Source organism: Aulostomus chinensis, chromosome 5, assembly GCF_037954235.1.
Source record: "Aulostomus chinensis isolate RoL2024-O1b breed Wild chromosome 5, RoL_Achi_v1.0, whole genome shotgun sequence".
In the NCBI taxonomy this organism is placed as follows: domain Eukaryota; kingdom Metazoa; phylum Chordata; class Actinopteri; order Syngnathiformes; family Aulostomidae; genus Aulostomus; species Aulostomus chinensis.
Genome location: NC_141324.1, coordinates 4,146,166 through 4,218,254, shown reverse-complemented (window position 1 = coordinate 4,218,254; position 72,089 = coordinate 4,146,166).

Below are 72,089 nucleotides of genomic sequence, written 5' to 3'. Positions count from 1 at the left end.
GTAGTAAGTGTTTCGAACAACCTCAAAATGATGCTGACAGTCAAGTAAGAGTTGATACTAACCTAAAAATAATGCAACATTAATGTAGTAAGAGTTGCTACGAAACTCCGAGAACTGCGACAGTGATGTCAGAAGAATTGCTAATGAACTCAAAATGATGCGAACAGTTATGTAGTGCTAGTTGCTAATAATCTCAGTGATGCTTACAGTAATGTAGTAAGTGTTTCGAACAACTTAAAAGTGATGCTGACAGTCATGTAGTAAGAGTTGCTAATGAACTCAATTTAATGCTACAGTGATGTCAGAAGAATTGCTCATGATCTCAAAATGATGCGACAGTGATGTCGGAAGAATTCCTGATGAACTCAAAATGATGCTAACAGTAATGTAGTGATAGTTGCTAATCAACTCAGTGATGCTTACAGTAATGTAGTGATAGTTGCTAATAACCTCAAAGTGATGCTTACAGTCATGTAGTAAGTGTTTCGAACAACCTCAAAATGATGCTGACAGTCAAGTAAGAGTTGATACTAACCTAAAAATAATGCAACATTAATGTAGTAAGAGTTGCTACGAAACTCCAAGAACTGCGACAGTGATGTCAGAAGAATTGCTCATGAATTCAAAATGATGCTAACAGTCATGTAGTGCTAGTTGCTAATAATCTCAGTGATGCTTACAGTAATGTAGTAAGTGTTTCGAACAACTTAAAAGTGATGCTGACAGTCATGTAGTAAGAGTTGCTAATGAACTCAATTTAATGCTACAGTGATGTCAGAAGAATTGCTCATGATCTCAAAATGATGCGACAGTGATGTAGGAAGAATTGCTCATGAATTCAAAATGATGCTAACAGTAATGTAGTGATAGTTGCTAATAAACTCAAAGTAATGCTGACAGTCATGTCGTAAGAGTTGCTACGAACCTTTAAATAATGCAACAGTAATGTAGTAAGAGTTGCTCCGAACCTCAAAATGATGCGACAGTGATGTAGGAAGAATTGCTCATGAATTCAAAATGATGCTAACAGTAATGGAGTGAAAGTTTCGAATAACCTCAAAGTGATGCTGACAGTCATGTGGTTTGAGTTGCGAGTAAATGAAAAATGATGCTGACAGTGATGTCGTAAGAACTGCTATTGAAAACAAAACGATGCTAACAGTAACGTAGTGATAGTATCTAATAAACTTAGTGATGCTGACAGTAATGTAGTAAGTGTTTCGAACAACCTCAAAGTGATTCTGACAGTCATGTAGTAAGGGTTGCTACGAACCTTAAAATAATGCAACAGTTATGTCAAAAGAATTGTTAATGATCTCAAACTGATGGGACAGTGATGTCGTAAGAATTGCTAATGGACTCAAAATGATGCTAAAAGTAATGTAGTGATATTTGCCAATAAACTCAAAGTGATGCTAACAGTAATGTATTTCGAGTTGCTACCAACCTTTAAATAATGCAACAGTAATGTAGGAAGTGTTTCGAACAACCTCAAAGTGATGCTGACAGTCATGTAGTAAGAATTGCTACGAACCTCAAAATAATGCGACAGTGATGTCAGAAGGATTGCTCATGATCTCAAAATAATGCAACAGTGATGTCAGAAGGATTGCTCATGATCTCAAAATGATGCGACGGTGATGTAGGAAGAATTGCTCATGAATTCAAAATGATGCTAACAGTAATGGAGTGAAAGTTTCGAATAACCTCAAAGTGATGCTGACAGTCATGTGGTTTGAGTTGCGAGTAAATTAAAAATGATGCTGACAGTGATGTCGTAAGAACTGCTATTGAAAACAAAACGATGCTAACAGTAACGTAGTGATAGTTGCTAATAAACTTAGTGATGCTGACAGTAATGTAGTAAGTGTTTCGAACAACCTCAAAGTGATTATGACAGTCATGTAGTAAGGGTTGCTACGAACCTTAAAATAATGCAACAGTAAAGTAGTAAGAGTTGCAACGAACCTCAAAATAACTCAACAGTGATGTCAGAAGAACTTCGAATGAACTCAAAATGATGCTAACAGTAATGTAGTGATAGTTGCTAATAAACTCAAAGTAATGCTGACAGTCATGTAGTAAGAGTTGCTACGAACCTTTAAATAATGCAACAGTAATGTAGTAAGAGTTGCTTCGAACCTCAAAATAATGCGACAGTGATGTCAGAAGAATTGCTAATGATCTCAAAATGATGCGACAGTGATGTAGGAAGAATTGCTCATGAATTCAAAATGATGCTAACAGTAATGGAGTGAAAGTTTCGAATAACCTCAAAGTGATGCTGACAGTCATGTGGTTTGAGTTGCGAGTAAATTAAAAATGATGCTGACAGTGATGTCGTAAGAACTGCTATTGAAAACAAAACGATGCTAACAGTAACGTAGTGATAGTTGCTAATAAACTTAGTGATGCTGACAGTAATGTAGTAAGTGTTTCGAACAACCTCAAAGTGATTCTGACAATCATGTAGTAAGGGTTGCAACGAACCTAAAAATAATGCGACAGTAATGTAGTAAAAGTTGCTACGAACCTCAAAATATTGCGACAGTGATGTCGGAAGAATTGCTAATGAACTCAAAATGATGCTAACAGTAATGTAGTGATCGTTGCTAATAAACTCAAAGTGATGCTGACAGTCATGTAGTAAGAGTTGCTACGAACCTCAAAATAATGCAAGAATAATGTAGTAATAGTTGATACGAACCTCAAAATAATGCGACAGTGATGTCGGAAGAATTGCTAATTAACTCAAAATGATGCTAACAGTAATAGAGTGAAAGTTTCGGATAACCTCAAAGTAATGCTGACAATCATGTAGCAAGAGTGGCTACTAACCTCAATTTAATGCTACAGTGATGTCGTATGTGTTGCTAATAAACTCAAAATGATGCTAACAGTAATGTAGTGATAGTTGCTAATAAACTCAAAGTGATGCTGACAGTCATGTAGTAAGAGTTGCTACGAACCTTAAAATAATGCAACAGTTATGTCAAAAGAATTGTTAATGATCTCAAACTGATGGGACAGTGATGTCGTAAGAATTGCTAATGGACTCAAAATGATGCTAAAAGTAATGTAGTGATATTTGCCAATAAACTCAAAGTGATGCTAACAGTAATGTAGTTCGAGTTGCTACCAACCTTTAAATAATGCAACAGTAATGTAGGAAGTGTTTCGAACAACCTCAAAGTGATGCTGACAGTCATGTAGTAAGAATTGCTACGAACCTCAAAATAATGCGACAGTGATGTCAGAAGGATTGCTCATGATCTCAAAATAATGCAACAGTGATGTCAGAAGGATTGCTCATGATCTCAAAATGATGCGACAGTGATGTAGGAAGAATTGCTCATGAATTCAAAATGATGCTAACAGTCATGTAGTGCTAGTTGCTAATAAACTCAAAGTAATGCTGACAGTCATGTCGTAAGAGTTGCTACGAACCTTAAAATAATGCAACAGTAAAGTAGGAAGAGTTGCAACGAACCTCAAAATAATTCGACAGTGATGTCAGAAGAATTGCTAATGAACTCAAAATGATGCGAACAGTATTGTAGTGATAGTTGCGAATAAACTCAAAGTGATGCTGACAGTCATGTAGTAAGTGTTTCGAACAACCTCAAAATGATGCTGACAGTCAAGTAAGAGTTGATACTAACCTAAAAATAATGCAACATTAATGTAGTAAGAGTTGCTACGAAACTCCGAGAACTGCGACAGTGATGTCAGAAGAATTGCTAATGAACTCAAAATGATGCTAACAGTTATGTAGTGCTAGTTGCTAATAATCTCAGTGATGCTTACAGTAATGTAGTAAGTGTTTCGAACAACTTAAAAGTGATGCTGAGAGTCATGTAGTAAGGGTTGCTAATGAACTCAATTTAATGCTACAGTGATGTCAGAAGAATTGCTCATGATCTCAAAATGATGCGACAGTGATGTAGGAAGAATTGCTCATGAATTCAAAATGATGCTAACAGTAATGGAGTGAAAGTTTCGAATAACCTCAAAGTGATGCTGACAGTCATGTGGTTTGAGTTGCGAGTAAATTAAAAATGATGCTGACAGTGATGTCGTAAGAACTGCTATTGAAAACAAAACGATGCTAACAGTAACGTAGTGATAGTTGCTAATAAACTTAGTGATGCTGACAGTAATGTAGTAAGTGTTTCGAACAACCTCAAAGTGATTATGACAGTCATGTAGTAAGGGTTGCTACGAACCTTAAAATAATGCAACAGTAAAGTAGGAAGAGTTGCAACGAACCTCAAAATAATTCAACAGTGATGTCAGAAGAATTGCTAATGAACTCAAAATGATGCGAACAGTATTGTAGTGATAGTTGCGAATAAACTCAAAGTGATGCTGACAGTCATGTAGTAAGTGTTTCGAACAACCTCAAAATGATGCTGACAGTCAAGTAAGAGTTGATACTAACCTAAAAATAATGCAACATTAATGTAGTAAGAGTTGCTACGAAACTCCGAGAACTGCGACAGTGATGTCAGAAGAATTGCTAATGAACTCAAAATGATGCTAACAGTTATGTAGTGCTAGTTGCTAATAATCTCAGTGATGCTTACAGTAATGTAGTAAGTGTTTCGAACAACTTAAAAGTGATGCTGACAGTCATGTAGTAAGAGTTGCTAATGAACTCAATTTAATGCTACAGTGATGTCAGAAGAATTGCTAATGATCTCAAAATGATGCGACAGTGATGTAGGAAGAATTGCTCATGAATTCAAAATGATGCTAACAGTAATGGAGTGAAAGTCTCGAATAACCTCAAAGTGATGCTGACAGTCATGTGGTTTGAGTTGCGAGTAAATTAAAAATGATGCTGACAGTGATGTCGTAAGAACTGCTATTGAAAACAAAACGATGCTAACAGTAACGTAGTGATAGTTGCTAATAAACTTAGTGATGCTGACAGTAATGTAGTAAGTGTTTCGAACAACCTCAAAGTGATTATGACAGTCATGTAGTAAGGGTTGCTACGAACCTTAAAATAATGCAACAGTAAAGTAGGAAGAGTTGCAACGAACCTCAAAATAATTCAACAGTGATGTCAGAAGAATTGCTAATGAACTCAAAATGATGCTAACAGTATTGTAGTGATAGTTGCGAATAAACTCAAAGTGATGCTGACAGTCATGTAGTAAGTGTTTCGAACAACCTCAAAATGAAGCTGACAGTCAAGTAAGAGTTGATACTAACCTAAAAATAATGCAACATTAATGTAGTAAGAGTTGCTACGAAAATCCGAGAACTGCGACAGTGATGTCAGAAGAATTGCTAATGAACTCAAAATGATGCGAACAGTTATGTAGTGCTAGTTGCTAATAATCTCAGTGATGCTTACAGTAATGTAGTAAGTGTTTCGAACAACTTAAAAGTGATGCTGACAGTCATGTAGTAAGAGTTGCTAATGAACTCAATTTAATGCTACAGTGATGTCAGAAGAATTGCTCATGATCTCAAAATGATGCGACAGTGATGTAGGAAGAATTGCTCATGAACTCAAAATGATGCTAACAGTAATAGAGTGAAAGTTTCGAATAACCTCAAAGTGATGCTGACAGTCATGTGGTTTGAGTTGCGAGTAAATTAAAAATGATGCTGACAGTGATGTCGTAAGAACTGCTATTGAAAACAAAACGATGCTAACAGTAACGTAGTGATATATGCTAATAAACTTAGTGATGCTGACAGTAATGTAGTAAGTGTTTCGAACAACCTCAAAGTGATTATGACAGTCATGTAGTAAGGGTTGCTACGAACCTTAAAATAATGCAACAGTAAAGTAGGAAGAGTTGCAACGAACCTCAAAATAATTCAACAGTGATGTCAGAAGAATTGCTAATGAACTCAAAATGATGCTAACAGTATTGTAGTGATAGTTGCGAATAAACTCAAAGTGATGCTGACAGTCATGTAGTAAGTGTTTCGAACAACCTCAAAATGATGCTGACAGTCAAGTAAGAGTTGATACTAACCTAAAAATAATGCAACATTAATGTAGTAAGATTTGCTACGAAACTCCAAGGACTGCGACAGTGATGTCAGAAGAATTGCTAATGAACTCAAAATGATGCTAACAGTTATGTAGTGCTAGTTGCTAATAATCTCAGTGATGCTTACAGTAATGTAGTAAGTGTTTCGAACAACTTAAAAGTGATGCTGACAGTCATGTAGTAAGAGTTGCTAATGAACTCAATTTAATGCTACAGTGATGTCAGAAGAATTGCTCATGATCTCAAAATGATGCGACAATGATGTAGTAAAAATTGCTAATGAACTCAAAATGATGCTAACAGTAATGGAGAGAACGTTTCGAATAACCTCAAAGTGATGCTGACAATCATGTCGTAAGAGTTGCTACTAACCTCATTTTAATGCTACAGTGATGTCGTAAGTATTGCTAATAAACTCAAAATTATGCTAACAGTCATGTAGTGCTAGTTGCTAATAAACTCAAAGTGATGCTGACAGTCATGTAGTAAGAGTTGCTACGAACCTCAAAGTGATGCTGACAGTCATGTAGTAAGAGTTGCTACGAACCTCAAAATAATGCGACAGTCATGTAGTAAAAGTTGCTAAAAACCTCAAAATATTGCGACAGTGATGTCGGAAGAATTGCTGATGAACTCAAAATGATGCTAACAGTAATGTAGTGATAGTTGCTAATCAACTCAGTGATGCTTACAGTAATGTAGTGATAGTTGCTAATAACCTCAAAGTGATGCTTACAGTCATGTAGTAAGTGTTTCGAACAACCTCAAAATGATGCTGACAGTCAAGTAAGAGTTGATACTAACCTAAAAATAATGCAACATTAATGTAGTAAGAGTTGCTACGAAACTCCAAGAACTGCGACAGTGATGTCAGAAGAATTGCTCATGAATTCAAAATGATGCTAACAGTCATGTAGTGCTAGTTGCTAATAATCTCAGTGATGCTTACAGTAATGTAGTAAGTGTTTCGAACAACTTAAAAGTGATGCTGACAGTCATGTAGTAAGAGTTGCTAATGAACTCAATTTAATGCTACAGTGATGTCAGAAGAATTGCTCATGATCTCAAAATGATGCGACAGTGATGTAGGAAGAATTGCTCATGAATTAAAATTATGCTAACAGTAATGTAGTGATAGTTGCTAATAAACTCAAAGTAATGCTGACAGTCATGTCGTAAGAGTTGCTACGAACCTTTAAATAATGCAACAGTAATGTAGTAAGAGTTGCTCCGAACCTCAAAATGATGCGACAGTGATGTAGGAAGAATTGCTCATGAATTCAAAATGATGCTAACAGTAATGGAGTGAAAGTTTCGAATAACCTCAAAGTGATGCTGACAGTCATGTGGTTTGAGTTGCGAGTAAATGAAAAATGATGCTGACAGTGATGTCGTAAGAACTGCTATTGAAAACAAAACGATGCTAACAGTAACGTAGTGATAGTATCTAATAAACTTAGTGATGCTGACAGTAATGTAGTAAGTGTTTCGAACAACCTCAAAGTGATTCTGACAGTCATGTAGTAAGGGTTGCTACGAACCTTAAAATAATGCAACACTAAAGTAGGAAGAGTTGCAACGAACCTCAAAATAATTCAACAGTGATGTCAGAAGAATTGCTAATGAACTCAAAATGATGCGAACAGTATTGTAGTGATAGTTGCGAATAACCTCAAAGTGATGCTGACAGTCATGTAGTAAGTGTTTCGAACAACCTCAAAATGATGCTGACAGTCAAGTAAGAGTTGATACTAACCTAAAAATAATGCAACATTAATGTAGTAAGAGTTGCTACGAAACTCCGAGAACTGCGACAGTGATGTCAGAAGAATTGCTAATGAACTCAAAATGATGCTAACAGTTATGTAGTGCTAGTTGCTAATAATCTCAGTGATGCTTACAGTAATGTAGTAAGTGTTTCGAACAACTTAAAAGTGATGCTGACAGTCATGTAGTAAGAGTTGCTAATGAACTCAATTTAATGCTACAGTGATGTCAGAAGAATTGCTAATGATCTCAAAATGATGCGACAGTGATGTAGGAAGAATTGCTCATGAATTCAAAATGATGCTAACAGTAATGGAGTGAAAGTCTCGAATAACCTCAAAGTGATGTTGACAGTCATGTGGTTTGAGTTGCGAGTAAATTAAAAATGATGCTGACAGTGATGTCGTAAGAACTGCTATTGAAAACAAAACGATGCTAACAGTAACGTAGTGATAGTTGCTAATAAACTTAGTGATGCTGACAGTAATGTAGTAAGTGTTTCGAACAACCTCAAAGTGATTATGACAGTCATGTAGTAAGGGTTGCTACGAACCTTAAAATAATGCAACAGTAAAGTAGGAAGAGTTGCAACGAACCTCAAAATAATTCAACAGTGATGTCAGAAGAATTGCTAATGAACTCAAAATGATGCTAACAGTATTGTAGTGATAGTTGCGAATAAACTCAAAGTGATGCTGACAGTCATGTAGTAAGTGTTTCGAACAACCTCAAAATGAAGCTGACAGTCAAGTAAGAGTTGATACTAACCTAAAAATAATGCAACATTAATGTAGTAAGAGTTGCTACGAAAATCCGAGAACTGCGACAGTGATGTCAGAAGAATTGCTAATGAACTCAAAATGATGAGAACAGTTATGTAGTGCTAGTTGCTAATAATCTCAGTGATGCTTACAGTAATGTAGTAAGTGTTTCGAACAACTTAAAAGTGATGCTGACAGTCATGTAGTAAGAGTTGCTAATGAACTCAATTTAATGCTACAGTGATGTCAGAAGAATTGCTCATGATCTCAAAATGATGCGACAGTGATGTAGGAAGAATTGCTCATGAACTCAAAATGATGCTAACAGTAATAGAGTGAAAGTTTCGAATAACCTCAAAGTGATGCTGACAGTCATGTGGTTTGAGTTGCGAGTAAATTAAAAATGATGCTGACAGTGATGTCGTAAGAACTGCTATTGAAAACAAAACGATGCTAACAGTAACGTAGTGATATATGCTAATAAACTTAGTGATGCTGACAGTAATGTAGTAAGTGTTTCGAACAACCTCAAAGTGATTATGACAGTCATGTAGTAAGGGTTGCTACGAACCTTAAAATAATGCAACAGTAAAGTAGGAAGAGTTGCAACGAACCTCAAAATAATTCAACAGTGATGTCAGAAGAATTGCTAATGAACTCAAAATGATGCTAACAGTATTGTAGTGATAGTTGCGAATAAACTCAAAGTGATGCTGACAGTCATGTAGTAAGTGTTTCGAACAACCTCAAAATGATGCTGACAGTCAAGTAAGAGTTGATACTAACCTAAAAATAATGCAACATTAATGTAGTAAGATTTGCTACGAAACTCCAAGGACTGCGACAGTGATGTCAGAAGAATTGCTAATGAACTCAAAATGATGCTAACAGTTATGTAGTGCTAGTTGCTAATAATCTCAGTGATGCTTACAGTAATGTAGTAAGTGTTTCGAACAACTTAAAAGTGATGCTGACAGTCATGTAGTAAGAGTTGCTAATGAACTCAATTTAATGCTACAGTGATGTCAGAAGAATTGCTCATGATCTCAAAATGATGTGACAATGATGTAGTAAAAATTGCTAATGAACTCAAAATGATGCTAACAGTAATGGAGAGAACGTTTCGAATAACCTCAAAGTGATGCTGACAATCATGTCGTAAGAGTTGCTACTAACCTCATTTTAATGCTACAGTGATGTCGTAAGTATTGCTAATAAACTCAAAATTATGCTAACAGTCATGTAGTGCTAGTTGCTAATAAACTCAAAGTGATGCTGACAGTCATGTAGTAAGAGTTGCTACGAACCTCAAAATAATGCGACAGTCATGTAGTAAAAGTTGCTAAAAACCTCAAAATATTGCGACAGTGATGTCGGAAGAATTCCTGATGAACTCAAAATGATGCTAACAGTAATGTAGTGATAGTTGCTAATCAACTCAGTGATGCTTACAGTAATGTAGTGATAGTTGCTAATAACCTCAAAGTGATGCTTACAGTCATGTAGTAAGTGTTTCGAACAACCTCAAAATGATGCTGACAGTCAAGTAAGAGTTGATACTAACCTAAAAATAATGCAACATTAATGTAGTAAGAGTTGCTACGAAACTCCAAGAACTGCGACAGTGATGTCAGAAGAATTGCTCATGAATTCAAAATGATGCTAACAGTCATGTAGTGCTAGTTGCTAATAATCTCAGTGATGCTTACAGTAATGTAGTAAGTGTTTCGAACAACTTAAAAGTGATGCTGACAGTCATGTAGTAAGAGTTGCTAATGAACTCAATTTAATGCTACAGTGATGTCAGAAGAATTGCTCATGATCTCAAAATGATGCGACAGTGATGTAGGAAGAATTGCTCATGAATTCAAAATGATGCTAACAGTAATGTAGTGATAGTTGCTAATAAACTCAAAGTAATGCTGACAGTCATGTCGTAAGAGTTGCTACGAACCTTTAAATAATGCAACAGTAATGTAGTAAGAGTTGCTCCGAACCTCAAAATGATGCGACAGTGATGTAGGAAGAATTGCTCATGAATTCAAAATGATGCTAACAGTAATGGAGTGAAAGTTTCGAATAACCTCAAAGTGATGCTGACAGTCATGTGGTTTGAGTTGCGAGTAAATGAAAAATGATGCTGACAGTGATGTCGTAAGAACTGCTATTGAAAACAAAACGATGCTAACAGTAACGTAGTGATAGTATCTAATAAACTTAGTGATGCTGACAGTAATGTAGTAAGTGTTTCGAACAACCTCAAAGTGATTCTGACAGTCATGTAGTAAGGGTTGCTACGAACCTTAAAATAATGCAACAGTTATGTCAAAAGAATTGTTAATGATCTCAAACTGATGGGACAGTGATGTCGTAAGAATTGCTAATGGACTCAAAATGATGCTAAAAGTAATGTAGTGATATTTGCCAATAAACTCAAAGTGATGCTAACAGTAATGTATTTCGAGTTGCTACCAACCTTTAAATAATGCAACAGTAATGTAGGAAGTGTTTCGAACAACCTCAAAGTGATGCTGACAGTCATGTAGTAAGAATTGCTACGAACCTCAAAATAATGCGACAGTGATGTCAGAAGGATTGCTCATGATCTCAAAATAATGCAACAGTGATGTCAGAAGGATTGCTCATGATCTCAAAATGATGCGACGGTGATGTAGGAAGAATTGCTCATGAATTCAAAATGATGCTAACAGTAATGGAGTGAAAGTTTCGAATAACCTCAAAGTGATGCTGACAGTCATGTGGTTTGAGTTGCGAGTAAATTAAAAATGATGCTGACAGTGATGTCGTAAGAACTGCTATTGAAAACAAAACGATGCTAACAGTAACGTAGTGATAGTTGCTAATAAACTTAGTGATGCTGACAGTAATGTAGTAAGTGTTTCGAACAACCTCAAAGTGATTATGACAGTCATGTAGTAAGGGTTGCTACGAACCTTAAAATAATGCAACAGTAAAGTAGTAAGAGTTGCAACGAACCTCAAAATAACTCAACAGTGATGTCAGAAGAACTTCGAATGAACTCAAAATGATGCTAACAGTAATGTAGTGATAGTTGCTAATAAACTCAAAGTAATGCTGACAGTCATGTAGTAAGAGTTGCTACGAACCTTTAAATAATGCAACAGTAATGTAGTAAGAGTTGCTTCGAACCTCAAAATAATGCGACAGTGATGTCAGAAGAATTGCTAATGATCTCAAAATGATGCGACAGTGATGTAGGAAGAATTGCTCATGAATTCAAAATGATGCTAACAGTAATGGAGTGAAAGTTTCGAATAACCTCAAAGTGATGCTGACAGTCATGTGGTTTGAGTTGCGAGTAAATTAAAAATGATGCTGACAGTGATGTCGTAAGAACTGCTATTGAAAACAAAACGATGCTAACAGTAACGTAGTGATAGTTGCTAATAAACTTAGTGATGCTGACAGTAATGTAGTAAGTGTTTCGAACAACCTCAAAGTGATTCTGACAGTCATGTAGTAAGGGTTGCAACGAACCTAAAAATAATGCGACAGTAATGTAGTAAAAGTTGCTACGAACCTCAAAATATTGCGACAGTGATGTCGGAAGAATTGCTAATGAACTCAAAATGATGCTAACAGTAATGTAGTGATCGTTGCTAATAAACTCAAAGTGATGCTGACAGTCATGTAGTAAGAGTTGCTACGAACCTCAAAATAATGCAAGAATAATGTAGTAATAGTTGATACGAACCTCAAAATAATGCGACAGTGATGTCGGAAGAATTGCTAATTAACTCAAAATGATGCTAACAGTAATAGAGTGAAAGTTTCGGATAACCTCAAAGTAATGCTGACAATCATGTAGCAAGAGTGGCTACTAACCTCAATTTAATGCTACAGTGATGTCGTATGTGTTGCTAATAAACTCAAAATGATGCTAACAGTAATGTAGTGATAGTTGCTAATAAACTCAAAGTGATGCTGACAGTCATGTAGTAAGAGTTGCTACGAACCTTAAAATAATGCAACAGTTATGTCAAAAGAATTGTTAATGATCTCAAACTGATGGGACAGTGATGTCGTAAGAATTGCTAATGGACTCAAAATGATGCTAAAAGTAATGTAGTGATATTTGCCAATGAACTCAAAGTGATGCTAACAGTAATGTAGTTCGAGTTGCTACCAACCTTTAAATAATGCAACAGTAATGTAGGAAGTGTTTCGAACAACCTCAAAGTGATGCTGACAGTCATGTAGTAAGAATTGCTACGAACCTCAAAATAATGCGACAGTGATGTCAGAAGGATTGCTCATGATCTCAAAATAATGCAACAGTGATGTCAGAAGGATTGCTCATGATCTCAAAATGATGCGACAGTGATGTAGGAAGAATTGCTCATGAATTCAAAATGATGCTAACAGTCATGTAGTGCTAGTTGCTAATAAACTCAAAGTAATGCTGACAGTCATGTCGTAAGAGTTGCTACGAACCTTAAAATAATGCAACAGTAAAGTAGGAAGAGTTGCAACGAACCTCAAAATAATTCAACAGTGATGTCAGAAGAATTGCTAATGAACTCAAAATGATGCGAACAGTATTGTAGTGATAGTTGCGAATAAACTCAAAGTGATGCTGACAGTCATGTAGTAAGTGTTTCGAACAACCTCAAAATGATGCTGACAGTCAAGTAAGAGTTGATACTAACCTAAAAATAATGCAACATTAATGTAGTAAGAGTTGCTACGAAACTCCGAGAACTGCGACAGTGATGTCAGAAGAATTGCTAATGAACTCAAAATGATGCTAACAGTTATGTAGTGCTAGTTGCTAATAATCTCAGTGATGCTTACAGTAATGTAGTAAGTGTTTCGAACAACTTAAAAGTGATGCTGAGAGTCATGTAGTAAGGGTTGCTAATGAACTCAATTTAATGCTACAGTGATGTCAGAAGAATTGCTAATGATCTCAAAATGATGCGACAGTGATGTAGGAAGAATTGCTCATGAATTCAAAATGATGCTAACAGTAATGGAGTGAAAGTTTCGAATAACCTCAAAGTGATGCTGACAGTCATGTGGTTTGAGTTGCGAGTAAATTAAAAATGATGCTGACAGTGATGTCGTAAGAACTGCTATTGAAAACAAAACGATGCTAACAGTAACGTAGTGATAGTTGCTAATAAACTTAGTGATGCTGACAGTAATGTAGTAAGTGTTTCGAACAACCTCAAAGTGATTATGACAGTCATGTAGTAAGGGTTGCTACGAACCTTAAAATAATGCAACAGTAAAGTAGGAAGAGTTGCAACGAACCTCAAAATAATTCAACAGTGATGTCAGAAGAATTGCTAATGAACTCAAAATGATGCGAACAGTATTGTAGTGATAGTTGCGAATAAACTCAAAGTGATGCTGACAGTCATGTAGTAAGTGTTTCGAACAACCTCAAAATGATGCTGACAGTCAAGTAAGAGTTGATACTAACCTAAAAATAATGCAACATTAATGTAGTAAGAGTTGCTACGAAACTCCGAGAACTGCGACAGTGATGTCAGAAGAATTGCTAATGAACTCAAAATGATGCTAACAGTTATGTAGTGCTAGTTGCTAATAATCTCAGTGATGCTTACAGTAATGTAGTAAGTGTTTCGAACAACTTAAAAGTGATGCTGACAGTCATGTAGTAAGAGTTGCTAATGAACTCAATTTAATGCTACAGTGATGTCAGAAGAATTGCTAATGATCTCAAAATGATGCGACAGTGATGTAGGAAGAATTGCTCATGAATTCAAAATGATGCTAACAGTAATGGAGTGAAAGTCTCGAATAACCTCAAAGTGATGTTGACAGTCATGTGGTTTGAGTTGCGAGTAAATTAAAAATGATGCTGACAGTGATGTCGTAAGAACTGCTATTGAAAACAAAACGATGCTAACAGTAACGTAGTGATAGTTGCTAATAAACTTAGTGATGCTGACAGTAATGTAGTAAGTGTTTCGAACAACCTCAAAGTGATTATGACAGTCATGTAGTAAGGGTTGCTACGAACCTTAAAATAATGCAACAGTAAAGTAGGAAGAGTTGCAACGAACCTCAAAATAATTCAACAGTGATGTCAGAAGAATTGCTAATGAACTCAAAATGATGCTAACAGTATTGTAGTGATAGTTGCGAATAAACTCAAAGTGATGCTGACAGTCATGTAGTAAGTGTTTCGAACAACCTCAAAATGAAGCTGACAGTCAAGTAAGAGTTGATACTAACCTAAAAATAATGCAACATTAATGTAGTAAGAGTTGCTACGAAAATCCGAGAACTGCGACAGTGATGTCAGAAGAATTGCTAATGAACTCAAAATGATGCGAACAGTTATGTAGTGCTAGTTGCTAATAATCTCAGTGATGCTTACAGTAATGTAGTAAGTGTTTAGAACAACTTAAAAGTGATGCTGACAGTCATGTAGTAAGAGTTGCTAATGAACTCAATTTAATGCTACAGTGATGTCAGAAGAATTGCTCATGATCTCAAAATGATGCGACAGTGATGTAGGAAGAATTGCTCATGAATTCAAAATGATGCTAACAGTAATGGAGTGAAAGTTTCGAATAACCTCAAAGTGATGCTGACAGTCATGTGGTTTGAGTTGCGAGTAAATGAAAAATGATGCTGACAGTGATGTCGTAAGAACTGCTATTGAAAACAAAACGATGCTAACAGTAACGTAGTGATAGTTGCTAATAAACTTAGTGATGCTGACAGTAATGTAGTAAGTGTTTCGAACAACCTCAAAGTGATTCTGACAGTCATGTAGTAAGGGTTGCAACGAACCTAAAAATAATGCGACAGTAATGTAGTAAAAGTTGCTACGAACCTCAAAATATTGCGACAGTGATGTCGGAAGAATTGCTAATGAACTCAAAATGATGCTAACAGTAATGTAGTGATCGTTGCTAATAAACTCAAAGTGATGCTGACAGTCATGTAGTAAGAGTTGCTACGAACCTCAAAATAATGCAAGAATAATGTAGTAATAGTTGATACGAACCTCAAAATAATGCGACAGTGATGTCGGAAGAATTGCTAATTAACTCAAAATGATGCTAACAGTAATAGAGTGAAAGTTTCGGATAACCTCAAAGTAATGCTGACAATCATGTAGCAAGAGTGGCTACTAACCTCAATTTAATGCTACAGTGATGTCGTATGTGTTGCTAATAAACTCAAAATGATGCTAACAGTAATGTAGTGATAGTTGCTAATAAACTCAAAGTGATGCTGACAGTCATGTAGTAAGAGTTGCTACGAACCTTAAAATAATGCAACAGTTATGTCAAAAGAATTGTTAATGATCTCAAACTGATGGGACAGTGATGTCGTAAGAATTGCTAATGGACTCAAAATGATGCTAAAAGTAATGTAGTGATATTTGCCAATAAACTCAAAGTGATGCTAACAGTAATGTAGTTCGAGTTGCTACCAACCTTTAAATAATGCAACAGTAATGTAGGAAGTGTTTCGAACAACCTCAAAGTGATGCTGACAGTCATGTAGTAAGAATTGCTACGAACCTCAAAATAATGCGACAGTGATGTCAGAAGGATTGCTCATGATCTCAAAATAATGCAACAGTGATGTCAGAAGGATTGCTCATGATCTCAAAATGATGCGACAGTGATGTAGGAAGAATTGCTCATGAATTCAAAATGATGCTAACAGTCATGTAGTGCTAGTTGCTAATAAACTCAAAGTAATGCTGACAGTCATGTCGTAAGAGTTGCTACGAACCTTAAAATAATGCAACAGTAAAGTAGGAAGAGTTGCAACGAACCTCAAAATAATTCGACAGTGATGTCAGAAGAATTGCTAATGAACTCAAAATGATGCGAACAGTATTGTAGTGATAGTTGCGAATAAACTCAAAGTGATGCTGACAGTCATGTAGTAAGTGTTTCGAACAACCTCAAAATGATGCTGACAGTCAAGTAAGAGTTGATACGAAACCTAAAAATAATGCAACATTAATGTAGTAAGAGTTGCTACGAAACTCCGAGAACTGCGACAGTGATGTCAGAAGAATTGCTAATGAACTCAAAATGATGCTAACAGTTATGTAGTGCTAGTTGCTAATAATCTCAGTGATGCTTACAGTAATGTAGTAAGTGTTTCGAACAACTTAAAAGTGATGCTGACAGTCATGTAGTAAGAGTTGCTAATGAACTCAATTTAATGCTACAGTGATGTCAGAAGAATTGCTAATGATCTCAAAATGATGCGACAGTGATGTAGGAAGAATTGCTCATGAATTCAAAATGATGCTAACAGTAATGGAGTGAAAGTCTCGAATAACCTCAAAGTGATGTTGACAGTCATGTGGTTTGAGTTGCGAGTAAATTAAAAATGATGCTGACAGTGATGTCGTAAGAACTGCTATTGAAAACAAAACGATGCTAACAGTAACGTAGTGATAGTTGCGAATAAACTTAGTGATGCTGACAGTAATGTAGTAAGTGTTTCGAACAACCTCAAAGTGATTATGACAGTCATGTAGTAAGGGTTGCTACGAACCTTAAAATAATGCAACAGTAAAGTAGGAAGAGTTGCAACGAACCTCAAAATAATTCAACAGTGATGTCAGAAGAATTGCTAATGAACTCAAAATGATGCTAACAGTATTGTAGTGATAGTTGCGAATAAACTCAAAGTGATGCTGACAGTCATGTAGTAAGTGTTTCGAACAACCTCAAAATGAAGCTGACAGTCAAGTAAGAGTTGATACTAACCTAAAAATAATGCAACATTAATGTAGTAAGAGTTGCTACGAAAATCCGAGAACTGCGACAGTGATGTCAGAAGAATTGCTAATGAACTCAAAATGATGCGAACAGTTATGTAGTGCTAGTTGCTAATAATCTCAGTGATGCTTACAGTAATGTAGTAAGTGTTTCGAACAACTTAAAAGTGATGCTGACAGTCATGTAGTAAGAGTTGCTAATGAACTCAATTTAATGCTACAGTGATGTCAGAAGAATTGCTCATGATCTCAAAATGATGCGACAGTGATGTAGGAAGAATTGCTCATGAACTCAAAATGATGCTAACAGTAATAGAGTGAAAGTTTCGAATAACCTCAAAGTGATGCTGACAGTCATGTGGTTTGAGTTGCGAGTAAATTAAAAATGATGCTGACAGTGATGTCGTAAGAACTGCTATTGAAAACAAAACGATGCTAACAGTAACGTAGTGATATATGCTAATAAACTTAGTGATGCTGACAGTAATGTAGTAAGTGTTTCGAACAACCTCAAAGTGATTATGACAGTCATGTAGTAAGGGTTGCTACGAACCTTAAAATAATGCAACAGTAAAGTAGGAAGAGTTGCAACGAACCTCAAAATAATTCAACAGTGATGTCAGAAGAATTGCTAATGAACTCAAAATGATGCTAACAGTATTGTAGTGATAGTTGCGAATAAACTCAAAGTGATGCTGACAGTCATGTAGTAAGTGTTTCGAACAACCTCAAAATGATGCTGACAGTCAAGTAAGAGTTGATACTAACCTAAAAATAATGCAACATTAATGTAGTAAGATTTGCTACGAAACTCCAAGGACTGCGACAGTGATGTCAGAAGAATTGCTAATGAACTCAAAATGATGCTAACAGTTATGTAGTGCTAGTTGCTAATAATCTCAGTGATGCTTACAGTAATGTAGTAAGTGTTTCGAACAACTTAAAAGTGATGCTGACAGTCATGTAGTAAGAGTTGCTAATGAACTCAATTTAATGCTACAGTGATGTCAGAAGAATTGCTCATGATCTCAAAATGATGCGACAATGATGTAGTAAAAATTGCTAATGAACTCAAAATGATGCTAACAGTAATGGAGAGAACGTTTCGAATAACCTCAAAGTGATGCTGACAATCATGTCGTAAGAGTTGCTACTAACCTCATTTTAATGCTACAGTGATGTCGTAAGTATTGCTAATAAACTCAAAATTATGCTAACAGTCATGTAGTGCTAGTTGCTAATAAACTCAAAGTGATGCTGACAGTCATGTAGTAAGAGTTGCTACGAACCTCAAAGTGATGCTGACAGTCATGTAGTAAGAGTTGCTACGAACCTCAAAATAATGCGACAGTCATGTAGTAAAAGTTGCTAAAAACCTCAAAATATTGCGACAGTGATGTCGGAAGAATTGCTGATGAACTCAAAATGATGCTAACAGTAATGTAGTGATAGTTGCTAATCAACTCAGTGATGCTTACAGTAATGTAGTGATAGTTGCTAATAACCTCAAAGTGATGCTTACAGTCATGTAGTAAGTGTTTCGAACAACCTCAAAATGATGCTGACAGTCAAGTAAGAGTTGATACTAACCTAAAAATAATGCAACATTAATGTAGTAAGAGTTGCTACGAAACTCCAAGAACTGCGACAGTGATGTCAGAAGAATTGCTCATGAATTCAAAATGATGCTAACAGTCATGTAGTGCTAGTTGCTAATAATCTCAGTGATGCTTACAGTAATGTAGTAAGTGTTTCGAACAACTTAAAAGTGATGCTGACAGTCATGTAGTAAGAGTTGCTAATGAACTCAATTTAATGCTACAGTGATGTCAGAAGAATTGCTCATGATCTCAAAATGATGCGACAGTGATGTAGGAAGAATTGCTCATGAATTCAAAATGATGCTAACAGTAATGTAGTGATAGTTGCTAATAAACTCAAAGTAATGCTGACAGTCATGTCGTAAGAGTTGCTACGAACCTTTAAATAATGCAACAGTAATGTAGTAAGAGTTGCTCCGAACCTCAAAATGATGCGACAGTGATGTAGGAAGAATTGCTCATGAATTCAAAATGATGCTAACAGTAATGGAGTGAAAGTTTCGAATAACCTCAAAGTGATGCTGACAGTCATGTGGTTTGAGTTGCGAGTAAATTAAAAATGATGCTGACAGTGATGTCGTAAGAACTGCTATTGAAAACAAAACGATGCTAACAGTAACGTAGTGATAGTTGCTAATAAACTTAGTGATGCTGACAGTAATGTAGTAAGTGTTTCGAACAACCTCAAAGTGATTATGACAGTCATGTAGTAAGGGTTGCTACGAACCTTAAAATAATGCAACAGTAAAGTAGGAAGAGTTGCAACGAACCTCAAAATAATTCAACAGTGATGTCAGAAGAATTGCTAATGAACTCAAAATGATGCGAACAGTATTGTAGTGATAGTTGCGAATAAACTCAAAGTGATGCTGACAGTCATGTAGTAAGTGTTTCGAACAACCTCAAAATGATGCTGACAGTCAAGTAAGAGTTGATACTAACCTAAAAATAATGCAACATTAATGTAGTAAGAGTTGCTACGAAACTCCGAGAACTGCGACAGTGATGTCAGAAGAATTGCTAATGAACTCAAAATGATGCTAACAGTTATGTAGTGCTAGTTGCTAATAATCTCAGTGATGCTTACAGTAATGTAGTAAGTGTTTCGAACAACTTAAAAGTGATGCTGACAGTCATGTAGTAAGAGTTGCTAATGAACTCAATTTAATGCTACAGTGATGTCAGAAGAATTGCTAATGATCTCAAAATGATGCGACAGTGATGTAGGAAGAATTGCTCATGAATTCAAAATGATGCTAACAGTAATGGAGTGAAAGTCTCGAATAACCTCAAAGTGATGTTGACAGTCATGTGGTTTGAGTTGCGAGTAAATTAAAAATGATGCTGACAGTGATGTCGTAAGAACTGCTATTGAAAACAAAACGATGCTAACAGTAACGTAGTGATAGTTGCTAATAAACTTAGTGATGCTGACAGTAATGTAGTAAGTGTTTCGAACAACCTCAAAGTGATTATGACAGTCATGTAGTAAGGGTTGCTACGAACCTTAAAATAATGCAACAGTAAAGTAGGAAGAGTTGCAACGAACCTCAAAATAATTCAACAGTGATGTCAGAAGAATTGCTAATGAACTCAAAATGATGCTAACAGTATTGTAGTGATAGTTGCGAATAAACTCAAAGTGATGCTGACAGTCATGTAGTAAGTGTTTCGAACAACCTCAAAATGAAGCTGACAGTCAAGTAAGAGTTGATACTAACCTAAAAATAATGCAACATTAATGTAGTAAGAGTTGCTACGAAAATCCGAGAACTGCGACAGTGATGTCAGAAGAATTGCTAATGAACTCAAAATGATGCGAACAGTTATGTAGTGCTAGTTGCTAATAATCTCAGTGATGCTTACAGTAATGTAGTAAGTGTTTCGAACAACTTAAAAGTGATGCTGACAGTCATGTAGTAAGAGTTGCTAATGAACTCAATTTAATGCTACAGTGATGTCAGAAGAATTGCTCATGATCTCAAAATGATGCGACAGTGATGTAGGAAGAATTGCTCATGAACTCAAAATGATGCTAACAGTAATAGAGTGAAAGTTTCGAATAACCTCAAAGTGATGCTGACAGTCATGTGGTTTGAGTTGCGAGTAAATTAAAAATGATGCTGACAGTGATGTCGTAAGAACTGCTATTGAAAACAAAACGATGCTAACAGTAACGTAGTGATAGTTGCTAATAAACTTAGTGATGCTGACAGTAATGTAGTAAGTGTTTCGAACAACCTCAAAGTGATTATGACAGTCATGTAGTAAGGGTTGCTACGAACCTTAAAATAATGCAACAGTAAAGTAGGAAGAGTTGCAACGAACCTCAAAATAATTCAACAGTGATGTCAGAAGAATTGCTAATGAACTCAAAATGATGCTAACAGTATTGTAGTGATAGTTGCGAATAAACTCAAAGTGATGCTGACAGTCATGTAGTAAGTGTTTCGAACAACCTCAAAATGAAGCTGACAGTCAAGTAAGAGTTGATACTAACCTAAAAATAATGCAACATTAATGTAGTAAGAGTTGCTACGAAAATCCGAGAACTGCGACAGTGATGTCAGAAGAATTGCTAATGAACTCAAAATGATGCGAACAGTTATGTAGTGCTAGTTGCTAATAATCTCAGTGATGCTTACAGTAATGTAGTAAGTGTTTCGAACAACTTAAAAGTGATGCTGACAGTCATGTAGTAAGAGTTGCTAATGAACTCAATTTAATGCTACAGTGATGTCAGAAGAATTGCTCATGATCTCAAAATGATGCGACAGTGATGTAGGAAGAATTGCTCATGAACTCAAAATGATGCTAACAGTAATAGAGTGAAAGTTTCGAATAACCTCAAAGTGATGCTGACAGTCATGTGGTTTGAGTTGCGAGTAAATTAAAAATGATGCTGACAGTGATGTCGTAAGAACTGCTATTGAAAACAAAACGATGCTAACAGTAACGTAGTGATAGTTGCTAATAAACTTAGTGATGCTGACAGTAATGTAGTAAGTGTTTCGAACAACCTCAAAGTGATTATGACAGTCATGTAGTAAGGGTTGCTACGAACCTTAAAATAATGCAACAGTAAAGTAGGAAGAGTTGCAACGAACCTCAAAATAATTCAACAGTGATGTCAGAAGAATTGCTAATGAACTCAAAATGATGCTAACAGTATTGTAGTGATAGTTGCGAATAAACTCAAAGTGATGCTGACAGTCATGTAGTAAGTGTTTCGAACAACCTCAAAATGATGCTGACAGTCAAGTAAGAGTTGATACTAACCTAAAAATAATGCAACATTAATGTAGTAAGATTTGCTACGAAACTCCAAGGACTGCGACAGTGATGTCAGAAGAATTGCTAATGAACTCAAAATGATGCTAACAGTTATGTAGTGCTAGTTGCTAATAATCTCAGTGATGCTTACAGTAATGTAGTAAGTGTTTCGAACAACTTAAAAGTGATGCTGACAGTCATGTAGTAAGAGTTGCTAATGAACTCAATTTAATGCTACAGTGATGTCAGAAGAATTGCTCATGATCTCAAAATGATGCGACAATGATGTAGTAAAAATTGCTAATGAACTCAAAATGATGCTAACAGTAATGGAGAGAACGTTTCGAATAACCTCAAAGTGATGCTGACAATCATGTCGTAAGAGTTGCTACTAACCTCATTTTAATGCTACAGTGATGTCGTAAGTATTGCTAATAAACTCAAAATTATGCTAACAGTCATGTAGTGCTAGTTGCTAATAAACTCAAAGTGATGCTGACAGTCATGTAGTAAGAGTTGCTACGAACCTCAAAGTGATGCTGACAGTCATGTAGTAAGAGTTGCTACGAACCTCAAAATAATGCGACAGTCATGTAGTAAAAGTTGCTAAAAACCTCAAAATATTGCGACAGTGATGTCGGAAGAATTGCTGATGAACTCAAAATGATGCTAACAGTAATGTAGTGATAGTTGCTAATCAACTCAGTGATGCTTACAGTAATGTAGTGATAGTTGCTAATAACCTCAAAGTGATGCTTACAGTCATGTAGTAAGTGTTTCGAACAACCTCAAAATGATGCTGACAGTCAAGTAAGAGTTGATACTAACCTAAAAATAATGCAACATTAATGTAGTAAGAGTTGCTACGAAACTCCGAGAACTGCGACAGTGATGTCAGAAGAATTGCTCATGAATTCAAAATGATGCTAACAGTCATGTAGTGCTAGTTGCTAATAATCTCAGTGATGCTTACAGTAATGTAGTAAGTGTTTCGAACAACTTAAAAGTGATGCTGACAGTCATGTAGTAAGAATTGCTAATGAACTCAATTTAATGCTACAGTGATGTCAGAAGAATTGCTCATGATCTCAAAATGATGCGACAGTGATGTAGGAAGAATTGCTCATGAATTCAAAATGATGCTAACAGTAATGTAGTGATAGTTGCTAATAAACTCAAAGTAATGCTGACAGTCATGTCGTAAGAGTTGCTACGAACCTTTAAATAATGCAACAGTAATGTAGTAAGAGTTGCTCCGAACCTCAAAATGATGCGACAGTGATGTAGGAAGAATTGCTCATGAATTCAAAATGATGCTAACAGTAATGGAGTGAAAGTTTCGAATAACCTCAAAGTGATGCTGACAGTCATGTGGTTTGAGTTGCGAGTAAATGAAAAATGATGCTGACAGTGATGTCGTAAGAACTGCTATTGAAAACAAAACGATGCTAACAGTAACGTAGTGATAGTTGCTAATAAACTTAGTGATGCTGACAGTAATGTAGTAAGTGTTTCGAACAACCTCAAAGTGATTCTGACAGTCATGTAGTAAGGGTTGCAACGAACCTAAAAATAATGCGACAGTAATGTAGTAAAAGTTGCTACGAACCTCAAAATATTGCGACAGTGATGTCGGAAGAATTGCTAATGAACTCAAAATGATGCTAACAGTAATGTAGTGATCGTTGCTAATAAACTCAAAGTGATGCTGACAGTCATGTAGTAAGAGTTGCTACGAACCTCAAAATAATGCAAGAATAATGTAGTAATAGTTGATACGAACCTCAAAATAATGCGACAGTGATGTCGGAAGAATTGCTAATTAACTCAAAATGATGCTAACAGTAATAGAGTGAAAGTTTCGGATAACCTCAAAGTAATGCTGACAATCATGTAGCAAGAGTGGCTACTAACCTCAATTTAATGCTACAGTGATGTCGTATGTGTTGCTAATAAACTCAAAATGATGCTAACAGTAATGTAGTGATAGTTGCTAATAAACTCAAAGTGATGCTGACAGTCATGTAGTAAGAGTTGCTACGAACCTTAAAATAATGCAACAGTTATGTCAAAAGAATTGTTAATGATCTCAAACTGATGGGACAGTGATGTCGTAAGAATTGCTAATGGACTCAAAATGATGCTAAAAGTAATGTAGTGATATTTGCCAATAAACTCAAAGTGATGCTAACAGTAATGTAGTTCGAGTTGCTACCAACCTTTAAATAATGCAACAGTAATGTAGGAAGTGTTTCGAACAACCTCAAAGTGATGCTGACAGTCATGTAGTAAGAATTGCTACGAACCTCAAAATAATGCGACAGTGATGTCAGAAGGATTGCTCATGATCTCAAAATAATGCAACAGTGATGTCAGAAGGATTGCTCATGATCTCAAAATGATGCGACAGTGATGTAGGAAGAATTGCTCATGAATTCAAAATGATGCTAACAGTCATGTAGTGCTAGTTGCTAATAAACTCAAAGTAATGCTGACAGTCATGTCGTAAGAGTTGCTACGAACCTTAAAATAATGCAACAGTAAAGTAGGAAGAGTTGCAACGAACCTCAAAATAATTCGACAGTGATGTCAGAAGAATTGCTAATGAACTCAAAATGATGCGAACAGTATTGTAGTGATAGTTGCGAATAAACTCAAAGTGATGCTGACAGTCATGTAGTAAGTGTTTCGAACAACCTCAAAATGATGCTGACAGTCAAGTAAGAGTTGATACGAAACCTAAAAATAATGCAACATTAATGTAGTAAGAGTTGCTACGAAACTCCGAGAACTGCGACAGTGATGTCAGAAGAATTGCTAATGAACTCAAAATGATGCTAACAGTTATGTAGTGCTAGTTGCTAATAATCTCAGTGATGCTTACAGTAATGTAGTAAGTGTTTCGAACAACTTAAAAGTGATGCTGACAGTCATGTAGTAAGAGTTGCTAATGAACTCAATTTAATGCTACAGTGATGTCAGAAGAATTGCTAATGATCTCAAAATGATGCGACAGTGATGTAGGAAGAATTGCTCATGAATTCAAAATGATGCTAACAGTAATGGAGTGAAAGTCTCGAATAACCTCAAAGTGATGTTGACAGTCATGTGGTTTGAGTTGCGAGTAAATTAAAAATGATGCTGACAGTGATGTCGTAAGAACTGCTATTGAAAACAAAACGATGCTAACAGTAACGTAGTGATAGTTGCTAATAAACTTAGTGATGCTGACAGTAATGTAGTAAGTGTTTCGAACAACCTCAAAGTGATTATGACTTTCATGTAGTAAGGGTTGCTACGAACCTTAAAATAATGCAACAGTAAAGTAGGAAGAGTTGCAATGAACCTCAAAATAATTCAACAGTGATGTCAGAAGAATTGCTAATGAACTCAAAATGATGCTAACAGTATTGTAGTGATAGTTGCGAATAAACTCAAAGTGATGCTGACAGTCATGTAGTAAGTGTTTCGAACAACCTCAAAATGAAGCTGACAGTCAAGTAAGAGTTGATACTAACCTAAAAATAATGCAACATTAATGTAGTAAGAGTTGCTACGAAAATCCGAGAACTGCGACAGTGATGTCAGAAGAATTGCTAATGAACTCAAAATGATGCGAACAGTTATGTAGTGCTAGTTGCTAATAATCTCAGTGATGCTTACAGTAATGTAGTAAGTGTTTCGAACAACTTAAAAGTGATGCTGACAGTCATGTAGTAAGAGTTGCTAATGAACTCAATTTAATGCTACGGTGATGTCAGAAGAATTGCTCATGATCTCAAAATGATGCGACAGTGATGTAGGAAGAATTGCTCATGAACTCAAAATGATGCTAACAGTAATAGAGTGAAAGTTTCGAATAACCTCAAAGTGATGCTGACAGTCATGTGGTTTGAGTTGCGAGTAAATTAAAAATGATGCTGACAGTGATGTCGTAAGAACTGCTATTGAAAACAAAACGATGCTAACAGTAACGTAGTGATAGTTGCTAATAAACTTAGTGATGCTGACAGTAATGTAGTAAGTGTTTCGAACAACCTCAAAGTGATTATGACAGTCATGTAGTAAGGGTTGCTACGAACCTTAAAATAATGCAACAGTAAAGTAGGAAGAGTTGCAACGAACCTCAAAATAATTCAACAGTGATGTCAGAAGAATTGCTAATGAACTCAAAATGATGCGAACAGTATTGTAGTGATAGTTGCGAATAAACTCAAAGTGATGCTGACAGTCATGTAGTAAGTGTTTCGAACAACCTCAAAATGATGCTGACAGTCAAGTAAGAGTTGATACTAACCTAAAAATAATGCAACATTAATGTAGTAAGAGTTGCTACGAAACTCCGAGAACTGCGACAGTGATGTCAGAAGAATTGCTAATGAACTCAAAATGATGCGAACAGTATTGTAGTGATAGTTGCGAATAAACTCAAAGTGATGCTGACAGTCATGTAGTAAGTGTTTCGAACAACCTCAAAATGATGCTGACAGTCAAGTAAGAGTTGATACTAACCTAAAAATAATGCAACATTAATGTAGTAAGAGTTGCTACGAAACTCCGAGAACTGCGACAGTGATGTCAGAAGAATTGCTAATGAACTCAAAATGATGCTAACAGTTATGTAGTGCTAGTTGCTAATAATCTCAGTGATGCTTACAGTAATGTAGTAAGTGTTTCGAACAACTTAAAAGTGATGCTGACAGTCATGTAGTAAGAGTTGCTAATGAACTCAATTTAATGCTACAGTGATGTCAGAAGAATTGCTAATGATCTCAAAATGATGCGACAGTTATGTAGGAAGAATTGCTCATGAATTCAAAATGATGCTAACAGTAATGGAGTGAAAGTCTCGAATAACCTCAAAGTGATGTTGACAGTCATGTGGTTTGAGTTGCGAGTAAATTAAAAATGATGCTGACAGTGATGTCGTAAGAACTGCTATTGAAAACAAAACGATGCTAACAGTAACGTAGTGATAGTTGCTAATAAACTTAGTGATGCTGACAGTAATGTAGTAAGTGTTTCGAACAACCTCAAAGTGATTATGACAGTCATGTAGTAAGGGTTGCTACGAACCTTAAAATAATGCAACAGTAAAGTAGGAAGAGTTGCAACGAACCTCAAAATAATTCAACAGTGATGTCAGAAGAATTGCTAATGAACTCAAAATGATGCTAACAGTATTGTAGTGATAGTTGCGAATAAACTCAAAGTGATGCTGACAGTCATGTAGTAAGTGTTTCGAACAACCTCAAAATGAAGCTGACAGTCAAGTAAGAGTTGATACTAACCTAAAAATAATGCAACATTAATGTAGTAAGAGTTGCTACGAAAATCCGAGAACTGCGACAGTGATGTCAGAAGAATTGCTAATGAACTCAAAATGATGCGAACAGTTATGTAGTGCTAGTTGCTAATAATCTCAGTGATGCTTACAGTAATGTAGTAAGTGTTTCGAACAACTTAAAAGTGATGCTGACAGTCATGTAGTAAGAGTTGCTAATGAACTCAATTTAATGCTACAGTGATGTCAGAAGAATTGCTCATGATCTCAAAATGATGCGACAGTGATGTAGGAAGAATTGCTCATGAACTCAAAATGATGCTAACAGTAATAGAGTGAAAGTTTCGAATAACCTCAAAGTGATGCTGACAGTCATGTGGTTTGAGTTGCGAGTAAATTAAAAATGATGCTGACAGTGATGTCGTAAGAACTGCTATTGAAAACAAAACGATGCTAACAGTAACGTAGTGATATATGCTAATAAACTTAGTGATGCTGACAGTAATGTAGTAAGTGTTTCGAACAACCTCAAAGTGATTATGACAGTCATGTAGTAAGGGTTGCTACGAACCTTAAAATAATGCAACAGTAAAGTAGGAAGAGTTGCAACGAACCTCAAAATAATTCAACAGTGATGTCAGAAGAATTGCTAATGAACTCAAAATGATGCTAACAGTATTGTAGTGATAGTTGCGAATAAACTCAAAGTGATGCTGACAGTCATGTAGTAAGTGTTTCGAACAACCTCAAAATGATGCTGACAGTCAAGTAAGAGTTGATACTAACCTAAAAATAATGCAACATTAATGTAGTAAGATTTGCTACGAAACTCCAAGGACTGCGACAGTGATGTCAGAAGAATTGCTAATGAACTCAAAATGATGCTAACAGTTATGTAGTGCTAGTTGCTAATAATCTCAGTGATGCTTACAGTAATGTAGTAAGTGTTTCGAACAACTTAAAAGTGATGCTGACAGTCATGTAGTAAGAGTTGCTAATGAACTCAATTTAATGCTACAGTGATGTCAGAAGAATTGCTCATGATCTCAAAATGATGCGACAATGATGTAGTAAAAATTGCTAATGAACTCAAAATGATGCTAACAGTAATGGAGAGAACGTTTCGAATAACCTCAAAGTGATGCTGACAATCATGTCGTAAGAGTTGCTACTAACCTCATTTTAATGCTACAGTGATGTCGTAAGTATTGCTAATAAACTCAAAATTATGCTAACAGTCATGTAGTGCTAGTTGCTAATAAACTCAAAGTGATGCTGACAGTCATGTAGTAAGAGTTGCTACGAACCTCAAAATAATGCGACAGTCATGTAGTAAAAGTTGCTAAAAACCTCAAAATATTGCGACAGTGATGTCGGAAGAATTCCTGATGAACTCAAAATGATGCTAACAGTAATGTAGTGATAGTTGCTAATCAACTCAGTGATGCTTACAGTAATGTAGTGATAGTTGCTAATAACCTCAAAGTGATGCTTACAGTCATGTAGTAAGTGTTTCGAACAACCTCAAAATGATGCTGACAGTCAAGTAAGAGTTGATACTAACCTAAAAATAATGCAACATTAATGTAGTAAGAGTTGCTACGAAACTCCAAGAACTGCGACAGTGATGTCAGAAGAATTGCTCATGAATTCAAAATGATGCTAACAGTCATGTAGTGCTAGTTGCTAATAATCTCAGTGATGCTTACAGTAATGTAGTAAGTGTTTCGAACAACTTAAAAGTGATGCTGACAGTCATGTAGTAAGAGTTGCTAATGAACTCAATTTAATGCTACAGTGATGTCAGAAGAATTGCTCATGATCTCAAAATGATGCGACAGTGATGTAGGAAGAATTGCTCATGAATTCAAAATGATGCTAACAGTAATGTAGTGATAGTTGCTAATAAACTCAAAGTAATGCTGACAGTCATGTCGTAAGAGTTGCTACGAACCTTTAAATAATGCAACAGTAATGTAGTAAGAGTTGCTCCGAACCTCAAAATGATGCGACAGTGATGTAGGAAGAATTGCTCATGAATTCAAAATGATGCTAACAGTAATGGAGTGAAAGTTTCGAATAACCTCAAAGTGATGCTGACAGTCATGTGGTTTGAGTTGCGAGTAAATGAAAAATGATGCTGACAGTGATGTCGTAAGAACTGCTATTGAAAACAAAACGATGCTAACAGTAACGTAGTGATAGTATCTAATAAACTTAGTGATGCTGACAGTAATGTAGTAAGTGTTTCGAACAACCTCAAAGTGATTCTGACAGTCATGTAGTAAGGGTTGCTACGAACCTTAAAATAATGCAACAGTTATGTCAAAAGAATTGTTAATGATCTCAAACTGATGGGACAGTGATGTCGTAAGAATTGCTAATGGACTCAAAATGATGCTAAAAGTAATGTAGTGATATTTGCCAATAAACTCAAAGTGATGCTAACAGTAATGTATTTCGAGTTGCTACCAACCTTTAAATAATGCAACAGTAATGTAGGAAGTGTTTCGAACAACCTCAAAGTGATGCTGACAGTCATGTAGTAAGAATTGCTACGAACCTCAAAATAATGCGACAGTGATGTCAGAAGGATTGCTCATGATCTCAAAATAATGCAACAGTGATGTCAGAAGGATTGCTCATGATCTCAAAATGATGCGACGGTGATGTAGGAAGAATTGCTCATGAATTCAAAATGATGCTAACAGTAATGGAGTGAAAGTTTCGAATAACCTCAAAGTGATGCTGACAGTCATGTGGTTTGAGTTGCGAGTAAATTAAAAATGATGCTGACAGTGATGTCGTAAGAACTGCTATTGAAAACAAAACGATGCTAACAGTAACGTAGTGATAGTTGCTAATAAACTTAGTGATGCTGACAGTAATGTAGTAAGTGTTTCGAACAACCTCAAAGTGATTATGACAGTCATGTAGTAAGGGTTGCTACGAACCTTAAAATAATGCAACAGTAAAGTAGTAAGAGTTGCAACGAACCTCAAAATAACTCAACAGTGATGTCAGAAGAACTTCGAATGAACTCAAAATGATGCTAACAGTAATGTAGTGATAGTTGCTAATAAACTCAAAGTAATGCTGACAGTCATGTAGTAAGAGTTGCTACGAACCTTTAAATAATGCAACAGTAATGTAGTAAGAGTTGCTTCGAACCTCAAAATAATGCGACAGTGATGTAAGAAGAATTGCTAATGATCTCAAAATGATGCGACAGTGATGTAGGAAGAATTGCTCATGAATTCAAAATGATGCTAACAGTAATGGAGTGAAAGTTTCGAATAACCTCAAAGTGATGCTGACAGTCATGTGGTTTGAGTTGCGAGTAAATTAAAAATGATGCTGACAGTGATGTCGTAAGAACTGCTATTGAAAACAAAACGATGCTAACAGTAACGTAGTGATAGTTGCTAATAAACTTAGTGATGCTGACAGTAATGTAGTAAGTGTTTCGAACAACCTCAAAGTGATTCTGACAGTCATGTAGTAAGGGTTGCAACGAACCTAAAAATAATGCGACAGTAATGTAGTAAAAGTTGCTACGAACCTCAAAATATTGCGACAGTGATGTCGGAAGAATTGCTAATGAACTCAAAATGATGCTAACAGTAATGTAGTGATCGTTGCTAATAAACTCAAAGTGATGCTGACAGTCATGTAGTAAGAGTTGCTACGAACCTCAAAATAATGCAAGAATAATGTAGTAATAGTTGATACGAACCTCAAAATAATGCGACAGTGATGTCGGAAGAATTGCTAATTAACTCAAAATGATGCTAACAGTAATAGAGTGAAAGTTTCGGATAACCTCAAAGTAATGCTGACAATCATGTAGCAAGAGTGGCTACTAACCTCAATTTAATGCTACAGTGATGTCGTATGTGTTGCTAATAAACTCAAAATGATGCTAACAGTAATGTAGTGATAGTTGCTAATAAACTCAAAGTGATGCTGACAGTCATGTAGTAAGAGTTGCTACGAACCTTAAAATAATGCAACAGTTATGTCAAAAGAATTGTTAATGATCTCAAACTGATGGGACAGTGATGTCGTAAGAATTGCTAATGGACTCAAAATGATGCTAAAAGTAATGTAGTGATATTTGCCAATAAACTCAAAGTGATGCTAACAGTAATGTAGTTCGAGTTGCTACCAACCTTTAAATAATGCAACAGTAATGTAGGAAGTGTTTCGAACAACCTCAAAGTGATGCTGACAGTCATGTAGTAAGAATTGCTACGAACCTCAAAATAATGCGACAGTGATGTCAGAAGGATTGCTCATGATCTCAAAATAATGCAACAGTGATGTCAGAAGGATTGCTCATGATCTCAAAATGATGCGACAGTGATGTAGGAAGAATTGCTCATGAATTCAAAATGATGCTAACAGTCATGTAGTGCTAGTTGCTAATAAACTCAAAGTAATGCTGACAGTCATGTCGTAAGAGTTGCTACGAACCTTAAAATAATGCAACAGTAAAGTAGGAAGAGTTGCAACGAACCTCAAAATAATTCGACAGTGATGTCAGAAGAATTGCTAATGAACTCAAAATGATGCGAACAGTATTGTAGTGATAGTTGCGAATAAACTCAAAGTGATGCTGACAGTCATGTAGTAAGTGTTTCGAACAACCTCAAAATGATGCTGACAGTCAAGTAAGAGTTGATACTAACCTAAAAATAATGCAACATTAATGTAGTAAGAGTTGCTACGAAACTCCGAGAACTGCGACAGTGATGTCAGAAGAATTGCTAATGAACTCAAAATGATGCTAACAGTTATGTAGTGCTAGTTGCTAATAATCTCAGTGATGCTTACAGTAATGTAGTAAGTGTTTCGAACAACTTAAAAGTGATGCTGAGAGTCATGTAGTAAGGGTTGCTAATGAACTCAATTTAATGCTACAGTGATGTCAGAAGAATTGCTCATGATCTCAAAATGATGCGACAGTGATGTAGGAAGAATTGCTCATGAATTCAAAATGATGCTAACAGTAATGGAGTGAAAGTTTCGAATAACCTCAAAGTGATGCTGACAGTCATGTGGTTTGAGTTGCGAGTAAATTAAAAATGATGCTGACAGTGATGTCGTAAGAACTGCTATTGAAAACAAAACGATGCTAACAGTAACGTAGTGATAGTTGCTAATAAACTTAGTGATGCTGACAGTAATGTAGTAAGTGTTTCGAACAACCTCAAAGTGATTATGACAGTCATGTAGTAAGGGTTGCTACGAACCTTAAAATAATGCAACAGTAAAGTAGGAAGAGTTGCAACGAACCTCAAAATAATTCAACAGTGATGTCAGAAGAATTGCTAATGAACTCAAAATGATGCGAACAGTATTGTAGTGATAGTTGCGAATAAACTCAAAGTGATGCTGACAGTCATGTAGTAAGTGTTTCGAACAACCTCAAAATGATGCTGACAGTCAAGTAAGAGTTGATACTAACGTAAAAATAATGCAACATTAATGTAGTAAGAGTTGCTACGAAACTCCGAGAACTGCGACAGTGATGTCAGAAGAATTGCTAATGAACTCAAAATGATGCTAACAGTTATGTAGTGCTAGTTGCTAATAATCTCAGTGATGCTTACAGTAATGTAGTAAGTGTTTCGAACAACTTAAAAGTGATGCTGACAGTCATGTAGTAAGAGTTGCTAATGAACTCAATTTAATGCTACAGTGATGTCAGAAGAATTGCTAATGATCTCAAAATGATGCGACAGTGATGTAGGAAGAATTGCTCATGAATTCAAAATGATGCTAACAGTAATGGAGTGAAAGTCTCGAATAACCTCAAAGTGATGCTGACAGTCATGTGGTTTGAGTTGCGAGTAAATGAAAAATGATGCTGACAGTGATGTCGTAAGAACTGCTATTGAAAACAAAACGATGCTAACAGTAACGTAGTGATAGTTGCTAATAAACTTAGTGATGCTGACAGTAATGTAGTAAGTGTTTCGAACAACCTCAAAGTGATTCTGACAGTCATGTAGTAAGGGTTGCTACGAACCTTAAAATAATGCAACAGTAAAGTAGGAAGAGTTGCAATGAACCTCAAAATAATTCAACAGTGATGTCAGAAGAATTGCTAATGAACTCAAAATGATGCTAACAGTATTGTAGTGATAGTTGCGAATAAACTCAAAGTGATGCTGACAGTCATGTAGTAAGTGTTTCGAACAACCTCAAAATGAAGCTGACAGTCAAGTAAGAGTTGATACTAACCTAAAAATAATGCAACATTAATGTAGTAAGAGTTGCTACGAAAATCCGAGAACTGCGACAGTGATGTCAGAAGAATTGCTAATGAACTCAAAATGATGCGAACAGTTATGTAGTGCTAGTTGCTAATAATCTCAGTGATGCTTACAGTAATGTAGTAAGTGTTTCGAACAACTTAAAAGTGATGCTGACAGTCATGTAGTAAGAGTTGCTAATGAACTCAATTTAATGCTACAGTGATGTCAGAAGAATTGCTCATGATCTCAAAATGATGCGACAGTGATGTAGGAAGAATTGCTCATGAATTCAAAATGATGCTAACAGTAATGGAGTGAAAGTTTCGAATAACCTCAAAGTGATGCTGACAGTCATGTGGTTTGAGTTGCGAGTAAATGAAAAATGATGCTGACAGTGATGTCGTAAGAACTGCTATTGAAAACAAAACGATGCTAACAGTAACGTAGTGATAGTTGCTAATAAACTTAGTGATGCTGACAGTAATGTAGTAAGTGTTTCGAACAACCTCAAAGTGATTCTGACAGTCATGTAGTAAGGGTTGCAACGAACCTAAAAATAATGCGACAGTAATGTAGTAAAAGTTGCTACGAACCTCAAAATATTGCGACAGTGATGTCGGAAGAATTGCTAATGAACTCAAAATGATGCTAACAGTAATGTAGTGATCGTTGCTAATAAACTCAAAGTGATGCTGACAGTCATGTAGTAAGAGTTGCTACGAACCTCAAAATAATGCAAGAATAATGTAGTAATAGTTGATACGAACCTCAAAATAATGCGACAGTGATGTCGGAAGAATTGCTAATTAACTCAAAATGATGCTAACAGTAATAGAGTGAAAGTTTCGGATAACCTCAAAGTAATGCTGACAATCATGTAGCAAGAGTGGCTACTAACCTCAATTTAATGCTACAGTGATGTCGTATGTGTTGCTAATAAACTCAAAATGATGCTAACAGTAATGTAGTGATAGTTGCTAATAAACTCAAAGTGATGCTGACAGTCATGTAGTAAGAGTTGCTACGAACCTTAAAATAATGCAACAGTTATGTCAAAAGAATTGTTAATGATCTCAAACTGATGGGACAGTGATGTCGTAAGAATTGCTAATGGACTCAAAATGATGCTAAAAGTAATGTAGTGATATTTGCCAATAAACTCAAAGTGATGCTAACAGTAATGTAGTTCGAGTTGCTACCAACCTTTAAATAATGCAACAGTAATGTAGGAAGTGTTTCGAACAACCTCAAAGTGATGCTGACAGTCATGTAGTAAGAATTGCTACGAACCTCAAAATAATGCGACAGTGATGTCAGAAGGATTGCTCATGATCTCAAAATAATGCAACAGTGATGTCAGAAGGATTGCTCATGATCTCAAAATGATGCGACAGTGATGTAGGAAGAATTGCTCATGAATTCAAAATGATGCTAACAGTCATGTAGTGCTAGTTGCTAATAAACTCAAAGTAATGCTGACAGTCATGTCGTAAGAGTTGCTACGAACCTTAAAATAATGCAACAGTAAAGTAGGAAGAGTTGCAACGAACCTCAAAATAATTCGACAGTGATGTCAGAAGAATTGCTAATGAACTCAAAATGATGCGAACAGTATTGTAGTGATAGTTGCGAATAAACTCAAAGTGATGCTGACAGTCATGTAGTAAGTGTTTCGAACAACCTCAAAATGATGCTGACAGTCAAGTAAGAGTTGATACTAACCTAAAAATAATGCAACATTAATGTAGTAAGAGTTGCTACGAAACTCCGAGAACTGCGACAGTGATGTCAGAAGAATTGCTAATGAACTCAAAATGATGCTAACAGTTATGTAGTGCTAGTTGCTAATAATCTCAGTGATGCTTACAGTAATGTAGTAAGTGTTTCGAACAACTTAAAAGTGATGCTGAGAGTCATGTAGTAAGGGTTGCTAATGAACTCAATTTAATGCTACAGTGATGTCAGAAGAATTGCTCATGATCTCAAAATGATGCGACAGTGATGTAGGAAGAATTGCTCATGAATTCAAAATGATGCTAACAGTAATGGAGTGAAAGTTTCGAATAACCTCAAAGTGATGCTGACAGTCATGTGGTTTGAGTTGCGAGTAAATTAAAAATGATGCTGACAGTGATGTCGTAAGAACTGCTATTGAAAACAAAACGATGCTAACAGTAACGTAGTGATAGTTGCTAATAAACTTAGTGATGCTGACAGTAATGTAGTAAGTGTTTCGAACAACCTCAAAGTGATTATGACAGTCATGTAGTAAGGGTTGCTACGAACCTTAAAATAATGCAACAGTAAAGTAGGAAGAGTTGCAACGAACCTCAAAATAATTCAACAGTGATGTCAGAAGAATTGCTAATGAACTCAAAATGATGCGAACAGTATTGTAGTGATAGTTGCGAATAAACTCAAAGTGATGCTGACAGTCATGTAGTAAGTGTTTCGAACAACCTCAAAATGATGCTGACAGTCAAGTAAGAGTTGATACTAACCTAAAAATAATGCAACATTAATGTAGTAAGAGTTGCTACGAAACTCCGAGAACTGCGACAGTGATGTCAGAAGAATTGCTAATGAACTCAAAATGATGCTAACAGTTATGTAGTGCTAGTTGCTAATAATCTCAGTGATGCTTACAGTAATGTAGTAAGTGTTTCGAACAACTTAAAAGTGATGCTGACAGTCATGTAGTAAGAGTTGCTAATGAACTCAATTTAATGCTACAGTGATGTCAGAAGAATTGCTAATGATCTCAAAATGATGCGACAGTGATGTAGGAAGAATTGCTCATGAATTCAAAATGATGCTAACAGTAATGGAGTGAAAGTCTCGAATAACCTCAAAGTGATGTTGACAGTCATGTGGTTTGAGTTGCGAGTAAATTAAAAATGATGCTGACAGTGATGTCGTAAGAACTGCTATTGAAAACAAAACGATGCTAACAGTAACGTAGTGATAGTTGCTAATAAACTTAGTGATGCTGACAGTAATGTAGTAAGTGTTTCGAACAACCTCAAAGTGATTATGACAGTCATGTAGTAAGGGTTGCTACGAACCTTAAAATAATGCAACAGTAAAGTAGGAAGAGTTGCAACGAACCTCAAAATAATTCAACAGTGATGTCAGAAGAATTGCTAATGAACTCAAAATGATGCTAACAGTATTGTAGTGATAGTTGCGAATAAACTCAAAGTGATGCTGACAGTCATGTAGTAAGTGTTTCGAACAACCTCAAAATGAAGCTGACAGTCAAGTAAGAGTTGATACTAACCTAAAAATAATGCAACATTAATGTAGTAAGAGTTGCTACGAAAATCCGAGAACTGCGACAGTGATGTCAGAAGAATTGCTAATGAACTCAAAATGATGCGAACAGTTATGTAGTGCTAGTTGCTAATAATCTCAGTGATGCTTACAGTAATGTAGTAAGTGTTTCGAACAACTTAAAAGTGATGCTGACAGTCATGTAGTAAGAGTTGCTAATGAACTCAATTTAATGCTACAGTGATGTCAGAAGAATTGCTCATGATCTCAAAATGATGCGACAGTGATGTAGGAAGAATTGCTCATGAACTCAAAATGATGCTAACAGTAATAGAGTGAAAGTTTCGAATAACCTCAAAGTGATGCTGACAGTCATGTGGTTTGAGTTGCGAGTAAATTAAAAATGATGCTGACAGTGATGTCGTAAGAACTGCTATTGAAAACAAAACGATGCTAACAGTAACGTAGTGATATATGCTAATAAACTTAGTGATGCTGACAGTAATGTAGTAAGTGTTTCGAACAACCTCAAAGTGATTATGACAGTCATGTAGTAAGGGTTGCTACGAACCTTAAAATAATGCAACAGTAAAGTAGGAAGAGTTGCAACGAACCTCAAAATAATTCAACAGTGATGTCAGAAGAATTGCTAATGAACTCAAAATGATGCTAACAGTATTGTAGTGATAGTTGCGAATAAACTCAAAGTGATGCTGACAGTCATGTAGTAAGTGTTTCGAACAACCTCAAAATGATGCTGACAGTCAAGTAAGAGTTGATACTAACCTAAAAATAATGCAACATTAATGTAGTAAGATTTGCTACGAAACTCCAAGGACTGCGAAAGTGGTGTCAGAAGAATTGCTAATGAACTCAAAATGATGCTAACAGTTATGTAGTGCTAGTTGCTAATAATCTCAGTGATGCTTACAGTAATGTAGTAAGTGTTTCGAACAACTTAAAAGTGATGCTGACAGTCATGTAGTAAGAGTTGCTAATGAACTCAATTTAATGCTACAGTGATGTCAGAAGAATTGCTCATGATCTCAAAATGATGCGACAATGATGTAGTAAAAATTGCTAATGAACTCAAAATGATGCTAACAGTAATGGAGAGAACGTTTCGAATAACCTCAAAGTGATGCTGACAATCATGTCGTAAGAGTTGCTACTAACCTCATTTTAATGCTACAGTGATGTCGTAAGTATTGCTAATAAACTCAAAATTATGCTAACAGTCATGTAGTGCTAGTTGCTAATAAACTCAAAGTGATGCTGACAGTCATGTAGTAAGAGTTGCTACGAACCTCAAAGTGATGCTGACAGTCATGTAGTAAGAGTTGCTACGAACCTCAAAATAATGCGACAGTCATGTAGTAAAAGTTGCTAAAAACCTCAAAATATTGCGACAGTGATGTCGGAAGAATTGCTGATGAACTCAAAATGATGCTAACAGTAATGTAGTGATAGTTGCTAATCAACTCAGTGATGCTTACAGTAATGTAGTGATAGTTGCTAATAACCTCAAAGTGATGCTTACAGTCATGTAGTAAGTGTTTCGAACAACCTCAAAATGATGCTGACAGTCAAGTAAGAGTTGATACTAACCTAAAAATAATGCAACATTAATGTAGTAAGAGTTGCTACGAAACTCCAAGAACTGCGACAGTGATGTCAGAAGAATTGCTCATGAATTCAAAATGATGCTAACAGTCATGTAGTGCTAGTTGCTAATAATCTCAGTGATGCTTACAGTAATGTAGTAAGTGTTTCGAACAACTTAAAAGTGATGCTGACAGTCATGTAGTAAGAGTTGCTAATGAACTCAATTTAATGCTACAGTGATGTCAGAAGAATTGCTCATGATCTCAAAATGATGCGACAGTGATGTAGGAAGAATTGCTCATGAATTCAAAATGATGCTAACAGTAATGTAGTGATAGTTGCTAATAAACTCAAAGTAATGCTGACAGTCATGTCGTAAGAGTTGCTACGAACCTTTAAATAATGCAACAGTAATGTAGTAAGAGTTGCTCCGAACCTCAAAATGATGCGACAGTGATGTAGGAAGAATTGCTCATGAATTCAAAATGATGCTAACAGTAATGGAGTGAAAGTTTCGAATAACCTCAAAGTGATGCTGACAGTCATGTGGTTTGAGTTGCGAGTAAATTAAAAATGATGCTGACAGTGATGTCGTAAGAACTGCTATTGAAAACAAAACGATGCTAACAGTAACGTAGTGATAGTTGCTAATAAACTTAGTGATGCTGACAGTAATGTAGTAAGTGTTTCGAACAACCTCAAAGTGATTATGACAGTCATGTAGTAAGGGTTGCTACGAACCTTAAAATAATGCAACAGTAAAGTAGGAAGAGTTGCAACGAACCTCAAAATAATTCAACAGTGATGTCAGAAGAATTGCTAATGAACTCAAAATGATGCTAACAGTATTGTAGTGATAGTTGCGAATAAACTCAAAGTGATGCTGACAGTCATGTAGTAAGTGTTTCGAACAACCTCAAAATGAAGCTGACAGTCAAGTAAGAGTTGATACTAACCTAAAAATAATGCAACATTAATGTAGTAAGAGTTGCTACGAAAATCCGAGAACTGCGACAGTGATGTCAGAAGAATTGCTAATGAACTCAAAATGATGCGAACAGTTATGTAGTGCTAGTTGCTAATAATCTCAGTGATGCTTACAGTAATGTAGTAAGTGTTTCGAACAACTTAAAAGTGATGCTGACAGTCATGTAGTAAGAGTTGCTAATGAACTCAATTTAATGCTACAGTGATGTCAGAAGAATTGCTCATGATCTCAAAATGATGCGACAGTGATGTAGGAAGAATTGCTCATGAACTCAAAATGATGCTAACAGTAATAGAGTGAAAGTTTCGAATAACCTCAAAGTGATGCTGACAGTCATGTGGTTTGAGTTGCGAGTAAATTAAAAATGATGCTGACAGTGATGTCGTAAGAACTGCTATTGAAAACAAAACGATGCTAACAGTAACGTAGTGATAGTTGCTAATAAACTTAGTGATGCTGACAGTAATGTAGTAAGTGTTTCGAACAACCTCAAAGTGATTATGACAGTCATGTAGTAAGGGTTGCTACGAACCTTAAAATAATGCAACAGTAAAGTAGGAAGAGTTGCAACGAACCTCAAAATAATTCAACAGTGATGTCAGAAGAATTGCTAATGAACTCAAAATGATGCTAACAGTATTGTAGTGATAGTTGCGAATAAACTCAAAGTGATGCTGACAGTCATGTAGTAAGTGTTTCGAACAACCTCAAAATGATGCTGACAGTCAAGTAAGAGTTGATACTAACCTAAAAATAATGCAACATTAATGTAGTAAGATTTGCTACGAAACTCCAAGGACTGCGACAGTGATGTCAGAAGAATTGCTAATGAACTCAAAATGATGCTAACAGTTATGTAGTGCTAGTTGCTAATAATCTCAGTGATGCTTACAGTAATGTAGTAAGTGTTTCGAACAACTTAAAAGTGATGCTGACAGTCATGTAGTAAGAGTTGCTAATGAACTCAATTTAATGCTACAGTGATGTCAGAAGAATTGCTCATGATCTCAAAATGATGCGACAATGATGTAGTAAAAATTGCTAATGAACTCAAAATGATGCTAACAGTAATGGAGAGAACGTTTCGAATAACCTCAAAGTGATGCTGACAATCATGTCGTAAGAGTTGCTACTAACCTCATTTTAATGCTACAGTGATGTCGTAAGTATTGCTAATAAACTCAAAATTATGCTAACAGTCATGTAGTGCTAGTTGCTAATAAACTCAAAGTGATGCTGACAGTCATGTAGTAAGAGTTGCTACGAACCTCAAAGTGATGCTGACAGTCATGTAGTAAGAGTTGCTACGAACCTCAAAATAATGCGACAGTCATGTAGTAAAAGTTGCTAAAAACCTCAAAATATTGCGACAGTGATGTCGGAAGAATTGCTGATGAACTCAAAATGATGCTAACAGTAATGTAGTGATAGTTGCTAATCAACTCAGTGATGCTTACAGTAATGTAGTGATAGTTGCTAATAACCTCAAAGTGATGCTTACAGTCATGTAGTAAGTGTTTCGAACAACCTCAAAATGATGCTGACAGTCAAGTAAGAGTTGATACTAACCTAAAAATAATGCAACATTAATGTAGTAAGAGTTGCTACGAAACTCCGAGAACTGCGACAGTGATGTCAGAAGAATTGCTCATGAATTCAAAATGATGCTAACAGTCATGTAGTGCTAGTTGCTAATAATCTCAGTGATGCTTACAGTAATGTAGTAAGTGTTTCGAACAACTTAAAAGTGATGCTGACAGTCATGTAGTAAGAGTTGCTAATGAACTCAATTTAATGCTACAGTGATGTCAGAAGAATTGCTCATGATCTCAAAATGATGCGACAGTGATGTAGGAAGAATTGCTCATGAATTCAAAATGATGCTAACAGTAATGTAGTGATAGTTGCTAATAAACTCAAAGTAATGCTGACAGTCATGTCGTAAGAGTTGCTACGAACCTTTAAATAATGCAACAGTAATGTAGTAAGAGTTGCTCCGAACCTCAAAATGATGCGACAGTGATGTAGGAAGAATTGCTCATGAATTCAAAATGATGCTAACAGTAATGGAGTGAAAGTTTCGAATAACCTCAAAGTGATGCTGACAGTCATGTGGTTTGAGTTGCGAGTAAATGAAAAATGATGCTGACAGTGATGTCGTAAGAACTGCTATTGAAAACAAAACGATGCTAACAGTAACGTAGTGATAGTTGCTAATAAACTTAGTGATGCTGACAGTAATGTAGTAAGTGTTTCGAACAACCTCAAAGTGATTCTGACAGTCATGTAGTAAGGGTTGCAACGAACCTAAAAATAATGCGACAGTAATGTAGTAAAAGTTGCTACGAACCTCAAAATATTGCGACAGTGATGTCGGAAGAATTGCTAATGAACTCAAAATGATGCTAACAGTAATGTAGTGATCGTTGCTAATAAACTCAAAGTGATGCTGACAGTCATGTAGTAAGAGTTGCTACGAACCTCAAAATAATGCAAGAATAATGTAGTAATAGTTGATACGAACCTCAAAATAATGCGACAGTGATGTCGGAAGAATTGCTAATTAACTCAAAATGATGCTAACAGTAATAGAGTGAAAGTTTCGGATAACCTCAAAGTAATGCTGACAATCATGTAGCAAGAGTGGCTACTAACCTCAATTTAATGCTACAGTGATGTCGTATGTGTTGCTAATAAACTCAAAATGATGCTAACAGTAATGTAGTGATAGTTGCTAATAAACTCAAAGTGATGCTGACAGTCATGTAGTAAGAGTTGCTACGAACCTTAAAATAATGCAACAGTTATGTCAAAAGAATTGTTAATGATCTCAAACTGATGGGACAGTGATGTCGTAAGAATTGCTAATGGACTCAAAATGATGCTAAAAGTAATGTAGTGATATTTGCCAATAAACTCAAAGTGATGCTAACAGTAATGTAGTTCGAGTTGCTACCAACCTTTAAATAATGCAACAGTAATGTAGGAAGTGTTTCGAACAACCTCAAAGTGATGCTGACAGTCATGTAGTAAGAATTGCTACGAACCTCAAAATAATGCGACAGTGATGTCAGAAGGATTGCTCATGATCTCAAAATAATGCAACAGTGATGTCAGAAGGATTGCTCATGATCTCAAAATGATGCGACAGTGATGTAGGAAGAATTGCTCATGAATTCAAAATGATGCTAACAGTCATGTAGTGCTAGTTGCTAATAAACTCAAAGTAATGCTGACAGTCATGTCGTAAGAGTTGCTACGAACCTTAAAATAATGCAACAGTAAAGTAGGAAGAGTTGCAACGAACCTCAAAATAATTCGACAGTGATGTCAGAAGAATTGCTAATGAACTCAAAATGATGCGAACAGTATTGTAGTGATAGTTGCGAATAAACTCAAAGTGATGCTGACAGTCATGTAGTAAGTGTTTCGAACAACCTCAAAATGATGCTGACAGTCAAGTAAGAGTTGATACTAACCTAAAAATAATGCAACATTAATGTAGTAAGAGTTGCTACGAAACTCCGAGAACTGCGACAGTGATGTCAGAAGAATTGCTAATGAACTCAAAATGATGCTAACAGTTATGTAGTGCTAGTTGCTAATAATCTCAGTGATGCTTACAGTAATGTAGTAAGTGTTTCGAACAACTTAAAAGTGATGCTGAGAGTCATGTAGTAAGGGTTGCTAATGAACTCAATTTAATGCTACAGTGATGTCAGAAGAATTGCTCATGATCTCAAAATGATGCGACAGTGATGTAGGAAGAATTGCTCATGAATTCAAAATGATGCTAACAGTAATGGAGTGAAAGTTTCGAATAACCTCAAAGTGATGCTGACAGTCATGTGGTTTGAGTTGCGAGTAAATTAAAAATGATGCTGACAGTGATGTCGTAAGAACTGCTATTGAAAACAAAACGATGCTAACAGTAACGTAGTGATAGTTGCTAATAAACTTAGTGATGCTGACAGTAATGTAGTAAGTGTTTCGAACAACCTCAAAGTGATTATGACAGTCATGTAGTAAGGGTTGCTACGAACCTTAAAATAATGCAACAGTAAAGTAGGAAGAGTTGCAACGAACCTCAAAATAATTCAACAGTGATGTCAGAAGAATTGCTAATGAACTCAAAATGATGCGAACAGTATTGTAGTGATAGTTGCGAATAAACTCAAAGTGATGCTGACAGTCATGTAGTAAGTGTTTCGAACAACCTCAAAATGATGCTGACAGTCAAGTAAGAGTTGATACTAACCTAAAAATAATGCAACATTAATGTAGTAAGAGTTGCTACGAAACTCCGAGAACTGCGACAGTGATGTCAGAAGAATTGCTAATGAACTCAAAATGATGCTAACAGTTATGTAGTGCTAGTTGCTAATAATCTCAGTGATGCTTACAGTAATGTAGTAAGTGTTTCGAACAACTTAAAAGTGATGCTGACAGTCATGTAGTAAGAGTTGCTAATGAACTCAATTTAATGCTACAGTGATGTCAGAAGAATTGCTAATGATCTCAAAATGATGCGACAGTGATGTAGGAAGAATTGCTCATGAATTCAAAATGATGCTAACAGTAATGGAGTGAAAGTCTCGAATAACCTCAAAGTGATGTTGACAGTCATGTGGTTTGAGTTGCGAGTAAATTAAAAATGATGCTGACAGTGATGTCGTAAGAACTGCTATTGAAAACAAAACGATGCTAACAGTAACGTAGTGATAGTTGCTAATAAACTTAGTGATGCTGACAGTAATGTAGTAAGTGTTTCGAACAACCTCAAAGTGATTATGACAGTCATGTAGTAAGGGTTGCTACGAACCTTAAAATAATGCAACAGTAAAGTAGGAAGAGTTGCAACGAACCTCAAAATAATTCAACAGTGATGTCAGAAGAATTGCTAATGAACTCAAAATGATGCTAACAGTATTGTAGTGATAGTTGCGAATAAACTCAAAGTGATGCTGACAGTCATGTAGTAAGTGTTTCGAACAACCTCAAAATGAAGCTGACAGTCAAGTAAGAGTTGATACTAACCTAAAAATAATGCAACATTAATGTAGTAAGAGTTGCTACGAAAATCCGAGAACTGCGACAGTGATGTCAGAAGAATTGCTAATGAACTCAAAATGATGCGAACAGTTATGTAGTGCTAGTTGCTAATAATCTCAGTGATGCTTACAGTAATGTAGTAAGTGTTTCGAACAACTTAAAAGTGATGCTGACAGTCATGTAGTAAGAGTTGCTAATGAACTCAATTTAATGCTACAGTGATGTCAGAAGAATTGCTCATGATCTCAAAATGATGCGACAGTGATGTAGGAAGAATTGCTCATGAACTCAAAATGATGCTAACAGTAATAGAGTGAAAGTTTCGAATAACCTCAAAGTGATGCTGACAGTCATGTGGTTTGAGTTGCGAGTAAATTAAAAATGATGCTGACAGTGATGTCGTAAGAACTGCTATTGAAAACAAAACGATGCTAACAGTAACGTAGTGATAGTTGCTAATAAACTTAGTGATGCTGACAGTAATGTAGTAAGTGTTTCGAACAACCTCAAAGTGATTATGACAGTCATGTAGTAAGGGTTGCTACGAACCTTAAAATAATGCAACAGTAAAGTAGGAAGAGTTGCAACGAACCTCAAAATAATTCAACAGTGATGTCAGAAGAATTGCTAATGAACTCAAAATGATGCTAACAGTATTGTAGTGATAGTTGCGAATAAACTCAAAGTGATGCTGACAGTCATGTAGTAAGTGTTTCGAACAACCTCAAAATGATGCTGACAGTCAAGTAAGAGTTGATACTAACCTAAAAATAATGCAACATTAATGTAGTAAGATTTGCTACGAAACTCCAAGGACTGCGACAGTGATGTCAGAAGAATTGCTAATGAACTCAAAATGATGCTAACAGTTATGTAGTGCTAGTTGCTAATAATCTCAGTGATGCTTACAGTAATGTAGTAAGTGTTTCGAACAACTTAAAAGTGATGCTGACAGTCATGTAGTAAGAGTTGCTAATGAACTCAATTTAATGCTACAGTGATGTCAGAAGAATTGCTCATGATCTCAAAATGATGCGACAATGATGTAGTAAAAATTGCTAATGAACTCAAAATGATGCTAACAGTAATGGAGAGAACGTTTCGAATAACCTCAAAGTGATGCTGACAATCATGTCGTAAGAGTTGCTACTAACCTCATTTTAATGCTACAGTGATGTCGTAAGTATTGCTAATAAACTCAAAATTATGCTAACAGTCATGTAGTGCTAGTTGCTAATAAACTCAAAGTGATGCTGACAGTCATGTAGTAAGAGTTGCTACGAACCTCAAAGTGATGCTGACAGTCATGTAGTAAGAGTTGCTACGAACCTCAAAATAATGCGACAGTCATGTAGTAAAAGTTGCTAAAAACCTCAAAATATTGCGACAGTGATGTCGGAAGAATTGCTGATGAACTCAAAATGATGCTAACAGTAATGTAGTGATAGTTGCTAATAACCTCAAAGTGATGCTTACAGTCATGTAGTAAGTGTTTCGAACAACCTCAAAATGATGCTGACAGTCAAGTAAGAGTTGATACTAACCTAAAAATAATGCAACATTAATGTAGTAAGAGTTGCTACGAAACTCCAAGAACTGCGACAGTGATGTCAGAAGAATTGCTCATGAATTCAAAATGATGCTAACAGTCATGTAGTGCTAGTTGCTAATAATCTCAGTGATGCTTACAGTAATGTAGTAAGTGTTTCGAACAACTTAAAAGTGATGCTGACAGTCATGTAGTAAGAGTTGCTAATGAACTCAATTTAATGCTACAGTGATGTCAGAAGAATTGCTCATGATCTCAAAATGATGCGACAGTGATGTAGGAAGAATTGCTCATGAATTCAAAATGATGCTAACAGTAATGTAGTGATAGTTGCTAATAAACTCAAAGTAATGCTGACAGTCATGTCGTAAGAGTTGCTACGAACCTTTAAATAATGCAACAGTAATGTAGTAAGAGTTGCTCCGAACCTCAAAATGATGCGACAGTGATGTAGGAAGAATTGCTCATGAATTCAAAATGATGCTAACAGTAATGGAGTGAAAGTTTCGAATAACCTCAAAGTGATGCTGACAGTCATGTGGTTTGAGTTGCGAGTAAATTAAAAATGATGCTGACAGTGATGTCGTAAGAACTGCTATTGAAAACAAAACGATGCTAACAGTAACGTAGTGATAGTTGCTAATAAACTTAGTGATGCTGACAGTAATGTAGTAAGTGTTTCGAACAACCTCAAAGTGATTATGACAGTCATGTAGTAAGGGTTGCTACGAACCTTAAAATAATGCAACAGTAAAGTAGGAAGAGTTGCAACGAACCTCAAAATAATTCAACAGTGATGTCAGAAGAATTGCTAATGAACTCAAAATGATGCTAACAGTATTGTAGTGATAGTTGCGAATAAACTCAAAGTGATGCTGACAGTCATGTAGTAAGTGTTTCGAACAACCTCAAAATGATGCTGACAGTCAAGTAAGAGTTGATACTAACCTAAAAATAATGCAACATTAATGTAGTAAGAGTTGCTACGAAACTCCGAGAACTGCGACAGTGATGTCAGAAGAATTGCTAATGAACTCAAAATGATGCGAACAGTTATGTAGTGCTAGTTGCTAATAATCTCAGTGATGCTTACAGTAATGTAGTAAGTGTTTCGAACAACTTAAAAGTGATGCTGACAGTCATGTAGTAAGAGTTGCTAATGAACTCAATTTAATGCTACAGTGATGTCAGAAGAATTGCTAATGATCTCAAAATGATGCGACAGTGATGTAGGAAGAATTGCTCATGAATTCAAAATGATGCTAACAGTAATGGAGTGAAAGTCTCGAATAACCTCAAAGTGATGTTGACAGTCATGTGGTTTGAGTTGCGAGTAAATTAAAAATGATGCTGACAGTGATGTCGTAAGAACTGCTATTGAAAACAAAACGATGCTAACAGTAACGTAGTGATAGTTGCTAATAAACTTAGTGATGCTGACAGTAATGTAGTAAGTGTTTCGAACAACCTCAAAGTGATTATGACAGTCATGTAGTAAGGGTTGCTACGAACCTTAAAATAATGCAACAGTAAAGTAGGAAGAGTTGCAACGAACCTCAAAATAATTCAACAGTGATGTCAGAAGAATTGCTAATGAACTCAAAATGATGCTAACAGTATTGTAGTGATAGTTGCGAATAAACTCAAAGTGATGCTGACAGTCATGTAGTAAGTGTTTCGAACAACCTCAAAATGAAGCTGACAGTCAAGTAAGAGTTGATACTAACCTAAAAATAATGCAACATTAATGTAGTAAGAGTTGCTACGAAAATCCGAGAACTGCGACAGTGATGTCAGAAGAATTGCTAATGAACTCAAAATGATGCGAACAGTTATGTAGTGCTAGTTGCTAATAATCTCAGTGATGCTTACAGTAATGTAGTAAGTGTTTCGAACAACTTAAAAGTGATGCTGACAGTCATGTAGTAAGAGTTGCTAATGAACTCAATTTAATGCTACAGTGATGTCAGAAGAATTGCTCATGATCTCAAAATGATGCGACAGTGATGTAGGAAGAATTGCTCATGAACTCAAAATGATGCTAACAGTAATAGAGTGAAAGTTTCGAATAACCTCAAAGTGATGCTGACAGTCATGTGGTTTGAGTTGCGAGTAAATTAAAAATGATGCTGACAGTGATGTCGTAAGAACTGCTATTGAAAACAAAACGATGCTAACAGTAACGTAGTGATATATGCTAATAAACTTAGTGATGCTGACAGTAATGTAGTAAGTGTTTCGAACAACCTCAAAGTGATTATGACAGTCATGTAGTAAGGGTTGCTACGAACCTTAAAATAATGCAACAGTAAAGTAGGAAGAGTTGCAACGAACCTCAAAATAATTCAACAGTGATGTCAGAAGAATTGCTAATGAACTCAAAATGATGCTAACAGTATTGTAGTGATAGTTGCGAATAAACTCAAAGTGATGCTGACAGTCATGTAGTAAGTGTTTCGAACAACCTCAAAATGATGCTGACAGTCAAGTAAGAGTTGATACTAACCTAAAAATAATGCAACATTAATGTAGTAAGATTTGCTACGAAACTCCAAGGACTGCGACAGTGATGTCAGAAGAATTGCTAATGAACTCAAAATGATGCTAACAGTTATGTAGTGCTAGTTGCTAATAATCTCAGTGATGCTTACAGTAATGTAGTAAGTGTTTCGAACAACTTAAAAGTGATGCTGACAGTCATGTAGTAAGAGTTGCTAATGAACTCAATTTAATGCTACAGTGATGTCAGAAGAATTGCTCATGATCTCAAAATGATGCGACAATGATGTAGTAAAAATTGCTAATGAACTCAAAATGATGCTAACAGTAATGGAGAGAACGTTTCGAATAACCTCAAAGTGATGCTGACAATCATGTCGTAAGAGTTGCTACTAACCTCATTTTAATGCTACAGTGATGTCGTAAGTATTGCTAATAAACTCAAAATTATGCTAACAGTCATGTAGTGCTAGTTGCTAATAAACTCAAAGTGATGCTGACAGTCATGTAGTAAGAGTTGCTACGAACCTCAAAATAATGCGACAGTCATGTAGTAAAAGTTGCTAAAAACCTCAAAATATTGCGACAGTGATGTCGGAAGAATTGCTGATGAACTCAAAATGATGCTAACAGTAATGTAGTGATAGTTGCTAATCAACTCAGTGATGCTTACAGTAATGTAGTGATAGTTGCTAATAACCTCAAAGTGATGCTTACAGTCATGTAGTAAGTGTTTCGAACAACCTCAAAATGATGCTGACAGTCAAGTAAGAGTTGATACTAACCTAAAAATAATGCAACATTAATGTAGTAAGAGTTGCTACGAAACTCCGAGAACTGCGACAGTGATGTCAGAAGAATTGCTCATGAATTCAAAATGATGCTAACAGTCATGTAGTGCTAGTTGCTAATAATCTCAGTGATGCTTACAGTAATGTAGTAAGTGTTTCGAACAACTTAAAAGTGATGCTGACAGTCATGTAGTAAGAGTTGCTAATGAACTCAATTTAATGCTACAGTGATGTCAGAAGAATTGCTCATGATCTCAAAATGATGCGACAGTGATGTAGGAAGAATTGCTCATGAATTCAAAATGATGCTAACAGTAATGTAGTGATAGTTGCTAATAAACTCAAAGTAATGCTGACAGTCATGTCGTAAGAGTTGCTACGAACCTTTAAATAATGCAACAGTAATGTAGTAAGAGTTGCTCCGAACCTCAAAATGATGCGACATTGATGTAGGAAGAATTGCTCATGAATTCAAAATGATGCTAACAGTAATGGAGTGAAAGTTTCGAATAACCTCAAAGTGATGCTGACAGTCATGTGGTTTGAGTTGCGAGTAAATGAAAAATGATGCTGACAGTGATGTCGTAAGAACTGCTATTGAAAACAAAACGATGCTAACAGTAACGTAGTGATAGTTGCTAATAAACTTAGTGATGCTGACAGTAATGTAGTAAGTGTTTCGAACAACCTCAAAGTGATTCTGACAGTCATGTAGTAAGGGTTGCAACGAACCTAAAAATAATGCGACAGTAATGTAGTAAAAGTTGCTACGAACCTCAAAATATTGCGACAGTGATGTCGGAAGAATTGCTAATGAACTCAAAATGATGTTAACAGTAATGTAGTGATCGTTGCTAATAAACTCAAAGTGATGCTGACAGTCATGTAGTAAGAGTTGCTACGAACCTCAAAATAATGCAAGAATAATGTAGTAATAGTTGATACGAACCTCAAAATAATGCGACAGTGATGTCGGAAGAATTGCTAATTAACTCAAAATGATGCTAACAGTAATAGAGTGAAAGTTTCGGATAACCTCAAAGTAATGCTGACAATCATGTAGCAAGAGTGGCTACTAACCTCAATTTAATGCTACAGTGATGTCGTATGTGTTGCTAATAAACTCAAAATGATGCTAACAGTAATGTAGTGATAGTTGCTAATAAACTCAAAGTGATGCTGACAGTCATGTAGTAAGAGTTGCTACGAACCTTAAAATAATGCAACAGTTATGTCAAAAGAATTGTTAATGATCTCAAACTGATGGGACAGTGATGTCGTAAGAATTGCTAATGGACTCAAAATGATGCTAAAAGTAATGTAGTGATATTTGCCAATAAACTCAAAGTGATGCTAACAGTAATGTAGTTCGAGTTGCTACCAACCTTTAAATAATGCAACAGTAATGTAGGAAGTGTTTCGAACAACCTCAAAGTGATGCTGACAGTCATGTAGTAAGAATTGCTACGAACCTCAAAATAATGCGACAGTGATGTCAGAAGGATTGCTCATGATCTCAAAATAATGCAACAGTGATGTCAGAAGGATTGCTCATGATCTCAAAATGATGCGACAGTGATGTAGGAAGAATTGCTCATGAATTCAAAATGATGCTAACAGTCATGTAGTGCTAGTTGCTAATAAACTCAAAGTAATGCTGACAGTCATGTCGTAAGAGTTGCTACGAACCTTAAAATAATGCAACAGTAAAGTAGGAAGAGTTGCAACGAACCTCAAAATAATTCGACAGTGATGTCAGAAGAATTGCTAATGAACTCAAAATGATGCGAACAGTATTGTAGTGATAGTTGCGAATAAACTCAAAGTGATGCTGACAGTCATGTAGTAAGTGTTTCGAACAACCTCAAAATGAAGCTGACAGTCAAGTAAGAGTTGATACTAACCTAAAAATAATGCAACATTAATGTAGTAAGAGTTGCTACGAAAATCCGAGAACTGCGACAGTGATGTCAGAAGAATTGCTAATGAACTCAAAATGATGCGAACAGTTATGTAGTGCTAGTTGCTAATAATCTCAGTGATGCTTACAGTAATGTAGTAAGTGTTTCGAACAACTTAAAAGTGATGCTGACAGTCATGTAGTAAGAGTTGCTAATGAACTCAATTTAATGCTACAGTGATGTCAGAAGAATTGCTCATGATCTCAAAATGATGCGACAGTGATGTAGGAAGAATTGCTCATGAACTCAAAATGATGCTAACAGTAATAGAGTGAAAGTTTCGAATAACCTCAAAGTGATGCTGACAGTCATGTGGTTTGAGTTGCGAGTAAATTAAAAATGATGCTGACAGTGATGTCGTACGAACTGCTATTGAAAACAAAACGATGCTAACAGTAACGTAGTGATATATGCTAATAAACTTAGTGATGCTGACAGTAATGTAGTAAGTGTTTCGAACAACCTCAAAGTGATTATGACAGTCATGTAGTAAGGGTTGCTACGAACCTTAAAATAATGCAACAGTAAAGTAGGAAGAGTTGCAACGAACCTCAAAATAATTCAACAGTGATGTCAGAAGAATTGCTAATGAACTCAAAATGATGCTAACAGTATTGTAGTGATAGTTGCGAATAAACTCAAAGTGATGCTGACAGTCATGTAGTAAGTGTTTCGAACAACCTCAAAATGATGCTGACAGTCAAGTAAGAGTTGATACTAACCTAAAAATAATGCAACATTAATGTAGTAAGATTTGCTACGAAACTCCAAGGACTGCGACAGTGATGTCAGAAGAATTGCTAATGAACTCAAAATGATGCTAACAGTTATGTAGTGCTAGTTGCTAATAATCTCAGTGATGCTTACAGTAATGTAGTAAGTGTTTCGAACAACTTAAAAGTGATGCTGACAGTCATGTAGTAAGAGTTGCTAATGAACTCAATTTAATGCTACAGTGATGTCAGAAGAATTGCTCATGATCTCAAAATGATGCGACAATGATGTAGTAAAAATTGCTAATGAACTCAAAATGATGCTAACAGTAATGGAGAGAACGTTTCGAATAACCTCAAAGTGATGCTGACAATCATGTCGTAAGAGTTGCTACTAACCTCATTTTAATGCTACAGTGATGTCGTAAGTATTGCTAATAAACTCAAAATTATGCTAACAGTCATGTAGTGCTAGTTGCTAATAAACTCAAAGTGATGCTGACAGTCATGTAGTAAGAGTTGCTACGAACCTCAAAATAATGCGACAGTCATGTAGTAAAAGTTGCTAAAAACCTCAAAATATTGCGACAGTGATGTCGGAAGAATTCCTGATGAACTCAAAATGATGCTAACAGTAATGTAGTGATAGTTGCTAATCAACTCAGTGATGCTTACAGTAATGTAGTGATAGTTGCTAATAACCTCAAAGTGATGCTTACAGTCATGTAGTAAGTGTTTCGAACAACCTCAAAATGATGCTGACAGTCAAGTAAGAGTTGATACTAACCTAAAAATAATGCAACATTAATGTAGTAAGAGTTGCTACGAAACTCCAAGAACTGCGACAGTGATGTCAGAAGAATTGCTCATGAATTCAAAATGATGCTAACAGTCATGTAGTGCTAGTTGCTAATAATCTCAGTGATGCTTACAGTAATGTAGTAAGTGTTTCGAACAACTTAAAAGTGATGCTGACAGTCATGTAGTAAGAGTTGCTAATGAACTCAATTTAATGCTACAGTGATGTCAGAAGAATTGCTCATGATCTCAAAATGATGCGACAGTGATGTAGGAAGAATTGCTCATGAATTCAAAATGATGCTAACAGTAATGTAGTGATAGTTGCTAATAAACTCAAAGTAATGCTGACAGTCATGTCGTAAGAGTTGCTACGAACCTTTAAATAATGCAACAGTAATGTAGTAAGAGTTGCTCCGAACCTCAAAATGATGCGACAGTGATGTAGGAAGAATTGCTCATGAATTCAAAATGATGCTAACAGTAATGGAGTGAAAGTTTCGAATAACCTCAAAGTGATGCTGACAGTCATGTGGTTTGAGTTGCGAGTAAATTAAAAATGATGCTGACAGTGATGTCGTAAGAACTGCTATTGAAAACAAAACGATGCTAACAGTAACGTAGTGATAGTTGCTAATAAACTTAGTGATGCTGACAGTAATGTAGTAAGTGTTTCGAACAACCTCAAAGTGATTATGACAGTCATGTAGTAAGGGTTGCTACGAACCTTAAAATAATGCAACAGTAAAGTAGGAAGAGTTGCAACGAACCTCAAAATAATTCAAAAGTGATGTCAGAAGAATTGCTAATGAACTCAAAATGATGCTAACAGTATTGTAGTGATAGTTGCGAATAAACTCAAAGTGATGCTGACAGTCATGTAGTAAGTGTTTCGAACAACCTCAAAATGATGCTGACAGTCAAGTAAGAGTTGATACTAACCTAAAAATAATGCAACATTAATGTAGTAAGAGTTGCTACGAAACTCCGAGAACTGCGACAGTGATGTCAGAAGAATTGCTAATGAACTCAAAATGATGCGAACAGTTATGTAGTGCTAGTTGCTAATAATCTCAGTGATGCTTACAGTAATGTAGTAAGTGTTTCGAACAACTTAAAAGTGATGCTGACAGTCATGTAGTAAGAGTTGCTAATGAACTCAATTTAATGCTACAGTGATGTCAGAAGAATTGCTAATGATCTCAAAATGATGCGACAGTGATGTAGGAAGAATTGCTCATGAATTCAAAATGATGCTAACAGTAATGGAGTGAAAGTCTCGAATAACCTCAAAGTGATGCTGACAGTCATGTGGTTTGAGTTGCGAGTAAATTAAAAATGATGCTGACAGTGATGTCGTAAGAACTGCTATTGAAAACAAAACGATGCTAACAGTAACGTAGTGATAGTTGCTAATAAACTCAAAGTGATGCTGACAGTCATGAGGTAAGTGTTTCGAACAACCTCAAAATGATGCTGACAGTCAAGTAAGAGTTGATACTAACCTAAAAATAATGCAACATTAATGTAGTAAGATTTGCTACGAAACTCCAAGGACTGCGACAGTGATGTCAGAAGAATTGCTAATGAACTCAAAATGATGCTAACAGTTATGTAGTGCTAGTTGCTAATAATCTCAGTGATGCTTACAGTAATGTAGTAAGTGTTTCGAACAACTTAAAAGTGATGCTGACAGTCATGTAGTAAGAGTTGCTAATGAACTCAATTTAATGCTACAGTGATGTCAGAAGAATTGCTCATGATCTCAAAATGATGCGACAATGATGTAGTAAAAATTGCTAATGAACTCAAAATGATGCTAACAGTAATGGAGAGAACGTTTCGAATAACCTCAAAGTGATGCTGACAATCATGTAGTAAGAGTTGCTACTAACCTCATTTTAATGCTACAGTGATGTCGTAAGTATTGCTAATAAACTCAAAATTATGCTAACAGTCATGTAGTGCTAGTTGCTAATAAACTCAAAGTGATGCTGACAGTCATGTAGTAAGAGTTGCTACGAACCTCAAAATAATGCGACAGTCATGTAGTAAAAGTTGCTAAAAACCTCAAAATATTGCGACAGTGATGTCGGAAGAATTGCTGATGAACTCAAAATGATGCTAACAGTAATGTAGTGATAGTTGCTAATCAACTCAGTGATGCTTACAGTAATGTAGTGATAGTTGCTAATAACCTCAAAGTGATGCTTACAGTCATGTAGTAAGTGTTTCGAACAACCTCAAAATGATGCTGACAGACAAGTAAGAGTTGATACTAACCTAAAAATAATGCAACATTAATGGAGTAAGAGTTGCTACGAAACTCCAAGAACTGCGACAGTGATGTCAGAAGAATTGCTCATGAATTCAAAATGATGCTAACAGTCATGTAGTGCTAGTTGCTTATAATCTCAGTGATGCTTACAGTAATGTAGTAAGAGTTGCTACGAACCTCTAAATGATGCGACAGTGATGTCAGAAGAATTGCTAAAGATCTCAAAATAATGCGACAGTGATTAAGTAAGAATTGCTAATGATTTCAAAATGATGCGACGGTGATGTAGTACGAATTGCTAATGAACTCAAAATGATGCTAACAGTAATGGAATGAACGTTTCGAATAACCTCAAAGTGATGTTGACAATCGTGTAGTAAGAGTTGCTACTAACCTCAAAATAATGCGACAGTGATGTCAGAAGGATTGCTCATGATCTCAAAATAATGCAACAGTGATGTCAGAAGGATTGCTCATGATCTCAAAATGATGCGACAGTGAAGTAGGAAGAATTGCTCATGAATTCAAAATGATGCTAACAGTCATGTAGTGCTAGTTGCTAATAAACTCAAAGTGATGCTGACAGTAATGTAGTAAGAGTTGCAACGAACCTCTAAATGATGCGACAGTGATGTCAGAAGAATTGCTAAAGATCTCAAAATGATGCGACAGTGATTAAGTAAGAATTGCTAATGAACTCAAAATGATGCTAAAAGTAATGGAGTGAATGTTTCGAATAACCTCAAAGTGATGCTGAAAGTCATGTCGTAAGAGTTGCTACGAACCTCAAATAAAATGCGACAGTGATGTCGGAAGAATAGCTTATGATCTCAAAATGATCCGACAGTAATGTAGTAAGAATTGTTAATGAACTCAAAATGATGCTAACAGTAATAGAGTGAAAGTTTCGGATAACCTCAAAGTAATGCTGACAATCATGTAGTAAGAGTTGCTACTAACCTCAATTTAATGCTAAAGTGATGTCGGAAGTGTTGCTAATAAACTCAATATGATGCTAACAGTAATGTAGTGATAGTTGCTAATAAACTCAAAGTGATGCTGACAGTCATGTAGTAAGAGTTGCTACGAACCTTAAAATAATGCAACAGTTATGTCAAAAGAATTGTTAATGATCTCAAACTGATGGGACAGTGATGTCGTAAGAATTGCTAATGGACTCAAAATGATGCTAAAAGTAATGTAGTGATATTTGCCAATAAACTCAAAGTGATGCTAACAGTAATGTAGTTCGAGTTGCTACCAACCTTTAAATAATGCAACAGTAATGTAGGAAGTGTTTCGAACAACCTCAAAGTGATGCTGACAGTCATGTAGTAAGAATTGCTACGAACCTCAAAATAATGCGACAGTGATGTCAGAAGGATTGCTCATGATCTCAAAATAATGCAACAGTGATGTCAGAAGGATTGCTCATGATCTCAAAATGATGCGACAGTGATGTAGGAAGAATTGCTCATGAATTCAAAATGATGCTAACAGTCATGTAGTGCTAGTTGCTAATAAACTCAAAGTAATGCTGACAGTCATGTCGTAAGAGTTGCTACGAACCTTAAAATAATGCAACAGTAAAGTAGGAAGAGTTGCAACGAACCTCAAAATAATTCGACAGTGATGTCAGAAGAATTGCTAATGAACTCAAAATGATGCGAACAGTATTGTAGTGATAGTTGCGAATAAACTCAAAGTGATGCTGACAGTCATGTAGTAAGTGTTTCGAACAACCTCAAAATGATGCTGACAGTCAAGTAAGAGTTGATACTAACCTAAAAATAATGCAACATTAATGTAGTAAGAGTTGCTACGAAACTCCGAGAACTGCGACAGTGATGTCAGAAGAATTGCTAATGAACTCAAAATGATGCTAACAGTTATGTAGTGCTAGTTGCTAATAATCTCAGTGATGCTTACAGTAATGTAGTAAGTGTTTCGAACAACTTAAAAGTGATGCTGAGAGTCATGTAGTAAGAGTTGCTAATGAACTCAATTTAATGCTACAGTGATGTCAGAAGAATTGCTAATGATCTCAAAATGATGCGACAGTGATGTAGGAAGAATTGCTCATGAATTCAAAATGATGCTAACAGTAATGGAGTGAAAGTCTCGAATAACCTCAAAGTGATGCTGACAGTCATGTGGTTTGAGTTGCGAGTAAATTAAAAATGATGCTGACAGTGATGTCGTAAGAACTGCTATTGAAAACAAAACGATGCTAACAGTAACGTAGTGATAGTTGCTAATAAACTTAGTGATGCTGACAGTAATGTAGTAAGTGTTTCGAACAACCTCAAAGTGATTATGACAGTCATGTAGTAAGGGTTGCTACGAACCTTAAAATAATGCAACAGTAAAGTAGGAAGAGTTGCAACGAACCTCAAAATAATTCAACAGTGATGTCAGAAGAATTGCTAATGAACTCAAAATGATGCGAACAGTATTGTAGTGATAGTTGCGAATAAACTCAAAGTGATGCTGACAGTCATGTAGTAAGTGTTTCGAACAACCTCAAAATGATGCTGACAGTCAAGTAAGAGTTGATACTAACCTAAAAATAATGCAACATTAATGTAGTAAGAGTTGCTACGAAACTCCGAGAACTGCGACAGTGATGTCAGAAGAATTGCTAATGAACTCAAAATGATGCGAACAGTTATGTAGTGCTAGTTGCTAATAATCTCAGTGATGCTTACAGTAATGTAGTAAGTGTTTCGAACAACTTAAAAGTGATGCTGACAGTCATGTAGTAAGAGTTGCTAATGAACTCAATTTAATGCTACAGTGATGTCAGAAGAATTGCTCATGATCTCAAAATGATGCGACAGTGATGTAGGAAGAATTGCTCATGAACTCAAAATGATGCTAACAGTAATAGAGTGAAAGTTTCGAATAACCTCAAAGTGATGCTGACAGTCATGTGGTTTGAGTTGCGAGTAAATTAAAAATGATGCTGACAGTGATGTCGTAAGAACTGCTATTGAAAACAAAACGATGCTAACAGTAACGTAGTGATATATGCTAATAAACTTAGTGATGCTGACAGTAATGTAGTAAGTGTTTCGAACAACCTCAAAGTGATTATGACAGTCATGTAGTAAGGGTTGCTACGAACCTTAAAATAATGCAACAGTAAAGTAGGAAGAGTTGCAACGAACCTCAAAATAATTCAACAGTGATGTCAGAAGAATTGCTAATGAACTCAAAATGATGCTAACAGTATTGTAGTGATAGTTGCGAATAAACTCAAAGTGATGCTGACAGTCATGTAGTAAGTGTTTCGAACAACCTCAAAATGATGCTGACAGTCAAGTAAGAGTTGATACTAACCTAAAAATAATGCAACATTAATGTAGTAAGATTTGCTACGAAACTCCAAGGACTGCGACAGTGATGTCAGAAGAATTGCTAATGAACTCAAAATGATGCGAACAGTTATGTAGTGCTAGTTGCTAATAATCTCAGTGATGCTTACAGTAATGTAGTAAGTGTTTCGAACAACTTAAAAGTGATGCTGACAGTCATGTAGTAAGAGTTGCTAATGAACTCAATTTAATGCTACAGTGATGTCAGAAGAATTGCTCATGATCTCAAAATGATGCGACAATGATGTAGTAAAAATTGCTAATGAACTCAAAATGATGCTAACAGTAATGGAGAGAACGTTTCGAATAACCTCAAAGTGATGCTGACAATCATGTCGTAAGTGTTGCTACTAACCTCATTTTAATGCTACAGTGATGTCGTAAGTATTGCTAATAAACTCAAAATTATGCTAACAGTCATGTAGTGCTAGTTGCTAATAAACTCAAAGTGATGCTGACAGTCATGTAGTAAGAGTTGCTACGAACCTCAAAATAATGCGACAGTCATGTAGTAAAAGTTGCTAAAAACCTCAAAATATTGCGACAGTGATGTCGGAAGAATTCCTGATGAACTCAAAATGATGCTAACAGTAATGTAGTGATAGTTGCTAATCAACTCAGTGATGCTTACAGTAATGTAGTGATAGTTGCTAATAACCTCAAAGTGATGCTTACAGTCATGTAGTAAGTGTTTCGAACAACCTCAAAATGATGCTGACAGTCAAGTAAGAGTTGATACTAACCTAAAAATAATGCAACATTAATGTAGTAAGAGTTGCTACGAAACTCCAAGAACTGCGACAGTGATGTCAGAAGAATTGCTAATGAACTCAAAATGATGCTAACAGTTATGTAGTGCTAGTTGCTAATAATCTCAGTGATGCTTACAGTAATGTAGTAAGTGTTTCGAACAACTTAAAAGTGATGCTGACAGTCATGTAGTAAGAGTTGCTAATGAACTCAATTTAATGCTACAGTGATGTCAGAAGAATTGCTCATGATCTCAAAATGATGCGACAGTGATGTAGGAAGAATTGCTCATGAATTCAAAATGATGCTAACAGTAATGTAGTGATAGTTGCTAATAAACTCAAAGTAATGCTGACAGTCATGTCGTAAGAGTTGCTACGAACCTTTAAATAATGCAACAGTAATGTAATAAGAGTTGCTCCGAACCTCAAAATGATGCGACAGTGATGTAGGAAGAATTGCTCATGAATTCAAAATGATGCTAACAGTAATGGAGTGAAAGTTTCGAATAACCTCAAAGTGATGCTGACAGTCATGTGGTTTGAGTTGCGAGTAAATGAAAAATGATGCTGACAGTGATGTCGTAAGAACTGCTATTGAAAACAAAACGATGCTAACAGTAACGTAGTGATAGTATCTAATAAACTTAGTGATGCTGACAGTAATGTAGTAAGTGTTTCGAACAACCTCAAAGTGATTCTGACAGTCATGTAGTAAGGGTTGCTACGAACCTTAAAATAATGCAACAGTTATGTCAAAAGAATTGTTAATGATCTCAAACTGATGGGACAGTGATGTCGTAAGAATTGCTAATGGACTCAAAATGATGCTAAAAGTAATGTAGTGATATTTGCCAATAAACTCAAAGTGATGCTAACAGTAATGTATTTCGAGTTGCTACCAACCTTTAAATAATGCAACAGTAATGTAGGAAGTGTTTCGAACAACCTCAAAGTGATGCTGACAGTCATGTAGTAAGAATTGCTACGAACCTCAAAATAATGCGACAGTGATGTCAGAAGGATTGCTCATGATCTCAAAATAATGCAACAGTGATGTCAGAAGGATTGCTCATGATCTCAAAATGATGCGACGGTGATGTAGGAAGAATTGCTCATGAATTCAAAATGATGCTAACAGTAATGGAGTGAAAGTTTCGAATAACCTCAAAGTGATGCTGATAGTCATGTGGTTTGAGTTGCGAGTAAATTAAAAATGATGCTGACAGTGATGTCGTAAGAACTGCTATTGAAAACAAAACGATGCTAACAGTAACGTAGTGATAGTTGCTAATAAACTTAGTGATGCTGACAGTAATGTAGTAAGTGTTTCGAACAACCTCAAAGTGATTATGACAGTCATGTAGTAAGGGTTGCTACGAACCTTAAAATAATGCAACAGTAAAGTAGTAAGAGTTGCAACGAACCTCAAAATAACTCAACAGTGATGTCAGAAGAACTTCGAATGAACTCAAAATGATGCTAACAGTAATGTAGTGATAGTTGCTAATAAACTCAAAGTAATGCTGACAGTCATGTAGTAAGAGTTGCTACGAACCTTTAAATAATGCAACAGTAATGTAGTAAGAGTTGCTTCGAACCTCAAAATAATGCGACAGTGATGTCAGAAGAATTGCTAATGATCTCAAAATGATGCGACAGTGATGTAGGAAGAATTGCTCATGAATTCAAAATGATGCTAACAGTAATGGAGTGAAAGTTTCGAATAACCTCAAAGTGATGCTGACAGTCATGTGGTTTGAGTTGCGAGTAAATTAAAAATGATGCTGACAGTGATGTCGTAAGAACTGCTATTGAAAACAAAACGATGCTAACAGTAACGTAGTGATAGTTGCTAATAAACTTAGTGATGCTGACAGTAATGTAGTAAGTGTTTCGAACAACCTCAAAGTGATTCTGACAGTCATGTAGTAAGGGTTGCAACGAACCTAAAAATAATGCGACAGTAATGTAGTAAAAGTTGCTACGAACCTCAAAATATTGCGACAGTGATGTCGGAAGAATTGCTAATGAACTCAAAATGATGCTAACAGTAATGTAGTGATCGTTGCTAATAAACTCAAAGTGATGCTGACAGTCATGTAGTAAGAGTTGCTACGAACCTCAAAATAATGCAAGAATAATGTAGTAATAGTTGATACGAACCTCAAAATAATGCGACAGTGATGTCGGAAGAATTGCTAATTAACTCAAAATGATGCTAACAGTAATAGAGTGAAAGTTTCGGATAACCTCAAAGTAATGCTGACAATCATGTAGCAAGAGTGGCTACTAACCTCAATTTAATGCTACAGTGATGTCGTATGTGTTGCTAATAAACTCAAAATGATGCTAACAGTAATGTAGTGATAGTTGCTAATAAACTCAAAGTGATGCTGACAGTCATGTAGTAAGAGTTGCTACGAACCTTAAAATAATGCAACAGTTATGTCAAAAGAATTGTTAATGATCTCAAACTGATGGGACAGTGATGTCGTAAGAATTGCTAATGGACTCAAAATGATGCTAAAAGTAATGTAGTGATATTTGCCAATAAACTCAAAGTGATGCTAACAGTAATGTAGTTCGAGTTGCTACCAACCTTTAAATAATGCAACAGTAATGTAGGAAGTGTTTCGAACAACCTCAAAGTGATGCTGACAGTCATGTAGTAAGAATTGCTACGAACCTCAAAATAATGCGACAGTGATGTCAGAAGGATTGCTCATGATCTCAAAATAATGCAACAGTGATGTCAGAAGGATTGCTCATGATCTCAAAATGATGCGACAGTGATGTAGGAAGAATTGCTCATGAATTCAAAATGATGCTAACAGTCATGTAGTGCTAGTTGCTAATAAACTCAAAGTAATGCTGACAGTCATGTCGTAAGAGTTGCTACGAACCTTAAAATAATGCAACAGTAAAGTAGGAAGAGTTGCAACGAACCTCAAAATAATTCGACAGTGATGTCAGAAGAATTGCTAATGAACTCAAAATGATGTGAACAGTATTGTAGTGATAGTTGCGAATAAACTCAAAGTGATGCTGACAGTCATGTAGTAAGTGTTTCGAACAACCTCAAAATGATGCTGACAGTCAAGTAAGAGTTGATACTAACCTAAAAATAATGCAACATTAATGTAGTAAGAGTTGCTACGAAACTCCGAGAACTGCGACAGTGATGTCAGAAGAATTGCTAATGAACTCAAAATGATGCTAACAGTTATGTAGTGCTAGTTGCTAATAATCTCAGTGATGCTTACAGTAATGTAGTAAGTGTTTCGAACAACTTAAAAGTGATGCTGAGAGTCATGTAGTAAGGGTTGCTAATGAACTCAATTTAATGCTACAGTGATGTCAGAAGAATTGCTCATGATCTCAAAATGATGCGACAGTGATGTAGGAAGAATTGCTCATGAATTCAAAATGATGCTAACAGTAATGGAGTGAAAGTTTCGAATAACCTCAAAGTGATGCTGACAGTCATGTGGTTTGAGTTGCGAGTAAATTAAAAATGATGCTGACAGTGATGTCGTAAGAACTGCTATTGAAAACAAAACGATGCTAACAGTAACGTAGTGATAGTTGCTAATAAACTTAGTGATGCTGACAGTAATGTAGTAAGTGTTTCGAACAACCTCAAAGTGATTATGACAGTCATGTAGTAAGGGTTGCTACGAACCTTAAAATAATGCAACAGTAAAGTAGGAAGAGTTGCAACGAACCTCAAAATAATTCAACAGTGATGTCAGAAGAATTGCTAATGAACTCAAAATGATGCGAACAGTATTGTAGTGATAGTTGCGAATAAACTCAAAGTGATGCTGACAGTCATGTAGTAAGTGTTTCGAACAACCTCAAAATGATGCTGACAGTCAAGTAAGAGTTGATACTAACCTAAAAATAATGCAACATTAATGTAGTAAGAGTTGCTACGAAACTCCGAGAACTGCGACAGTGATGTCAGAAGAATTGCTAATGAACTCAAAATGATGCTAACAGTTATGTAGTGCTAGTTGCTAATAATCTCAGTGATGCTTACAGTAATGTAGTAAGTGTTTCGAACAACTTAAAAGTGATGCTGACAGTCATGTAGTAAGAGTTGCTAATGAACTCAATTTAATGCTACAGTGATGTCAGAAGAATTGCTAATGATCTCAAAATGATGCGACAGTGATGTAGGAAGAATTGCTCATGAATTCAAAATGATGCTAACAGTAATGGAGTGAAAGTCTCGAATAACCTCAAAGTGATGTTGACAGTCATGTGGTTTGAGTTGCGAGTAAATTAAAAATGATGCTGACAGTGATGTCGTAAGAACTGCTATTGAAAACAAAACGATGCTAACAGTAACGTAGTGATAGTTGCTAATAAACTTAGTGATGCTGACAGTAATGTAGTAAGTGTTTCGAACAACCTCAAAGTGATTATGACAGTCATGTAGTAAGGGTTGCTACGAACCTTAAAATAATGCAACAGTAAAGTAGGAAGAGTTGCAATGAACCTCAAAATAATTCAACAGTGATGTCAGAAGAATTGCTAATGAACTCAAAATGATGCTAACAGTATTGTAGTGATAGTTGCGAATAAACTCAAAGTGATGCTGACAGTCATGTAGTAAGTGTTTCGAACAACCTCAAAATGAAGCTGACAGTCAAGTAAGAGTTGATACTAACCTAAAAATAATGCAACATTAATGTAGTAAGAGTTGCTACGAAAATCCGAGAACTGCGACAGTGATGTCAGAAGAATTGCTAATGAACTCAAAATGATGCGAACAGTTATGTAGTGCTAGTTGCTAATAATCTCAGTGATGCTTACAGTAATGTAGTAAGTGTTTCGAACAACTTAAAAGTGATGCTGACAGTCATGTAGTAAGAGTTGCTAATGAACTCAATTTAATGCTACAGTGATGTCAGAAGAATTGCTCATGATCTCAAAATGATGCGACAGTGATGTAGGAAGAATTGCTAATGAATTCAAAATGATGCTAACAGTAATGGAGTGAAAGTTTCGAATAACCTCAAAGTGATGCTGACAGTCATGTGGTTTGAGTTGCGAGTAAATGAAAAATGATGCTGACAGTGATGTCGTAAGAACTGCTATTGAAAACAAAACGATGCTAACAGTAACGTAGTGATAGTTGCTAATAAACTTAGTGATGCTGACAGTAATGTAGTAAGTGTTTCGAACAACCTCAAAGTGATTCTGACAGTCATGTAGTAAGGGTTGCAACGAACCTAAAAATAATGCGACAGTAATGTAGTAAAAGTTGCTACGAACCTCAAAATATTGCGACAGTGATGTCGGAAGAATTGCTAATGAACTCAAAATGATGCTAACAGTAATGTAGTGATCGTTGCTAATAAACTCAAAGTGATGCTGACAGTCATGTAGTAAGAGTTGCTACGAACCTCAAAATAATGCAAGAATAATGTAGTAATAGTTGATACGAACCTCAAAATAATGCGACAGTGATGTCGGAAGAATTGCTAATTAACTCAAAATGATGCTAACAGTAATAGAGTGAAAGTTTCGGATAACCTCAAAGTAATGCTGACAATCATGTAGCAAGAGTGGCTACTAACCTCAATTTAATGCTACAGTGATGTCGTATGTGTTGCTAATAAACTCAAAATGATGCTAACAGTAATGTAGTGATAGTTGCTAATAAACTCAAAGTGATGCTGACAGTCATGTAGTAAGAGTTGCTACGAACCTTAAAATAATGCAACAGTTATGTCAAAAGAATTGTTAATGATCTCAAACTGATGGGACAGTGATGTCGTAAGAATTGCTAATGGACTCAAAATGATGCTAACAGTAATGTAGTTCGAGTTGCTACCAACCTTTAAATAATGCAACAGTAATGTAGGAAGTGTTTCGAACAACCTCAAAGTGATGCTGACAGTCATGTAGTAAGAATTGCTACGAACCTCAAAATAATGCGACAGTGATGTCAGAAGGATTGCTCATGATCTCAAAATAATGCAACAGTGATGTCAGAAGGATTGCTCATGATCTCAAAATGATGCGACAGTGATGTAGGAAGAATTGCTCATGAATTCAAAATGATGCTAACAGTCATGTAGTGCTAGTTGCTAATAAACTCAAAGTAATGCTGACAGTCATGTCGTAAGAGTTGCTACGAACCTTAAAATAATGCAACAGTAAAGTAGGAAGAGTTGCAACGAACCTCAAAATAATTCGACAGTGATGTCAGAAGAATTGCTAATGAACTCAAAATGATGCGAACAGTATTGTAGTGATAGTTGCGAATAAACTCAAAGTGATGCTGACAGTCATGTAGTAAGTGTTTCGAACAACCTCAAAATGATGCTGACAGTCAAGTAAGAGTTGATACTAACCTAAAAATAATGCAACATTAATGTAGTAAGAGTTGCTACGAAACTCCGAGAACTGCGACAGTGATGTCAGAAGAATTGCTAATGAACTCAAAATGATGCTAACAGTTATGTAGTGCTAGTTGCTAATAATCTCAGTGATGCTTACAGTAATGTAGTAAGTGTTTCGAACAACTTAAAAGTGATGCTGAGAGTCATGTAGTAAGGGTTGCTAATGAACTCAATTTAATGCTACAGTGATGTCAGAAGAATTGCTCATGATCTCAAAATGATGCGACAGTGATGTAGGAAGAATTGCTCATGAATTCAAAATGATGCTAACAGTAATGGAGTGAAAGTTTCGAATAACCTCAAAGTGATGCTGACAGTCATGTGGTTTGAGTTGCGAGTAAATTAAAAATGATGCTGACAGTGATGTCGTAAGAACTGCTATTGAAAACAAAACGATGCTAACAGTAACGTAGTGATAGTTGCTAATAAACTTAGTGATGCTGACAGTAATGTAGTAAGTGTTTCGAACAACCTCAAAGTGATTATGACAGTCATGTAGTAAGGGTTGCTACGAACCTTAAAATAATGCAACAGTAAAGTAGGAAGAGTTGCAACGAACCTCAAAATAATTCAACAGTGATGTCAGAAGAATTGCTAATGAACTCAAAATGATGCGAACAGTATTGTAGTGATAGTTGCGAATAAACTCAAAGTGATGCTGACAGTCATGTAGTAAGTGTTTCGAACAACCTCAAAATGATGCTGACAGTCAAGTAAGAGTTGATACTAACCTAAAAATAATGCAACATTAATGTAGTAAGATTTGCTACGAAACTCCAAGGACTGCGACAGTGATGTCAGAAGAATTGCTAATGAACTCAAAATGATGCTAACAGTTATGTAGTGCTAGTTGCTAATAATCTCAGTGATGCTTACAGTAATGTAGTAAGTGTTTCGAACAACTTAAAAGTGATGCTGACAGTCATGTAGTAAGAGTTGCTAATGAACTCAATTTAATGCTACAGTGATGTCAGAAGAATTGCTAATGATCTCAAAATGATGCGACAGTGATGTAGGAAGAATTGCTCATGAATTCAAAATGATGCTAACAGTAATGGAGTGAAAGTCTCGAATAACCTCAAAGTGATGTTGACAGTCATGTGGTTTGAGTTGCGAGTAAATTAAAAATGATGCTGACAGTGATGTCGTAAGAACTGCTATTGAAAACAAAACGATGCTAACAGTAACGTAGTGATAGTTGCTAATAAACTTAGTGATGCTGACAGTAATGTAGTAAGTGTTTCGAACAACCTCAAAGTGATTATGACAGTCATGTAGTAAGGGTTGCTACGAACCTTAAAATAATGCAACAGTAAAGTAGGAAGAGTTGCAACGAACCTCAAAATAATTCAACAGTGATGTCAGAAGAATTGCTAATGAACTCAAAATGATGCTAACAGTATTGTAGTGATAGTTGCGAATAAACTCAAAGTGATGCTGACAGTCATGTAGTAAGTGTTTCGAACAACCTAAAAATGAAGCTGACAGTCAAGTAAGAGTTGATACTAACCTAAAAATAATGCAACATTAATGTAGTAAGAGTTGCTACGAAAATCCGAGAACTGCGACAGTGATGTCAGAAGAATTGCTAATGAACTCAAAATGATGCGAACAGTTATGTAGTGCTAGTTGCTAATAATCTCAGTGATGCTTACAGTAATGTAGTAAGTGTTTCGAACAACTTAAAAGTGATGCTGACAGTCATGTAGTAAGAGTTGCGAATGAACTCAATTTAATGCTACAGTGATGTCAGAAGAATTGCTCATGATCTCAAAATGATGCGACAGTGATGTAGGAAGAATTGCTCATGAACTCAAAATGATGCTAACAGTAATAGAGTGAAAGTTTCGAATAACCTCAAAGTGATGCTGACAGTCATGTGGTTTGAGTTGCGAGTAAATTAAAAATGATGCTGACAGTGATGTCGTAAGAACTGCTATTGAAAACAAAACGATGCTAACAGTAACGTAGTGATATATGCTAATAAACTTAGTGATGCTGACAGTAATGTAGTAAGTGTTTCGAACAACCTCAAAGTGATTATGACAGTCATGTAGTAAGGGTTGCTACAAACCTTAAAATAATGCAACAGTAAAGTAGGAAGAGTTGCAACGAACCTCAAAATAATTCAACAGTGATGTCAGAAGAATTGCTAATGAACTCAAAATGATGCTAACAGTATTGTAGTGATAGTTGCGAATAAACTCAAAGTGATGCTGACAGTCATGTAGTAAGTGTTTCGAACAACCTCAAAATGATGCTGACAGTCAAGTAAGAGTTGATACTAACCTAAAAATAATGCAACATTAATGTAGTAAGATTTGCTACGAAACTCCAAGGACTGCGACAGTGATGTCAGAAGAATTGCTAATGAACTCAAAATGATGCTAACAGTTATGTAGTGCTAGTTGCTAATAATCTCAGTGATGCTTACAGTAATGTAGTAAGTGTTTCGAACAACTTAAAAGTGATGCTGACAGTCATGTAGTAAGAGTTGCTAATGAACTCAATTTAATGCTACAGTGATGTCAGAAGAATTGCTCATGATCTCAAAATGATGCGACAATGATGTAGTAAAAATTGCTAATGAACTCAAAATGATGCTAACAGTAATGGAGAGAACGTTTCGAATAACCTCAAAGTGATGCTGACAATCATGTCGTAAGAGTTGCTACTAACCTCATTTTAATGCTACAGTGATGTCGTAAGTATTGCTAATAAACTCAAAATTATGCTAACAGTCATGTAGTGCTAGTTGCTAATAAACTCAAAGTGATGCTGACAGTCATGTAGTAAGAGTTGCTACGAACCTCAAAGTGATGCTGACAGTCATGTAGTAAGAGTTGCTACGAACCTCAAAATAATGCGACAGTCATGTAGTAAAAGTTGCTAAAAACCTCAAAATATTGCGACAGTGATGTCGGAAGAATTGCTGATGAACTCAAAATGATGCTAACAGTAATGTAGTGATAGTTGCTAATCAACTCAGTGATGCTTACAGTAATGTAGTGATAGTTGCTAATAACCTCAAAGTGATGCTTACAGTCATGTAGTAAGTGTTTCGAACAACCTCAAAATGATGCTGACAGTCAAGTAAGAGTTGATACTAACCTAAAAATAATGCAACATTAATGTAGTAAGAGTTGCTACGAAACTCCAAGAACTGCGACAGTGATGTCAGAAGAATTGCTCATGAATTCAAAATGATGCTAACAGTCATGTAGTGCTAGTTGCTAATAATCTCAGTGATGCTTACAGTAATGTAGTAAGTGTTTCGAACAACTTAAAAGTGATGCTGACAGTCATGTAGTAAGAGTTGCTAATGAACTCAATTTAATGCTACAGTGATGTCAGAAGAATTGCTCATGATCTCAAAATGATGCGACAGTGATGTAGGAAGAATTGCTCATGAATTCAAAATGATGCTAACAGTAATGTAGTGATAGTTGCTAATAAACTCAAAGTAATGCTGACAGTCATGTCGTAAGAGTTGCTACGAACCTTTAAATAATGCAACAGTAATGTAGTAAGAGTTGCTCCGAACCTCAAAATGATGCGACAGTGATGTAGGAAGAATTGCTCATGAATTCAAAATGATGCTAACAGTAATGGAGTGAAAGTTTCGAATAACCTCAAAGTGATGCTGACAGTCATGTGGTTTGAGTTGCGAGTAAATGAAAAATGATGCTGACAGTGATGTCGTAAGAACTGCTATTGAAAACAAAACGATGCTAACAGTAACGTAGTGATAGTATCTAATAAACTTAGTGATGCTGACAGTAATGTAGTAAGTGTTTCGAACAACCTCAAAGTGATTCTGACAGTCATGTAGTAAGGGTTGCTACGAACCTTAAAATAATGCAACAGTAAAGTAGGAAGAGTTGCAACGAACCTCAAAATAATTCAACAGTGATGTCAGAAGAATTGCTAATGAACTCAAAATGATGCGAACAGTATTGTAGTGATAGTTGCGAATAACCTCAAAGTGATGCTGACAGTCATGTAGTAAGTGTTTCGAACAACCTCAAAATGATGCTGACAGTCAAGTAAGAGTTGATACTAACCTAAAAATAATGCAACATTAATGTAGTAAGAGTTGCTACGAAACTCCGAGAACTGCGACAGTGATGTCAGAAGAATTGCTAATGAACTCAAAATGATGCTAACAGTTATGTAGTGCTAGTTGCTAATAATCTCAGTGATGCTTACAGTAATGTAGTAAGTGTTTCGAACAACTTAAAAGTGATGCTGACAGTCATGTAGTAAGAGTTGCTAATGAACTCAATTTAATGCTACAGTGATGTCAGAAGAATTGCTAATGATCTCAAAATGATGCGACAGTGATGTAGGAAGAATTGCTCATGAATTCAAAATGATGCTAACAGTAATGGAGTGAAAGTCTCGAATAACCTCAAAGTGATGTTGACAGTCATGTGGTTTGAGTTGCGAGTAAATTAAAAATGATGCTGACAGTGATGTCGTAAGAACTGCTATTGAAAACAAAACGATGCTAACAGTAACGTAGTGATAGTTGCTAATAAACTTAGTGATGCTGACAGTAATGTAGTAAGTGTTTCGAACAACCTCAAAGTGATTATGACAGTCATGTAGTAAGGGTTGCTACGAACCTTAAAATAATGCAACAGTAAAGTAGGAAGAGTTGCAACGAACCTCAAAATAATTCAACAGTGATGTCAGAAGAATTGCTAATGAACTCAAAATGATGCTAACAGTATTGTAGTGATAGTTGCGAATAAACTCAAAGTGATGCTGACAGTCATGTAGTAAGTGTTTCGAACAACCTCAAAATGAAGCTGACAGTCAAGTAAGAGTTGATACTAACCTAAAAATAATGCAACATTAATGTAGTAAGAGTTGCTACGAAAATCCGAGAACTGCGACAGTGATGTCAGAAGAATTGCTAATGAACTCAAAATGATGAGAACAGTTATGTAGTGCTAGTTGCTAATAATCTCAGTGATGCTTACAGTAATGTAGTAAGTGTTTCGAACAACTTAAAAGTGATGCTGACAGTCATGTAGTAAGAGTTGCTAATGAACTCAATTTAATGCTACAGTGATGTCAGAAGAATTGCTCATGATCTCAAAATGATGCGACAGTGATGTAGGAAGAATTGCTCATGAACTCAAAATGATGCTAACAGTAATAGAGTGAAAGTTTCGAATAACCTCAAAGTGATGCTGACAGTCATGTGGTTTGAGTTGCGAGTAAATTAAAAATGATGCTGACAGTGATGTCGTAAGAACTGCTATTGAAAACAAAACGATGCTAACAGTAACGTAGTGATATATGCTAATAAACTTAGTGATGCTGACAGTAATGTAGTAAGTGTTTCGAACAACCTCAAAGTGATTATGACAGTCATGTAGTAAGGGTTGCTACGAACCTTAAAATAATGCAACAGTAAAGTAGGAAGAGTTGCAACGAACCTCAAAATAATTCAACAGTGATGTCAGAAGAATTGCTAATGAACTCAAAATGATGCTAACAGTATTGTAGTGATAGTTGCGAATAAACTCAAAGTGATGCTGACAGTCATGTAGTAAGTGTTTCGAACAACCTCAAAATGATGCTGACAGTCAAGTAAGAGTTGATACTAACCTAAAAATAATGCAACATTAATGTAGTAAGATTTGCTACGAAACTCCAAGGACTGCGACAGTGATGTCAGAAGAATTGCTAATGAACTCAAAATGATGCTAACAGTTATGTAGTGCTAGTTGCTAATAATCTCAGTGATGCTTACAGTAATGTAGTAAGTGTTTCGAACAACTTAAAAGTGATGCTGACAGTCATGTAGTAAGAGTTGCTAATGAACTCAATTTAATGCTACAGTGATGTCAGAAGAATTGCTCATGATCTCAAAATGATGCGACAATGATGTAGTAAAAATTGCTAATGAACTCAAAATGATGCTAACAGTAATGGAGAGAACGTTTCGAATAACCTCAAAGTGATGCTGACAATCATGTCGTAAGAGTTGCTACTAACCTCATTTTAATGCTACAGTGATGTCGTAAGTATTGCTAATAAACTCAAAATTATGCTAACAGTCATGTAGTGCTAGTTGCTAATAAACTCAAAGTGATGCTGACAGTCATGTAGTAAGAGTTGCTACGAACCTCAAAATAATGCGACAGTCATGTAGTAAAAGTTGCTAAAAACCTCAAAATATTGCGACAGTGATGTCGGAAGAATTCCTGATGAACTCAAAATGATGCTAACAGTAATGTAGTGATAGTTGCTAATCAACTCAGTGATGCTTACAGTAATG